Source organism: Monodelphis domestica, chromosome 3 (assembly GCF_027887165.1).
Source record: "Monodelphis domestica isolate mMonDom1 chromosome 3, mMonDom1.pri, whole genome shotgun sequence".
NCBI lineage: Eukaryota > Metazoa > Chordata > Mammalia > Didelphimorphia > Didelphidae > Monodelphis > Monodelphis domestica.
This window is the reverse complement of record NC_077229.1, coordinates 342385890-342457978: the sequence shown is the minus strand read 5'-3', so window position 1 is coordinate 342457978 and position 72089 is coordinate 342385890. Positions and strand designations below refer to the sequence as shown.

Genomic DNA, 72089 nt, shown 5'->3' with positions numbered 1-72089 from the left:
TCCTTTTGTCATCTAAGTCTGGGGCTCTGGAATTGGTGGAGGGGGCTGGGATGAAATAACCCTGGGCTAAGCCTTGAAATAGTTGAAATCCTACCAGCTGCATTATAATAAAGACACCAGAAGATGGCAGCAGAAAAAAAGTTCCATGTAAATACTGTACATGGAAAGGGTAGCAAATAAAGTGGAGGGACCAGGGCACTCTCCTAAGACATCATCAGAGGACCTCAGTGACTCTCCAGGAAAACAAGTTACAGAATTTGAGGCAGTGCTTGTCCCCTATGAACAACTGAAACGGACCCCGATGGTTCCTTATGCTTTCCAGGAAGCTCCTTTCTGAACCCCCACTATCCGCTTTTTGCCTTCCCCATCTGCTTGCCTTTGAGTCCTGCCCCCCACTCCCTCCTACTTTTTCTCTTTTTCTTTCTTCCTCTGCCTGACCCCAAAGGAACACACACACACACACACACACACACACACACACACACACACACACACACAAAACCTGGTGTGAAATAGAAACCCACAGACTCCATATAGACAATTTAGGTAAATGAAATAAAAAAGACAAATTTCTCCAAGTCTAGTAGAAAGTTAGATTTTATTGGAAGAGGACCAAGAACTCCAATAAAAACATTCTCTTGCATGTATTACATTGTTGGACCCCCAGCAAGAGACAACACCCAGAGGCTGAAACCTGGTTTTTATAACAAAATGAATACTTCTATACAAGATCACAAGACATAACATCATATAGACCTTATTTCAAAATAGTTACCCAATTACAAAGCTGATTGGTTAATTCATTTCGGAAAGCCCATATTAGTCCTTTGACAAATGACTTAGTCAAGTCAAGTGACTTACCTCTCTTTCATCTGATCTGGGGAAGAGATGATTATTTCCAAACAGGTAAGGGTGCATGATGTTTGTGCCATATTGGGACATGAGATTCAGATAGTCAGCATCTTATGATAAAGAGAAGTACAAACTTAGGGAGGGGTTAGATTAGAAGCAGTTTTTGTGCTTTTGTTAGAAATCCTGGTAAAAATCATGAAGATTATAATGGAATTTATACTAACCACTTTAGAATCACAATACTGATTATCTTAAACCTATCACTATCACTAAAATCCAATCAAGTATAAGGGGGTAGGGGTCTTTTTTCCATCACATTATCCCTCCTCTGATCCAAAGAAAACTGCTACCAGTTTTCTGCTGGATCATTTACAATCTAAAAACGATGCAATATTTAACATGATAATATCAACAGGCATACTTATCTTAGTACATAGGAGATTGATTATACATTAATAAGTTTCATTAATAGTATATAGTCCCACAGTCAACATGATCTTGCAGCATTTAATTCTTTCAGATGTCTTCCTTCTTCCAAGTTGATAAATCTGCCCCATCCACTGTTTTGGTGGATCCAGTCCATCAACTTAGTCTCTCTCTATGTGTGGTAGAGGCATGGAGAGAGAGAGATGTTGTAAGAGATCTTGTAAGCCAAGATCCTCTCTCTCTCTTTCTATGTCTCTACCACATATGTAAGTCACCATTCAGTTCTTAACTAGCTGAATCTGTGAACTTGTTATAGAACCAATACAGCAGGGACCAAATGCAGTGCCGAAATAGAAAAATCCCACTATACAATCCCAGGTGAGAAGGCTTCAACAATCTCATCTGTGGCATGATCAAAATATTTCTTTGAGTCAAGTTGTTACAGAATAATTCATATTGCTCTCCAGCAGAGTGCGTGTCTGAATGTAGAGGACCTAATGAGAGTACACCTGCAAAGAAGTTCTCTTCTGGACCCAATAGGTTATCATAACCTTTCTGTTTAAGTTTGTTGTTCACAAAATCAGCCACAAGAGCAGGGACATCAGTAGGTACTGGAGATGCCTTTGGGAAGATAACCTGTTAATATTCATAAAAGTAACAATAAACACTAAATGATATATCTATATATTTTGAGAGACAAAGGACCACGAGACATCACAAATCAAACAATATTACCATATTGACAAAAAGCACAAAAGTGTTGTTGCAAAGTTCCAAAGAAAGAAGGAAAGCAATATTGCATACAAGAAGACCAAAAAAAAAATCCTCTTTGATGTTCTCAGGTGCCAGCATTAATCTGGATTCCAGCAGCAGCATATTTTAAGAAATGACAGTGATGGCAATCAAGGAGAGTTTGAAGGAAATGGTGTCCTTGATCATCTGTACAAGTTCTAGTCAGTACAGTCCCTCTCTTGACAGCTATGATACTTCTTCTATAGAATGAATAACAAGCTGCACACCATGGTACATCCTTCCTTTTCCTAAACCCATTACATATACAACACCTGTACAGAGATGTGATTATTGTAGCTACAGAGCCATTAGATAATTGATGTTAAAACATTTGTCAAGTAGGTGGTACATAAGGAGCCATATTTATCAGTAGGTACAGGATCAGTTGATTCCATTCCCATAGTGTCTCAAGGGTCACCATGTACCCATTCCAAGGTATTTGTAAAGAATTTCTAAGGTCCATAGAATTTCCAACAATATTAGATTAGAGTTCAAATAGAACAGTAACTATTTCTCAGGACCTGCAAAACAAACCAGGATAGCATACTCCATGCTCACACTTAGGATAACAAAATAATCAGGGAGTTCCAAATGATCATTTCCCAAAACTAAAGGTAATAGTAGTAAGCTCAACATAATAGTTAAATTCCAAGTGCTATAGGCACTCCTCAAGGCAGGTTGGGTAGTGGTTGGTTCTTATCTACAATAGTCTGTACTTCTTGAAAGTAGTGTACTGTGCGTGATGTATTGCACTCCTTAAATGCTGGAGTATGAAGAGCAGAAAGGACTGTAGCAGGTTTTAACCAAATTCCCGTGTGCATATTGAGAGTGGAATTCAGTTTGAATGAGATGTTTGTTGTTGCTGAAATTTGCATGTCCAATTTCATGTCTATTTTTAATTTCCTATATATTATTATTATTATCCCTCCTTGTAAGACTAGGAAACTATGTCTTGGAGGAATAACTAGAATGTTGAAAAAGTCAGGCTCCAAAAAACTCTATGGAGGCAAAGTCTGCCTCTGCCTGATATAAGATGTATTGTGACAAAGAGTTGTATACCATTTGGTTGGGAAGTGGAAGAGGCTTGAGCCTTAAAGGAACAGCTAATTCCCATATGACTACATTCCACTGAAAAAAAAATTTTTATATAGACAAAATCACCAGGTTGAAAATGATGTAGTTCAAACGCAATAGGGCCTAATTGAACAATAGTTCCCATTTATTGTAATTCCTTTAACCTGTGTTGCAATTCCCTAGGATACTTGGCAATTGTCATGTCACCCCAAAGCATAGAAGATATACCATAACAAAGGTCTTGGCTTTTAGAGGCAGATGACCAAGTAACATTTCATAAGGAGAAACATGACAATCAGTAACAAAACAAAAGCAGCATCTGCCTTTGAGGAAGGAGTTCTTCCTGCCTCAATGAGTCAAATGATCAATAATAACCAAGCTATATTTCCATCAAGCAACTTTGGGCACATTTATAAAACCAATTAATAAAGCTTCAAATGGGAGATAGGTTAGAGGGTGACCACCATATGCAACCTTTCTAAAAACATGTTGATTAAAAGCCAAATATTCAGGACAACCTACAGTGATCCTGAAAAGCTACCAATGTGATTCCAGATGCTATCCAGCCCCTTATTATTGTATCCACAATTTCTTGTGCACAATAGTGACCACTTGCATGTACTACCAAACGTAGACCTGCTGCTAACATTTTCTTTTGGAAGAAATGGCTTGCCTTCCTCATTGCTTACCCAGATCCCTGATACCTGCTTAGCATCATGTTGCTTATTCCAAGTGTCCACTTTCTTGTCTTCATAGATGATTCCTGGCCAATTTCCTTTAGGGAGAACAGAATCTTTACCTGTAACAGGTTTCTTTTCTGGAGTAGCCAGCATCATGGTGATCCTTGGCTGCTGACTTAGCAGCTAAATCAGCTCTTTAATTTCCTCTGGACACAGAATCGCTTTCCTTTTAGTGTGTTGAACAATGTAAGATGGCCAAGGCTCTGGGCAATTGTACAGCTTCTAACAAGTCCTTTATCAGATCAGAGTAGGCTACCTGTTTTCCAGTGCAGGTGAGGAAGCCCCTTTGTAACTACAACATTCCTGTGGTATGACATATTCCCACAGCATAGCAAGAATCTGAGTATATGTTAACCTTCTTTCCTTTGAATAAGAAACAAGCTTTCATTAACATGATAAATTCAGCAGCTTGAGCCCTCAGATTGGAAGGCAACAAGGCTGCCCATAAGATTTCATAGTCTATAACTACAGCTTCCTGAGTAAAATGACAGCCTTGTTCAACAAAGGAAGAACTATCAAACTCAGGATTTTCCAGAGGAATGTCCAACAAATCCTGAAATGGTCTTTCTGATAGGTCAGGAACAGATTCATAGTTATGTAAAGGTTCTCCTGACACAGGAAGGTCTGGGAGTAATGTGGAAGGATTTAGGTGTTGCATCTCTTTAGGGTGATATTCTCATTTGCTAATAGAGTCACTTCATATGTAGCAATTCTCTAATCTGAAAATGCTTGCGTTCTGTGTCTTATCAATAGAGCCTCAACTTCATGGGAGCACTGGACCATCAAAGGACATCCCAACATTAGGACTAATGATTTATGGCCTAACAGAGCAGCTTCAGCCACTGTATGCAGATAGGGAGGAGCTCCTGCTGCTACAGGGTCTAGCTAAGTGGTAAGCTACAGGTCACTGGGAAGAAGCAAAAGCTTGAGTTATAACTCCAGATGCTACCTCCCTCCTCTCGTGGACATACACAGTGAAATGCTTAGAGTAGTCAGGAAGCCTGAGGGCTGGTGCAGTCAATAGTGCCTTTGCTAGCTCCCTTAGAGCCACAAGCTGTTCTGGTGTCAACTCCAAAGGCTCGGTGACCAAACTATTTGTCAGTTCAGTGAGAGGCTTAATAATTTCCCAATAGACTGGTATTCAGGCACGACAATAACCTGCTGCCCCTAATATTGCTCATACTTGCTTCTTAGTCTTAGGAATGGATAGGTTCTATAAAACCTGGACTCTCTTTGGTGAAATAGTTCTTTTTCCTGGTGACAAGATAAAACCCAAACATTCTACTTGTGACTTACACAAGTGTACCTTGTTCTTTGAAATCTTATGTCTCTTTTGAGCAAGCTCTCAAAACAGATGATGAAACAGATTTCCCAATCTGGTGAAACTAGGAGCAAGTCATCTACATATTGAATCAAAGAAGAGTCTTCCAAAGTGATGGTAGGCAAATCTTGCTGTAGAATCTGGGAGAAGAAAGTTGGGAAAATTGCCAAATCCCTGAAAGCCTTGTAAAGGTATTGATGACCAAGCCAGGTAAATGCAAGCAGGTATTGAGATACTGGGCTAATAGGAATAGAATAGAAGACGGCACATAGATCAAAAACAGAAAAACAAGCCGTACCACAAGGAATAAAGGACCCAATAGTTGTGGGGTTAGACACAACAGGGTGTTGAGGAATCACATAGTTATTAAATGCTCTCAAATACTGGACAAATCAATACATATTGGCTTACCTTCAGTGTTAAGTTTAGGTTTTTGTTTACTGGAAGTATAGGAGCATTGACTTCAGATCTACATGGAACAACAATTCCTTGTTTAATCAATGAATCAATTATGGGAGCAATTCCTGCAATTGCTTCTTTTTTTTTTTAAACCATTACCTTCCGTCTTGGAATCAATACTGTGTATTGGTTCCAAGGCAGAAGAGTGGTAAGGGCTAGGCAATGGGGGTTAAGTGCCTTGCCCAGGGTCACACAGCTAGGAAGTGGCTGAGGTCAGATTTGAACTTAGGACTTCCCTTCTCTGGGTCTAGCTCTCAATCCACTGAGCCACCCAGCTGCCCGCCCCCCCCCCCACAATTGCTTCTTTAGATAGAGGGTACTGAGGCACAGATGGTGGTTTCCCTCCTCTAGTGGCAATAGAAACTGGTATAACTGATTTTAACAAGCCAGCATCAGTAGAGGGAGTTGCCCAAACCTCTTGAGGCAAGGAATCGGGAATAGGGAGATCACACAAATCATCATCCTTCTCAGAGGAGGTATCAGACAAAAAAACAGGACAGTATTCACTTAGAACATTTACAGAAACAAGAGTTAACAGTTTTTTATCAGGTACATTCAATAAACGCTTGTTATCAGACAAACAATGAATGACAATATTTAGTTCACACAATAAATCTTGACCCAAAAAGTTGGCAGGTGATTGGGGTATATATAGGAAAGAAAGCATTATTATAATTGAACCTATATTCACTTCTAGTGGTTACCATAAGGGAGCTTGTTGATCTTTGCCATCTTCTCCAACCACATTCATCTTCTTAACTCTATTTCCTTTATCCTTAGAAATGTATTTAAGAGCATACAGTGATGCTCCTGTATCAATTAAACAAGTAACCTTAACACCTTCAATATACAAGTCCATTTGGGGAAGGGGAAAGGCTAGAATGGGCAGGATAGGTAAACCTGAAACAGCAGTTTTCAAAATCATTCTTGGCATCTAGAAAGTCTGCCCTGTGAATCTCAAAGCCTGCCTCTGATCCTGCCCCTCCCTTGCCCCATCATGCCAGAGAGGTCTCTTTATTTTGGGGATCAGTATCTCTGTTCTCAAAAAATTCCAGTCCCTGCATTTGGGTTTCCACCTCTGAATTTGTGGATTCCAAACTCTATTCTGTGGCCAGTTTCTGTTATTGTTTTTCACCTAAGCAGCTACACTCTGTTCCTAAAGTTCTCATCTACTTAATCCTTCCTTATCTGACAACACTCTTTCTGCATATGACCTATCGAAGGCCACTGTCTTTCTTGAAACAGAGCTAAAACTGCCTTGGAACTTTGTCCTGGCCTTAGAAGCAGCTTCTCTAGAATCTTTCACTTGGTCTTTTCCTTCAAACACATACAAAGCAATAGCCTTCATTTCACCTATAGACTTCTCATGCCAACATGGACAGTATTTCAGGAAATACTCCTTAATGTGTGGGAGAGACTATGCCACATTGATTACTCTGCCATCCCTAGGGTTAATAGGATCTACCCTAGTGAATCTCTTGGCACTTTTACACAGCCTGTCATAAAACTTCATAGGAGATTCATCCTCCTGCACAGTCTCTTGAAACTTGCTAGAGTCTCTGGACATTCTGAAAATAATTTCATTCCCATTTTTAGGTTATTTCTGGTATCTGCTTAACTATTCTGTCCCCAACAGTGTAATGTTTTAAATTTAAATTAATTTCTTTTGTCAATTTATAACATTATTCCTTGGTTACAAGAATCATATTATTTCCCTCCTTTCCCTCCCCCACCCTTCCCGTAGCTGACACACAATTCAGATAGTCAGCATCTTATGCTAAAAAGAAGTACAAACTTGGGGAGGGGTCAGATATCCCTTTAGAAGCAGTTTTTATGCTTTTGTTAGAAATCCTGGTAAAAATAATGAAGATTATAATGGAATTTATACTAATCACTTTAGAATCACAATACTGATTATCTTAAACCTATCGCTATCACTAAAATCTGATCAAGTATAAAGGGGTAGGGGTCTTTCTCCCCTACAAACCCCAGGGTTTGCCATATTTAGGGTTGGCCCTATTTAATCCTTCTCCAAGCCCCCTTCCTTTGGCATTACAGCTTCACCCAGTTCTCTACCTCCTTACTTCTGATAAAGCTAAACGAGAACCCACCCCATAATCAGGAATCCCACCTTAGAAGCAAGAAGTGGCCCCTCATGTAGCTTCCTTACATTTAGTAACATATATACCCTATGTTTATGGCAGGAACACTGCCTTTACTTATTGTGCTATTCTGTTTGAGTCTCTTTTGCTGTTATAATGTGTTATAATGTGTTTATTTATTTACTTATGTTGCCTGGCAACCTAAATACATACTTGGTGGTTCATGAGCTATGGCTTAGAATGGATTGATGACTGGGAACATGAGGTAACTTTCAGGGCATCCAAATGGAAGAATTTCCCTGAGTGTAAAAGAGAGAAGTGCCCATTTCCATCACAGAGCATGCACATTCCTATTGCATTTGTCTTGCATCGATGTCTCATAAAGGTGCCAAGGTGGCTCTCAATTTTCAAAGGTTATGCCACAGAATTAGAAGCTCTCTCTCTCTCTCTCTCTCTCTCTCTCTCTCTCTCTCTCTCTCTCTCTCTCTCTCTCTCTCTCTCTCTCTCTTTCTCTCTCTCTCTCTCTTTCTCTCTCTCTCTCAAACCCTTAACTTCTCTCTTAGAATTTATTCTAATTATTGGTTCCAAAGCAGAAGAATGGCATGGGCTAGGCAATGAGAGTTAAGTGACTTGTCCAGGATCACATAGCTAGGAAGCATCTGAGGAGAGATTTAAACCCCAAACCTCCCATTTCTAGTCCTGGCTCTCTATTCACTGAGTCACCCAGCTGCCCCCAGTAGAAGCTTTTATAGGTGCTCCCCAGGTAGGAAGACTTCAAGCATGGACTCAGTAGCCAAGGACATGTCTATCTTCCCAGGACCAGTTGAGGTAAATGAGGAGAAGGTCAGCACCAGACTGACTACAAGGGTTTAATATATTCAGCCTCAGAATTCTTGAAGATCAGCTTGTAAAATGCCAAAAGTTGGTGAGATAAGAGAATAGGTAAAAGGGAGATAATTAGAGTTAATTTTTTTAAATATATTTTATTTGATCATTTCCAAGCATTATTCGTTAAAGACATAGATCATTTTCTTTTCCTCCCCCCCACCCCCCATAGCTGACGCATAAGTCCACTGGGCATTAGATGTTTTCTTGATTTGAACCCATTGCTTTGTTGATAGTATTTGCATTAGAGTGTTCATTTAGAGTCTATCCTCTGTCATGTCCCCTCAACCTCTGTATTCAGGCAGTTGCTTTTTCTCGGTGTTTCCACTCCCATAGTTTATCCTTTGCTTATGAATGGTGTTTTTTTCTCCTGGATCCCTGCAAGTTGTTCAGGGACATTACACCGCCACTAATGGAGAAGTCCATTACGTTCGATTATACCACAGTGTATTAGTCTCTGTGTACAATGTTCTCCTGGTTCTGCTCTTCTCTCTCTGCATCACTTCCTGGAGGTTGTTCCAGTCTCCATGGAACTCCTCCACTTTATTATTCCTTTTAGCACAATAGTACTCCATCACCAACATATACCACAGTTTGTTCAGCCATTCAACAATTGATGGGCCTCCCCTCGTTTTCCAGTTTGGGGCCACCACAAAGAGCGCAGCTATGAATATTTTTGTACAAGTCTTTGTGTCCATTATTAGAGTTAATTTTTTTAACTGCATTTTCTATAACATTGGTTTGAATCCGGTTCTGATACTAGCTGAGGGCACATCACTTGATCATTATGAGTCTCACATCAATTATTTCCAGAGTAGGGTACACATACCCCAGGTAGTGTAAAGGATTATCTATTAGAACTTTTATTGATTTTTTTTAAAAAGAAGAAATCAAACTTTACTCTTATTTATACAAGGTATCCCCAAACTCATAGTACTATTTAAAGTAATCAAGACTTTTGGTAACTCTATATAAAGATTATCATATGAAGAAAGATTACACATGGTAGGTAAGACTTTTTTTTAATGTTTGGAAACATTTTGTTTTGAATGCAAACATTTCTGTTTAAATAAAGAAAAAGCATTTATGAAGGAAAAGTGGGAGTTCCAATGGGAGTTGACAAGAGTTGGTAGTAGCACCCTCACATCCCCTTTTGGTATACTGCAAGGTATTGTAGTTAATATGCCTGTTAAAGTGAAAATATGAAGAATATTATTTTGTTTTATTGAGGGATTCTTAACACTTTGTTATGTAATGGACCCCTGGAGCAATGTGACAAAGATTATGGGCTGCTTCTGAGGACAATGTTTTTAAATTCATAAAATAAAATACATATGATTACAAAGGAAACCAATTATATTAATATAGTTATCAAAAAAAAGTAAGTTCCTGTACCCCAGAATAAGAACCCCTGCTTTAACTAAACCATAATGCCCCACAAAATAAGTAAGAGGAATGAAAAGATTTTTGCAAAGAAAACACAGATTGAAGATATCAGTGACATGAAGACAAACAGAAAATGGCTGCCCTGATCCTCCTTCTTTTCCTCCTAGTGAAATTTCTTTATCAGTGTCATTATGAGGTAAAAATAGTGATGATCTAATCTGATCTATAAAGAAGTGAGCCATAAAATTCTAAAAAGATTAACATTATCTTAAAAATGGAATTACAGCCACTAACATTAACAGTGAACTTTACCCTAGGCATATGTTGTGCCTTGGGATATTAGTTCATGATATTATAGAGAATGAAATTATAAAATATGTAGAAGTTAAGCTTTTGTGACTGAAAATTAAGTATAAAAAGTTTCACTTGAAAACTCACTTTAAAAACTTTAAGAAGTCCTATTTTAAAATGTACTTTAAAAAATATGGAAACTGAATTTTCTGACCTACTTAAAATTCTTCCAGACTTTTCTTACCTGCTTAAAATTCTTCCAAATAAACAATTTCAATGGACATTGAACTGATTTGTTTTAAAAAAATATACATAAAATGCAACAGATATCTCTTGAGTAGTTTCCAGAAACAACTAATTGACATCTGGGGAAAATGGAAATTTACTAGTTAGATTTCAACAAAAGCCTTTGCACAGCTGGTAGATGGCATTTTAAAATGAGTCTCATGACTTACTAAATAGAGCCAAAAACTGATTTTTTTTCCCATTTGGTTCTACACATCTTGGTGCTCTATCTTTTTCGGTTATGACAAATATTAAAACCAAACATCTAAGGGGCATCTAAATTACTCAGTGGAAAAAAGTCATGCCTAGAGACAGGAAGTCTTGGATTCAAGCCTCACTTCCTAGATGTGTGACCCTGGGTAAATCAAATAACACCAATTGCCTTCTCCTTATCATTCTTCTGCTTTGAAAACAATACATAGTATTGATTCTAAAATGGAAAGTAAAGGCCAAAAAAAAAAACAACCAAGTATCTAAAGAAATTGAACTTAGAATCACATTCTCAAATTACTATATTACAAATAGTTAAACCAATTTTTAAAAATTATTTTTATTGGTTAATTAGTTTAGAATAATTTTCCATGGTTACATGATTCATGTTCTTCCCCTCTTTTCCTCCCTCTCCTCTCCCAGAGAAAATAATAGAGCATATTCAAATCACTTTATTCTAACTGAAAATATTACTAATAATACTTTATTAAATAACATATTACTGAGAATAAAATGTTTATCCATTAATATATTACATAATAAGTTATATATAAATAGAATATCTACAGATACAAATTATATTACAAAGAAATTAAATATAAATACATTAAAATATTTTTAAAATACTAAATTCATCTTGATCTCATTCTTTTAATTTCCATTTTCATGGGTGTTACAAGAAATACATACAGTAGGGCATACACAGCTTTGGGTAATAGGATCATAGGTAAAGGCCTGGAAATATCTTTCTTCACTTTGCAAATTAGCAAAATAAGACTTGGATTATCAAAGTGACTCAGGGTCACATAGTGTCAGGAATAGAATTTGAACAGAAATCCTGGGTACTTTAAGTTTAATTTATTAATTATTAATCATTAGTTAATTAATAATTAAAATTTCTGCCATTCATAAATAAATATACATTAATTAGTGGTGTGTCCTGGAAAAGACTTAACTGGTAGGGGCATGTGATCAAAAAGTTTGGAGGTCGCTGAATTAGATATCAGAAGGGTCAGTATTATCAGTGACCCATTAGTTTCATTTTCAGGAGAATTCCAACTGAAATTTCCAAGTCAAAGCAATTTTTACCATTGGTGACTGTTACCTGTAATCCTAAACCACTATCAGGTGACTCTATAAAACAAAAAAACTGAAGCTCCCTAGACACAATCGATTTGCTCATTATTTCTTTTCATGATCCTATAAGGCAGCTAGGTGGCATGTTTGCCCAGAGTTTTGAACTTGGAGTCAAGAAGAGACCAACAGCTCAAATCTCATCCCAGATACTTATTATCTGTGTGGCCCAGGGCAAGTCATGAAACCTCCTGTCTTAGCCTCAGTTTCCTCAATGTAGTGGGTAAGAACAGGACCTGCCTCACTGGATTGTTGTGAGCACTAAAGGAGACTTTGCAAACTAAAGCATTACATATGTACTATCTATTATTATTGTTTGTTATTATTTTTATTCACTTTCCTATAACATTTTACCCTTTTTTTGATGGCCTTTTGCATATTATCCTTTTTGATGCTAAGAACAACTACTTGAGGCTGGCAGAGATGACGTTTTTTGGGGGGATTCCCTTTAAATTCCACAATGGCAAGGTCTTTATTGTATTTAATTTTTTTTCCCTTCCGGGACCTCACATCTAGCACATTGCTCTACACACAGTAAATATTTAATAAATGTTTGTTTAATCCAACTGGATTCTCTATATGAGGAAACTCTGGAAACACTTATAGTTAATGTGTGTTGTCAGTTCTAGAATCCAGGACCATAGACTCCTAGACCAGGGTGCTTTGCACTGAACTTAAATTTGTATGGGTCACTTTGTCTTATCTCTTCAAAAGTGTTTTGTTATAATGTCATAGGATTTTAATATCACCACAAAACAGTACATATGGGGAGTTGGTGTCCCCTAAAAGCCCGTTAGCTTGTCCATCGTTGCCCTGAAAAACCTTTTAAACTTTTACAATCTAAACCATGGCTTAAGTGTCTCTGGAAAATAAGAATATCCCTTGACATCAGATGAGCTGTGAACACCAATTGTAACTCAAATCCACTCTCCCTGATAAAGGAGTCTAGTCGGTCCCCTATCCATTAGGCTCATTGCCTAAAAAAGAAGCCCAGACCTCCATGGTTTCTATTTTACTGCCCCAGGAGAGGCAAAAGTCAGTCAGTCAATAAACATTTATTCAGCACTCATTATGTGCCAGACACGGTGCTGCTATGCACCGAGATACAGAAAAAGGCAAAGGACTCTCTGTTCTCAAGGAATTCAAAGTCTGATTGGGGAGGCAACATTTAAATAACTTTGGACAAAGAAGATATAGATGGGAAAAATTGGAGATCATCAAGAGAGGGAAGGTAACACTGTAATGGAATTCATACAGGAAGTCTCTAGTTCAAGTCATGCTTCTGGACCATATTGGCTGCATGACTGTGGGCAAATCTCTTAATCTCTCAGTCCCAGCCCCTCACCACTACCCCCAGGTAACTCTCTAAAACTATAAAGTTTAAGGCAGTTTCTGATCTTCATTGGTCCTGAGAATTCCCTCTACAGATAAAAGCATAGGTCTGGCTTTTTTAAGGTTGATTTTAACATCTAAGCTTTTGCAAAAGAATATATAATTACCCAAATGTTGGGGGTGGGTTTTAAGTACTTTGAATGCTCCTAATTTCCCCCACAATCAATATCGGGAGCTAAGTATCCTAAGAGGAGAATTAACTTTCCACATTAGCACTAATGATGAAAGTTCCACACCTGCTAATTTCAAGGGATTTAATTAAGACATCCAATTTCACACTGACCAACCTGGTTTTACTTCACCCAAGTGGAAGGTAATCTATTAAATAGGACTTGGGCCTCACAGGAATCTACAGCCAGATTTAACTTCAGGGTCTCTTAGGAATCTCCTGACCCAATATCATTCTCACTCCTTGGGGCAATGAAGCTCCACTTTAAAAGCAGAGGGCTGGCATACTAGTGAGCTGCTGATAGGAGGGAGAGCATTTCAAAGTCTCAAAGGCACGTTTTACTATTCTGTGAAGACATTCAAGTTCCAGTGATATTATGCCAACTCACTTTAGGAAGAATAAGACCATTTGACTCACACAAATTTAAGAAGGTCTGAAGAACATAAAAGAAATTTTACTTATCTAGCAGGTTATTGCCTTTCAGAGGCATGTTAACATTGTCATACTCTGGAAGAAGGTCAAAATGTCCCACTTGCTTTTGCTTTGTTCAATGATTTAAGAAGGATTTTTAAAAATTAACATTTATTAAATGGCTATTATGTACAGGATACTGTGCTAGACTCTAAGGAGTACAAAAACAAAATGAGTCCTATCTATCCTCAAGAAGTTTACATCTTGGAGGGGGGGGGGGTGGAAAAGCATGACTATAGAAAAATAAGTTCAAAATGTATGAAAAGTAAAGTCATTTGGGAGTGACTGAAAAGGAAACTAGCAATTAGAAGACTCAGGAAAGACCTCCTGTAGGTGATGGCATAAGAGACTGGCTTTAAAGGGAAAAAGAGATCCTAAGAGCTGAGATGACTATGGCATATATTCCATGCCTGGAAACAACCTGTGAAAAAGCACAGAGATGGGAGACAATATATTATATATGTATAACATCATGGAGGTCCATATAACTGGAGCATCAAATATGTGAGAGCAACTGCATGTCTGGAAATTAGAGCCAGATTGTGAAGAGCTTTAAATGTCAGTGTGCATTTACCCTACAAGCCTTTGGAGCTTCTTGGGGAATGTCAGACTTCTACATAAGAAATATCCATTTGGCAACTATATAGAGGATGTTTTAGAGATTGGGAAGCAGAGAAGAGACTAAGGTTAAGGGGGCCAATTAGAAGACCACTGAAATAGATGAAGTAAGAAATAAGGAAGATCTGATTTAGGAGGTTCTTACTATTCAGTCATTTTCAGTCATGTCTGATTCACTCTGTTTGGGGTTTTCTTGGCAAAGATCCTGAAGTGGTTTGCCATATCCTTCTCCAGCTCATTTTACAGATGAGGAAACTGAAGCAAACAAGGTGAATGTCTTCCCAGAGTCATGCAGTTACTAAGTGGCTGGGGCTGGATTTGAACTCAGGAAGATGAGTCTCCCTGACTTCAGGATTGGTGCTTTAGTTGTCCCCTAAAGTAGCCGCCCTCTAAATTGAGAAAAGTGGATGGACAAATTGTCAGCATAGGGAGAGTCAGTGGAGAGTTGAATTGAGAATGACTCCTTCTAGTTTATGATCATGGGTGACTGGAAGGAGAATTGTGACCTCCAAAGAAATAGGAAAATGATGAGGGAATAGGAGTAGACAACCTCTGAGGCCCCTTCGAATTCTAAGTCTATGATCTAATGGCATAGTGTCAAAATACTACACCAACCCTGAAGTTTTATAAATCTATCCCTAGGCTGACAGTGGTAAATTGGTGGGTTACCCTTCCAGTCTTTAACTTTCTCAAGAAGTGTTGTTTATCTGCCTTCTTTAAAAAGCTTTAAAACTACCCTGAACATCAATTACATGATTTGTAATCATGAGCTTGTGTTTACTAAGCTTTCTTTTATAGTGGTATTTACCAGAGTTCTGTTTAAGTATTATAAAGACTTTCAATATTTATCACTTTAGTGGAGAAGACAAACTTACATTTAGAATATAAACAGCTCAAGGGCAGATCGTTTCATTTTTATCTTTGTACTGCCACCCCAAAGCCTAGGACAGTGCCTGCACCCAGTAAATCCTCAATAAATGTGTATTGATTGATTGGTTGGTTTCAGTTTAGACTGTAAACTCCTTGAAGTCAGCACATCTGTGTTGTGGTTCTTCACCTTTATATTTCCAGCACCTAGCACGGTGTCTACACTGTAGGCACTTGATAAGTATTTGTTAAATCAGAGTGACTTGAATTAAGGGTAACAACCAGATTTGTGTGATAGTTAGTAAGCAGTGTTCCTCAATTATAAAAAGAGATTTAAATAAATTTTTTATATTCATGTTACCATTTTTGACTGTTCATTAAGAAAAAAAAAGAAACTGAAACCATCATTTTCATTATGAATCTTTATTTGGGTTGGCACTCAGTGACATTGCTATTATTCCAGGCACAATCATGGTGCGGCCATGAGATCAGTGAGTCCAACGGAATCCAGAAGGCTATCATAGTCAGCTGTGTATAGGCATGCAAAGATACAGGAAGGAGAAGTACAGCTCCATAGCCCTCAAGCCAGGCAAGAAAGTCTCTATAGAAAATCATTTACCATTATGAAGAAGAAACACTATTGCAATTTTAATCCTGGGATTAAACCAGACATTTCCATTTCTTTAGAAAGTTAATTTTATAATCAATTATAGTAGTTGCTATTTCTTTTCTCCTTCAGATTTGTGTTTCTCTTTTATTTCATTTAAAACTTCAAAACATTGTTGCAACTCCTGACCAATTTAATTCTGGCACATTATGATCATTAATCTTCCACAGGCTGCTATTCTTACATGATGGATTACACTTTACTTCTGTGAAGATGGAAACTCATAGTATGGAAACGGTCAAACTGAAAATAAAGTTAAGGGCTGGTAATTTATGAAAATATTTGACCAGCCATCAATTACAACAATTACAACTTCTCCTTTCCTTTCCTTTCTCTTCTTCAAAACATGTCTAGATGTGTTATTTTTCATTATTGTTAAAGATAATTGTTACAAAGAATCAAATATGACCATTACTTTCATTTGTTTTGTTTTTTTCATTGTAAGGTTAGAAACTGCAGATTTTAGCTTATCAATTTGTGACATTGCTCAGTTGTACAGTTGGAAAAGGGAGCTTTGAGTGTAGAGCATGAATAGAAGGTGCAATTTAACTATGTATTGATTGTGGGATTGACTCCCCTGCTTTCCTGGCCATTTCGAAGATGGCTCTATTTGAAGGAGGCTCTCACAACTCTGCCTTTCTGAGGCTGAGGAGGGCGCCAGTTACCCACCATGGGCACAGGAGGCTCATTTTCAGCACTGAAGAAAAGGCTTCGGAGTTTGGCCATCTGCAAAAGTCCACACATTCAATGTCAATATGGCCTGTATCCCACTTTTACTTCATATTATGAAATAGGGAATTAGGAAAATATCTGGACATTTCAAGCAACACACACTCACTCACACACATGCTCATACACATGCACTCTGTGTTTTTCATTATCTGAATAGGTAATTCGATTTTAAATAGCTAACCTTTCTTGGAAGATAGAGAAAGAATTTTTTTTTTCCTGGAATGTTCAGTCTCTAGAGCCAACCCTCTACTGTAATACAAGATAAACATGCTCTCCTACCAAAGCACTTCCCCCCTGACTTATTTAGATATTTGTAGATGTTTAAACTTGGAATATGAATTCTAGGGGAGACACAAAATATATGTAGGTAGAGATGGCATTATTGGCAATTAATGAAAATATAATAATAGAAATAATCATATAAATATGTAATGAGATGATAATTTGCAATTGCATACCACTTTCTTGCTTTTTATTGATAAGAATAGCCATCATTTATATAGCACTTTATGATTTGCCGAGTACTTTACAAATATTGTTTTAGCTTATCCTTAGAACAACTCTAAGAGGTAGATGCTATTATTAGCCCATTTTACAAATTAAGGAAACTAAGACAAACTAAAATTAAGTGATTTCCCAGAATTGCCAGGCTAATGTATAAGGCTAGATTTTAATTCGGTGTTCTTAAAACTATGTCCAGTGTTCTATCAACTCCGCCACCTAGCAGCCTCTAGTTTGAAAGCACTTTCTATATAAAGCCTTGAGGGATTCTCACAACAATATGAACAGATATGTAATATATTGGTCATTTATTTTCTTGTTGCTTGGTCTTTTTGGACATGCCTCAGTCTTCATGAACCCATTTGAGTTTGTTTGAGATGTTTAGCAAAGATAATGGAGTGGTTTGCTATTTCCTTCTCCAGCTCATTTTACAAATGGGGAGACTGAGGCAAACAGGATTAAGTGACTTGCCCAGGGTCACATAAGAAGTGTCTGAGGCCAAATTTGAACTCAGAAAGATGAATCTTCCTGACTCCAGACCTAGGGCCCTATCTACTCTGCTAACTCCCTTTCTATTTTCTAGAAGAAGAAAATTGGAGGCAGGGAAATTAAGTGACTTGCCTAAGGTTACATACACAACTAGTAAGTGATAAAAATGGGATCTGAATCCATCTTCTGACTCCAGGCCTAGTACTCTTTCTACTTTACTGCTATGATGACATTCTTTTGGATATTCAAATGAACAAAAAGAAATTAAAATCTTATTACATTCTATTTTTTATGATTTTTCAAATTTATTTTTTCTAAGAGTCAAGGAATTAATAAAGTCTAAAATTTTAGGTTTTACATTGGTAAAAAATTAAATTGGATTAAAAATGGTATAGGAGCATGAAAATTGGACTCAGTCAAAAAGCTTGCATTTGAACCATGGTCTTGCCATTGAATTGTTTGGCCTGAAGCAAGTCAATCAGTAGGTATTTATTAAGTGCCTATTATGTTCTAGGCACTATGCAAGTCACTTAATTTCTCTTCTCAAATTCCTTTCGATAAAATGTGAATAAAAATATTTACGCTATTTACTTTGTAGAATTCTTAAGGAAAAGATTAGATAATATTTAAAATAATATAGAACATAAAATTCTATAGACATTTTAAAATTATAATCATGGCAGACAATGTGTTGTGATACAGGGAAGACTAGACCAGTTATATATACAAAATTGGCTAAGTGCCTCTGGGCAAGTCTTTTAATTTAATCTTGCAGTTGCTCTCAGACTCTCAGGAAACTCTCAGACTCTAATTTTTTTTATTTAAATTTATTTGTTTGTTTGTTGCATTAAAATACCTAGATATTTCTCTCCCTCCTTTGCCTCTCCTCATTAGAAAAGACATCATTTGACAAAAAGATATATGTATATATAAAACTATGTCTTGCTCATTTCTATTTATTAGTTCTCTGTCAAACTCAAAATCATAGGACAGTTGCTCATCTGAATTGATGGGGTGCGTTTCCTTACTGGTTTCCTACACCAATGAAGCCTTAGGTCCAGTCCCTATCCCCTTCCTGTTTTTCATCCCATTTGTTAAAAAATAATAAAAATCATGCTGTAGTATCTCATGATTGAAAGAGCCCTCAGAGGCTATCTCATTAAATTCTAGTCAAATTATGAATCCCATCTTCTATATCCCTAACAAGTGTAGGTGGGTCATCCAGCCTCCATTGATACCCTTTGTATTTAAGAACTCATAACTTGACAAAACAGTCCATTCCCCTTATGGACAGCTCTAACTAATAAGACTCTTTTACTTGTATGAAAGAAGTGTGCATTTCTCTAACCATGCTATTCATCCTAGTTTTGCCTGTTGGAGTCAAGCAAAAAGAGTCCAAATCCCCTTAGATAGGTGAGCCCTTCATATTCTTAGTGACAGCTATCATGTCACCCCTAATATGCCTTTTGGGGGGTGAAATACACCTAGTTCCTTTTTATATTCCTTATGTAATATGGTTTCAAATACCCTCATGCCTTCTCATTGTCTTCCTCTTGAAAGTATTTATCTTTCTTGCTAGCATCCTTCCTAAAATATGATGTCCAAAAATAAGAAAAATACTCCAGATACAGTCTGGAGGAAAGAATGCAGGTGCACTCTCTCTTCCTTTATTCTCGACAGTAGGATTCTATCAGTGTAAACACCTTTAAACATCATTAACAAAGTCTATTCTCCTGGAGACTACTGAATGTTAACAGCAGGGTGTGTCTAATATCTTCTATTGATATCCCCAGAGCTTAGAAAATGGTAAGCACTTTAATAATTTTTTCATTCATTCGTTCTTTCTTTCATTCACTCAGATAGCTCAAAGGTGATTAACAGCCAAAATGCTGACTTGTTAGTTCTCTAGCTTTTGTGAAAAAAATAATTACCAAGAAACGTAAGCAAGAAATGAAACTACTGCACTTAAAATCAGTTTTAGACAGATGGAGTTTTACCTGGTCCGAGCTCACAGTTATCGGTTCCTTCAGAAGAAGCCAGACAATGCATTCCTCACAAGGGGGAGTGGTGAAGGAGCCATGGTAAGTCCAATAATCTCGACAAGCCGGGAAAAGGCAAGATGGGTCAAAGTGTGTGAAAGGAGCATCCTTGCCCTTAAAGAAATTCAATAAGACCCATAAGTTATGTGTAAAATGTACATCCTCATATCAAAATATACACACATAGTTGTCTTTTTAGAATACTGTTTTTTTTAAACCATAAGCAAATTTTCTTCAAAATGCCCAGGAAATTAAATTTTAAGAAATACACTGACTTTTAAATTATGTGTCTTTCCTCCTTCCTAGGCCATAAGCTTCACCTGGTCACGGTTTATGTTTTATTTAAATCTTTGAGTCCCCCCCAGTACCTAGCACAGTGTTCTTCTTGGTTGATGCTTATTGAATGAATTACTGAATTATCAATAAAATTGTATTTTGTACCTAAAAGAAGAATTTTATTCTTTTAAAAATGATATAGTCAGAGCAGGTGATTTTATGAAAGTTCTTGTATTTCTTAAAGTGGGTTGGGGAAGGTTTGGGGGGAAATTGTGGGGGAGGGTTGTTGTTTGACTCTAGAAGACAGATATGAATTTAACAGGCATGGAAGGCTAGAGTGGATATTCTAGTAAAGGATCAATAAAGATACAGAGATAGGGAACAGGGAATGGGGAGCAGAGAGGTCTGGTAGGATAGGATCATAGAGTGTCACCAAACTGTAGAGTATCTTAATGCCAGACAGAGGAATTTGGAATTTTTCAATAGGAAACAGGGAACCACTGATATTTTTTGAAAAGTAGCTTGTCTCTACCTACATATATATCCATATATGCCAACACATATATGTCTATGAAATTCTGGCGTCAGTATGAATGCTAGTTTAATAAGAGAAGAGAGAGCAGAGGCACCAAGAACTGTTAAGAAGCTATTGTAAGAGGCCAGAAAAAGAGAATTAAGTCCTACAATGGCAGTGGAATAGAGATGAGGTAGGAAAGCCAAGAAATGTTTTAGAAGTCTATTCCTTCGAATTTACCAATTGATTGAATATACGGTGAGGGAGTTGAGATTTTGAATTTAAGAGAGAAAGTAAATATTGGCTCTAGCATCAAAAATAATGAAATCAGGGGGCAGCTGGGTAGCTCAGTGGATTGAGAGCCAGGCCTAGAGATGGGAGGTCCTAGGTTCGAATCTGGCCTCAGACACTTCCTAGCTGTGTGACCCTAAGCAAGTCATTTAACCCCCATTTCCTAGCCCTTACCACTCTTCTGCCTTGGAACCAATATGCAGTATTGATTCCAAGACAGAGAAGGTAAGAGTTTTATTTTTTTTAAATAATGAAACTACAAAGATCAGATTTAGGATAAAAGATAAGCTTGATTTTATACATGTTGAGTCTGATGTGCCAGGAGAACATCTAAATGTTGGCAATCTTGTAAGCACCTGGAGATATGGAGCTGGAGCTTGAAATTAAGTTCAAGTCTAGAGACAAAAGATCTGGGAGTCATTTGCATAAAAAGGTGGTTAAAGTCCATTGATTATTGATTAAAGAGATAATGGAGAGTTTGAAGAGAATCTTGGCAGAGAATAATTTTAGGGGAGCAACCATGTTAAGATATCTGGAAGATACTAATACAGCAAAGAAAACAAAAAGAGAGCAATTAAGTAGGATGAAAACCAAGAGATTGTTTCTCTGAAGCCAAGAATAAATAGAAGCAACTGTGTTGCAATTCCAGAGGTAGAAGGTGACAAGATGCAACAAAGGCCACTGGATTTGGCAACTATTTTTTTAATGTAGTGATTACCTTTGAGAGAATGGTTTGAGTAGAACAGTAAGAGTAGAGGTAGAAGTCAATTTGCAGAGGGTTAACGGAAGGAATAAATAGTAAGGAAGCAGAAGCATCCAATAGAAGCAAAAGTTTCAACTAGTATGGCAGTGAAAGGAAAGAAAGGAATATAAGAGTATCTGGCCTGAGCATGAATTTCATTATAGTTCTTGGTAACATTTTTAAGCTAAATGGAAAGGGTATTTGGGGAGCATGACTATAAGAAAATGATTATGATTCTGTGGCTACAAAAATATTTTTTAAAGTTAGGTTTTGATCCCAAACACTACTTTCCATAGTAAATCATAGTGACTTACAGCTAAAATATTTACTTATTTTCCTCTAGATATAGCTAATTAATTTTTAAAATTAATTAAAACTAGGATTTTGGTAGCCCAAATGCTAGAAAGCAGAAGAAATTAGTGCATTAACTATTAACAATGGTTTCGGGGGAAGCTGGGTAACTCAGTGGATTGAGAGCTAGCCCTAGAGACAGGAGGTCCTAGGTTCAAATCTGGCCTCAGACACTTCCCAGCTGTGTGACCCTGGGCAAGTCACTTGACCCCCATTGCCTAGCCCTTACCACTCTTCTGCCTTGGAGCCAATACACAGTAAGGGTTTAAAAAACAAACAAACAATGGTTTCATATACCTATTCGTTCAGAGTAAATTTTAGTGTCAAATATGCATTATTGTATTTAGTCATCATATTTAATCTCCAAGAGAAAAATTAAACTATTATTTATGAAAATGCTCCAAAATAGAATAAAAAATTACTTCTTAAAATTAAAGATGGCTACTGACCAAGTTTTTAGAATATTAACTTCTTCAGAAAAATAATGGACTCATTTTGTTTTTTATATCCAGCATGTATGTAACAGTGCCATGCAGTAGGTAATTAACAAAGGTTTGTTATGATTGGCTGAAGATATATATTCTTGACATGTCTCTCAAACTTAGAAATAGGTTGGAAGGGACATTGGAAATTTATTAAAGAAAACTGAAAATCTTCTACATGATATTCAAAAGATAGAGCATCTTCTTTTTTACCTTAGTCTTAATTTTGTCCAATGCATCAAGAAATATCTGAAATTCCCCTTTCTCACGTCCAATCTGTAATGTAGAAAACAAAAAAATAAAATCAATTACTATGGAATTTGACTATCTGAAGAAATAAAACAAACAGAATCTGACAGAAATTCTTGTTCAAAATTAAAAATGTAACTGCCCCTTCTACCATGATTTTAGATTATATGGTTTTCTAGATCTATATTTAAACTCCAAGTCTATAAAATGCAGCACCCACAAAATTACATGTCTTTTTGCTCTATACTTTGGATTTCTGCCCAAGTCTATTCCATGATGGAGGATTTTAACAGACACAGATGTTGGAAGGACTTCAGCAGTGAGATGATCTTCTATCACCAGATGTTATCTATGCTATCCCCTATACGTTTATCTCCCTCTTTCTCAGCTATCTCTAGAGGGTAATGTGGGCACATATGGTGGCTATCAAGGAAGGAGCTGTCCTTTTATCTGACAACTCCCTAGAGACATTCAGTCAAAGCATGCAAAATTACTCTGAGAAATAACATGACTTTCACTAGGGCATTAAAAGTAAGTGGTTGATATTTATGTAGCATTTTGAGACTTACCAAGTACTTTAAATATATTGTTTCATTTGATCTTCACATTAATTATGCAGGATGGATATTATAGGTATGATTATCTCCATTTTGTAGTTGAGATAATCGAAACTCAGACAAGTTAAGTGATTTATTACTTACTAGGCTACTGAGTAATATTTGTGTTTGTTTATTACTTACTAGCATGATTAATTAAATCAGAATTTGAATGCAGATCTCTTCTGACTTAAAGTCTACATTTGTTCTTCTGTACCATCCTGAATCATCATTTGCACCAAATTCTATGAAAGGATTTTGATATTTGCTGCAAAGTATTCTTATAATAAGAGAGAGTGTAATGTAACAGATAGAGAACTGGGCTTGGATCTATGATGTACTAGAGCCAGCTTAAACTAACTTGTGAGAGCTGATTGTTAAATTAGCAGTCTGGCAAATCAGCAAATATTACCAATCTGGGTTTTATTTATTGTTCTGTTTATTGTCTATCCTTAGGAAAGTGATGAGGAAAAAGTTTTAATAATGCAGATTAAGCTAAAAAGATTTTCTAGAGTACAGCCCCCCCATTGATAAAGGGAATTCTCACACTAGGAGTTTCCTACACTAAAGAAATCACATATTGTTCACATATTAATATATTCCTGAAAACTACACTTCTCAGAATTCATAACCAACTTGATACACTTCCTGTTTCAGAGCTAATGCTTCCTGGGTTACAGTCCTTTCCTAACAGACATGTGCGTCATCCTCCCATTAGCAGACTTCTCAAAATCCTAACAAAATAGCTCCTTAATAATGTAATAGTTTTACCCTTCTTTATCTAGCATTTAGAAATCACCTTCTGAATTCACAGCACATAACAAATTTAGCCATTCAACAAGGAAAAAAAAAAGAAGCCAGATTTTCACCTCTGGTTTAAAATCTGGATTGTATTACTACTACATTCATGTGAGAATGACACTTAAGTACTCTTTAAACCAGGGCTGGCTCAACAACACAAGCATTCCATGTGGTTATCTTGGCATGGCCTAATGTGCATGGTGGCTACTCTGAGCTGAGTGGATTGCAAGCCTGAGATTAGAGATCAAAGTGTTGATCTTTCAGTTTTCAGGGAAACTAATGGAGTAGCAAGAAGGCACAGTGAGTAAGTAAGTATCTCTGCTCTCCCCAATCACCAACAATTCTACACAACACAGCCTGCAACCTTACAATTTAGGGTTAGGGTGCAAAGCTTGCCCCTGACTGATTTATATGCACAACTGTCTTCCGTTTTTTATTTTTGATCCTAGCTGTTCATTCACCCGCTGAGAACTCCTGGAGCCACGAGTGGGGCTGGACCGGGCTCCTGGCAAGAAGTGAATAAGGGCACACTGTGATGTGCCCCATCACAGGCAAAACTTCGGAGGCAGGAAAAAGAAAAAAAACAAAACCCTTCTTGACCTGACCTTAATTGATTTACCCTAACCCATAACTTGATTTGTTTCATGTTTTTACAAGCCATCTTCTGTTTCTATCCTTCTTTGTTGATGGAAATCTTCATGGTTTTGGTGCTTAGACAAATAAGAATTTTTTTTTAAATGTAAGAAATAAGTTATGTGGGATAAACACTGAATTGAAGCAGGAAGAAAGACTTTGAGAGTTCCTTTCTCCCCCACTTTGCAGAAGAAAAGACTGTGGCAGCTCTCCAAAGGGCAAATTATCATGATAAAATGCTAAATTTTAGGGGGCAGCTGGGTAGCTCAGTGGATTGAGAGCCAGGTCTAAAGACAGGAGGTCCTGGGTTCAAATGTGACCTCAGACATCTCCTAGCTGTGTGACCCTGGGCAAGTCACATAACCCCCATTGCCTAACCCTTACTGCTCTTCTGCCTTGGAACTAATATATAGTATTAATTCTAAGACAGAGAAGGTCAGGGTTAATAAAATAAAATTATTTAATAAAAATAAAATAAAATTTTAAAGAAAAAGTATAGTTACTGTTTACCATACCTTCAGAAAAATGCCCACAACAGCAATTCCATCAGGTTGTTTCAAAGCTTCTCCAAAAGTGCCATATTTGGGGTTCCAGTGAACCAGGTGAAGCTGAAACCATAAATAAAAATGCAGTAAATAAGCAAGTGTATGAATGTATAGCAACCAAGTACATAGCCCCCCAAAACATTACATATAGCCATGAATCTTTGATTCTCTTGAGCTAAGGAATACTTTCTTATCCTTGTGACTAAAGAGTAATTTCTTAATCTTTTTGGACCTCCAGGATCTTATCTATAAAACAAGGAGATTGCCTCTAAAATGCCTTCCAATTAAATCAATGAACTTTGAATACTGTGAAGTATTTCTCCCTTCTCCCTCATCTCAGAAAGGAAAGTACTTGGAGAGGAAGAGCATGATTTTCATATTGAGAATTAAAATTATTTAAAACTATAGTAGTTAGATTTGAAATTAACATTTTTTTTGTATTTACTTTTATAATTACACCACAGCAAGTTAAAATGACATTTCCTGCAAAATCATACTACAAAGACAGTTCATGTGATGGGTTTGGTTGGTTGGAAATTATTAATTTTCCCTCGTTAACTTGGAGTTGTACACAGAATTTTTTTAAAAAGAACATTGAAAACTATAAAATCGAAAGTCATTGAGAAGTAGGAGAAGAAAAGGAATGAGAAAACTGTCTTTTGCTTTTCAGACATGCCAATTTTCAGCAGAAAAGAATACAATAATTATAGTTTTGAAAAAAAAGAAGATTTAGTGGCAAAACTATTAAATTCATAGTCATTCTAAATCTGAATACTCAATTCAAACTGGGCCAAAAGCTTCCTATTGAATTATATATGGAATAAGAAGGGTATATGCTATTCTATAGTTATAAAATTTGCCATTTATTTAATGTAAAATACCTTACTATTTGATAAAATTATTTTATCTTAAATCAATTGTGAGCATAATCACACACAGAAAAAAATTCTATGTGCAGGCAAAGATAAAATTGCATGTTATGCCCAAGTCAGCGTTTATCCTCACTTCTAATTGTGAACAGAAGCACAATATACACGGGTGATATACATGTTTTTATTAAAGAAAATATTGAAAAAAAAACTTTGTAAAATTCAGAAAATTTCTCACATGGCCTATGCCAAAGCTTGATCTTATCTTAATTTTCCCTATAACAGAGGAGAATTCACTACAAGTCTTTTAACTTGGAGTTAGATTTTCCTAGGTCAGTGATGGCAAACCTATGGCATAGATGCCAATGATGTCATGCAGAGACATCTCTCTGTGGCCACTCAGCCACCCTCCCTCCCACCCACCTCTCACCCCAAGTTCATTATTAGAAAGGCAGAAAGACTTGGGTGGAGCTGCTCCTCTCCCCTCTCCACCATGCCTGAAGACATTTTTTTTTTCACATCCCCCTTCCCTCTGCCCAGTAGCCCAGTGGGAATGCTTTCTCCCTCTCCTGTAGAGTAAAGGGAGGAGGGGCAGGCATTCTATCTCTAAAAGATTCACCAGCACCATCTTAAGCTTTGTCTCAGTTTGGGGATTTTAGCTTGCTTTACTAGGAATTATGATCTCTTTCGTATTTTTCTGCCTAATCTTCCCTACAATGAGTTTGTTACCAAGTTTTCTTATTCACTAACAATATTCATGACTTTATATATCTTTACTACTTTACATACCTTCTCTACCTCCTAGTTCATAGAAACTTTCTCAATTCTGAAGGACTTCTGACAAAGAATATTATCTATTTCCAGATAAAAAAAAACTCTTGGAGATAGAATGCAGATCAAAGCCTATGATTTTTCACTTTAATTTATTTGGGTTTTTATTCTGGGGTTCTGGTTGTATATGCTTTTTCTTTGACAAAAATGAACAAATATGGAAATATGTTTTGCATGATAATACACATATAACCCAGATCAGATTGTTTACCATGTCCAGGAAGGGGGAGGGAAGGAAAGGAGGGAGACAATTTGGAATATATACTTCAGAAAAACTATGGGGAAATTTGTTGTTACATGTAATTTGTAAAGTAAAATATCTTTACAAAAAATAAGGAGGGAGGAAGAAACTCTGTCTGATCCATAGAACTACTGAAAGAGAAAAATCACAGAAATTTTGTGTCTGAACATCAGCAGCATGGAAAGCCATGTAACTCTCAAATTTCAAACCATAAAAAGTTTTTTTATCTGCTCTTATCAATAAAATAGTTGGGAATGCTGCAAAATAAGTCATATTAAATTATTTCCATAGCAACACTCTCTCTCCACAATCTCTGTCTCTCCTTCTGGTTTTAAAATAATGATTATTTTTCCTATAGAAACACAAGCAAAAACACAAAATACATTTTTATAAAGATAATTAAATATAATATTTGTTTAGAAATAGAAAAACAAAGTAGTTTCACCATGGTCACCCTCTTTTTTTTAGGGTTCTCTCTTTTGTCATATCTCTGCCTTTTGCTTCAAAGTATCTGATGCCAACCTGGATTCTGGCAACTTCACTCTACTTTGTGATCTCTAAATAGTAACCTAATTTTTCTCTACATCTTTATCTGTTCTTAACTGAAATTTACCTGATTTACTACTTTGCCTGGTATTTGAGGTTATCCATAATCTGGAACCTCCCAACTTTTCCAATCCTCCAGTCATAGTAGACTACCATGTGCCACCTGAAAATATCCTCTACTCTCTATCCTCTAAACACTTGCTCATTCTGTTCAATCTGACAAAAATGTCATAGCTCTCCCTCTTCATGTTTTGAATTCTGCCCCATCTTTTAGAGTCCAATGCTACCTCCTCCTTTTAGCCTAGATTGACTTCCTCCATCATGAAAATAGTTCATATTTAGGGAGCAATTGGCCATTTGAAATGTAATGACCTCCAGATATCTCATTCATCTATTTATTTTACACTTTAATGAGGTTTTTATAATACCAATGGATATTATAATTCTCTGTTTGTGTCTTAATACCTTAGATTGCAGCTTAGGCTGCCTAAAAGCAATAAGTTTTGTCTTCGCATCTCCCCTAGGGCCCAGCATGGTGCTTGGTAAACAACAGGTGTTCAATAAATATTTATAGAATGAATGAATAAAAGCTATTTTTAGTTGCATATTATATCAGCAGTCTATCTTTTAAGCTAATCTATACCAACGTTCTCATAGTTAAGAAGCTTGATGTCCTCTTCACTCAGGAATATCCACAACTGAAGAATATCTCTCATTTTAAAAAAATGAATTTCTAAAATTTTTTAAAAAGCTTTAGTAATGGTCACTAAAGTTAGGAAGTAAGGAACTTTTGTTATTTAGTCATATTTGAGTCTTCATGACACCATTTGGAGTCATGGGATACTGGAGTGGGTTGCTATTTCCTTTTTCAACTCATTTTATAGATAAGGAAATTGAGAGATGCAGGCTTAAGTGACTTGCCCAGAGTCACACAGCTAGTGTCTGAAGCTAAATCTGACTCAGGTCCTCCTGACTCCAAAGCCAACACTCTATCCACTGCATCACCTAGTTGACCCAAATGAGAGGGTAGCATGATACAATGGAAAGAGCACTAAATCAGAGGACCTGGATTCAAATCCCATCTCTGATACTACCTATATAATTTTTTTATCTCAGTTTCCTCATCTATAATATGAGGAGGTTTTTAAGGTTCCTTTCAACTTTAGATCTATGATGTTAGTACAATAATTCAGTGACAAAAGTACAGAAATGAGTCAGGAGATCTAGATTCTGGGCCTAATTTTGCCACCAACTAACTATGTAAAAGAATGAAAAAAAGCACTTATTAAGAGGCATGTTCCAGGCACTATCCTAAATCTCTGCCCTCAAGGAGTTTACATTCTGGTTCTAATAAGTCATTAGAGAGATCTGGGAGCTAGATGACAAGCTAGAAGCCAAGCCTGGAGTCAGGAGGACCTAAGTTTAAATATGACTTTACACTTACCAGTTGTGTGACCACAGACAAGTTGCTTAACCCTATTAGCCTCAGTTTTCTCATCTGCAAAATAGCTGGAGAAGGAAATAGCAATGGCAAACTACTCCTGTATTTTTGCCAAGAAAACCTCCATTGGGGTCACAAAGAGTCAGATGACTGAAAAATGACTGAACAATAACAATTTTGGGGCAAGGAACTGACGCTTCCCTTTCTTCATATATGATGGGACTTGATCTCAAAGCTCTTTCTCAGCCCTAAAATTCTGTTCTACTTGAGCACAGGAAACCTTCTCAGAATCCATTAAATCTCACATATTTGGTCTATGTGCAAGCTGTCCTTGGCTTGCATTCATCTTTTTGCAAAGAGGAGGATGAAAATGAATCTATTTAATATTTCTGTGCACTCTTCTGTGAAGGGCTCAAAGGTAGTTCCTACCTCAGCAGCATATTTCACTCCATCCACGGTATGCTCGGAGCCATGATCATCTGCTGAGCCCCAGTGAAGGTGAAACTGGCGCAGTCGATAGGGTGCAGTGAGTGGCCCCCCTCTCAGCACTGTAAAGATAACCTGGGTTAATATTGAATTGAGGTCAGCTTCACAAGCTTCCTCCCAAACAAGAATTTCTGCATTTTTCAGGAGAGCAGACTCAGAAAGAGAGCCTACTAAGCTCCAGAGTCTGTCACTATAAAAGTAGATCCCAGAAGCCAGAGCCTAGCCAAAGTGCATGGTGTGATTCCTGTTGAAAGACTAGTCATATTTTCTTTCCTAAATTTCAACAGTGTATAGAATCCTGGAAGTCTTGTTTTTCCTCCTTCTTCTCCTCTAGAAGGATTTAGATTTGTGTAAGGAAAAATCAGTCCCTCTCGTGGTGGCCCAGTGCTTGGGGCAGAGATCCATTTTTCTAATCTTATCTTCTAAGGCCTGCCAAGGATTTGATTGATGGGCATCTTCCACAGTGCCACAGAATGCTAAGGACCCTTTTGATACCTCACACGGCCTCTGAAAATATTTTCCTCTCCGACTCCTAAAACATCACAGCTTGTTTATGAGTGAGTTATATAAGAGAGTTGGAAATAATACCATCTCCAGCAGCCCTTCAGAGCTACCCAAGAGAAGAACATGAATCAATAAGCTTCCCTTAAGAACCTCTGTGCCAGGCACTCTCCTGGGTACTGAGAAAAAAAGACAAAAATGAAATAGTTTCTGCTCTCAAGGAGCTTATAATCAAATGAGGGACTCAAAATTGCCCATGTATAGGTATGTGCAAAATAGATCCATGTAGGAGATCCATCTCTAAAGTAATGAATCTAATTCTGGAAGCCATACCTAGAAACTCTTCCTCTAGTCACATTTATGTTCAGGGCCACATACCCACTCCCACATATACATGAAAAACTTTTCTTGTCTTTGAAGCATTAGGATAAATTTAACTAATGATTTCATTTCAAAGTACTGGCTCTTTTCGATAAAACTTTCTAAAAGTCATTTTGATTGGGGGGCCCCATTACAAATACAAAAAAAAATGTTAATCTCTTTTGTACCAAGAAATTTCAAAACTATTTAATGTTTATCTTCATGGTTGTGAAATAAATGTTAAGAAGTTGCTTTGGATTACTAAATTAAAAGAAAAAAACCTGCCACTTTAACCACTAGCATACTAAGCCACTGTCTTTTAGGTAAAATATGAACTAAAGAGCCTGACACTCTAGGTCCTTCACAATTTTACTTCCATCTACTTACTCTGCCAGGCTTATTCCTCATCACTCCCTTCACATAGTCTACCTTTTCAAGTCAAACAGAGTGGCTTCATTCTCTGCTTTTTGTCTTGCTCTGTGCTTTTGTCCATGGTCCATTCCTGTACCTGGAATAGACACCCCTCTTATCTTCCCTTGTTGAAATTCCCTTCCTTCAAGGTCCAGAACAAGTGTTAGCTTGAAGCTTTCCTTCACTGGCTTCTTCCTCCTTCTATAATCCCTCTCTCCATAGATCTTTCACACCACCCTGACATTTCCTTTGTACATATCATGCTAACTTACATACAGTTTTCTCATGTATAAATTTTACTCTTTCTTCTGATCTGTATTCTCCATAAGAATAGAGAAGCATCAGATTTCATCTTTGCATCCTCAGTGCCCAGAGTAATAGCTGGAAGTTCATAAATGCTTTTGGAATCCAAATGAGTCAATAATCTGCATACTAAAACCGGTTGGAGGTTTACATGTTTCCAGCTCTGTTACACAGTGACTAGATAAGATTAGAGAAGGGGCTTATAGGGAATTCTAAATGAGGAAATTCACCCTACTAATGTAGGTCAGCATCTTATCTGCAATTTTGAGTCTTAGAGAGTAGCCTAGTGCCCCCAAAGATTCAGTAACTCGCTTGGGGTTACGCAGGCAAAATGTGTGAAGGAGCAGAGCTTGAACCAAGGGTCTCCCAGCTTTCTATCCAATGTGCCACACTGCCTCTTAAGGAGTGAGGGATTGGATCACTGAAAAATGGATTTTATCCATTCAAGGAGCCTGCCCCAAACTGAACCACAAAGAGAAAAAGGCAGATTACTACAGTTGTCTTACCTAGTCAGTAAGAATACTAGTTGGTCAAAACAATTCAGCACTCAAATGGGATGAGTTCAGGAAAGGTGATTAAATCATGATAACAGATGTTGGTTTGTCATGGGAATACTGCCTTAGTAAATGATACATGGCCTGGATAGCTTCATACAGCTAATAGTAATGGCTTTCTGATAGGAATCAAATGAGTGCGCATTCTTGTTAATGATCAGTGTTATTGGGATAAAGCTATAGATCATTGTTTGCATTTCATAAAGCAGTTGCCTGAGGCCTGTGAACTTAGGGACTGTGATGAACAAATATTAAGGAGGTATAAAGTATCATTTGTTGGAATGTGGAAAGTCAGAGTAATTCTAGCTCCATCATTAACATTTTTCCAGAGTAATTAGGACAGCAGACGACAAGGATAGACTCTATCAAAATGTAACCTTTGCTGTTTCTTGGCATCAGTCTAATACATAGGAGGGATAGAGCTTTTGCAACATACCTGCTGCACAAGAATATTTTTCTCCTTTAATATCCTTACAAGCTACAAAGTCAGATTTTGAAAAATGTTCATCACAAATCTCTCCAGAATAAGTATTTCTTTGAAACAACTAGCTTAGCAATGTTGGTGATGGAAAAACAAGACATAATAAATAAAATGTTAAAGCAAGGTTTTAGTACGTATAGCTGATATCCTAGGTAAACTTTTACGATGAGTGCAGGGCAAAAATCAAGTTCTTTTTGAAAAAAAAAAGCAAGAAGAAAACAAATGAGCACAGTTTGGGTCTTTGTATACATGAATGGAGCACGCAAAAGGCACAATTTGCTCAAACCATTTTGTCTCTGCTTTGAATTCACTAGTTACTAATTGCACAATCCAAATAATAGGTTTGTTGGTTTTTTTAAATGCATATTTTTAAATCCATTTTACCCCAAAGTAGAGAATGACTTTACCTATGTGGAAGAGAGAAAAATAGCAAGAAGAAAGAATAGGAGATGGGCAAAACATTTGACTCAACCTCAGGAAAATAGAGTTGAGAATCCAAGAAATATCTAGTTGGTGTTTGGAATACACTCCTCAATGCTTCTTTCCTTTCCCTTAATGTGATGTGGCCAAAAAGATCCTAGAAATAGAAGAGTCTGAGTTTATATACACTCTACCACTTACATCTTGAATGTCATTGGGCAAGCCACATCACATGTTTAGACTATGGGTCCTCACCTATAAAATGAACCTATCATATTCTTTGCAATGCTCAACCATTTTCAGATTCAATCTGTAGGTGAAATTGCTCTATTGTTCCAGACTAGCTTAATTCTCTTCTTTTATTATCTGTAAAGAAGTAAACAAAATTAAGTCTGAGAGCTGAGTGTGGGCCATGTGACCAATTTTCATTACATGTAAAAAAAAAGCTATAATTAGAAGCTCCTAACAAAGACTAAAACATGTCCATTAAAATTGTTTTCATTTTAAGGAAGGAGAAGTCTTCTTTTACAAATGTTTTCAGACATATTTGGACAGGCTGTTTTCCAGAGATTACTTAACTAAATATCTTGTCAGGCCAAATGCATTTTGTTGTTGTTCTGGACAAGGTTAGCTGGTTTCAGGCAGAATTGGGAAGTGGTGAAAACTGTCTTTGTAGCCTTCTTCCTCCTCCTTCTGTATCCTTTTTCCTTTTCTAACTTCTTACCCTCCACCTCAAACATTTTCATGTACCCTGTGCTTGCCTACATTTGCTGACTTCTTTATCAAACTAGTTCTTAGGAAAGTATTTTGTATCAGTTATTTGGACTTTTTTTTAATATGCTACCTTTCTCAGGGATATTTGTTTTTCCAAATTTTTTTTCTAATTATGGAATAAAAGGCTTTGTCTGTAACTAAAAGAATTTTTGGCATTAGGGAACTGGTGAGAAATATTTTTGGAGGAGGAAGAGTGTTGTTATATAGAGAAGCTCCCTTACCCCCCCCAAAAAAAAGCAAGAACCACTCTATCAAGCTAGCTGCAGGCTTAGCTTGTGGATAGGGTCAACTCTGGGATAATGCCACCCTCAACCACATCCACCGCCTTTTTGCTCATGAAAATGGATTCCTGAGGAAATGAACTCACAATAAGCATTTCTCACTCTAATTTCCTTAAATATTAATTTAACATTCAAGAAAACCAGGGCCTAGAACAAAGAATATAGTCAAAATAAAAGAGAGGAAAAATAGGTCTTTAAAAGATATGCTTTTATCCCGTTATCCTTCCTCTTAGACTGGTATGCAAAAACTTTTATCCAAGTCTAATTTGTATTCTGCCTAAGCAGCTAAAAAGTAATTCAAAGTTCAAGAAATGTCCAATAATTTCAATCAACGTAGATAGCTGATCTGGATAGTTCACACTCCAAAACTTTCTCAATAGTTTGAGCCTGAGTCTGAATTATCTGAATGACTACTCAAGCTTGGCTATTTGTTTTATAGAGTCTAAAGAGTTACAGGGGAATCTTAAATGTCCTCCTTCCTTACTCCCCTTTTTATATAACAGAAACCTGAAGCCTGGAGACATCAAGTGACTTGCCTAGGGTCCCATACATAGTAAACTGCAGAGCCACATAACCTTCTCCCTGCCACACCCACCACTATCTCACTATGTTTACTTGATTTGGAGATCATCTTTTACCAGGGAAATTAAGTTAAAGAAATATAAGATGAAAGTTAACATCAAAATTTGATTCAACATAAGGAGATACCATTCAAAGATGATTAGAAAGCCCTTCACACATCCACTGCACCAGGTTTAACAAAATAATTCTATGTATATGAGTTTGGTCAGAGTGGCCCAAATTCCTTTAATTAGATGATTTATATTGACTTTTCTACATATATATACTTAGGAAAATATAAAGTAAGATATCTTGATTATATGTAAATATTAGAACACCACATAGAAATACTTTCAAAGATTTTTATTAAAACAAGTGGATTTTAATAAGAACAAAAATGGGTTAATATGTGATAATGTTAAAAAGAAATTCTAGTATACTCTTTATATATAACCTGGGACTCAAAAAATGTGCCTCTCTTATTCTCTACAACTGAAAGTCTTTGTTTATGTTAACTAGTTATAATAGTGATAAGTAATTATTATAGCTAGGCATTCATTACTGCTGTTTGGAATGCTTTTAGAAATTGTGTTGCATCAGGTAACAGATGTGGTAGTGATATAATGGTTTTCCCTAATCTTGCTGACAGCAAAACTAAATCGTTCTGCCAACCTTTTAACAATTCAATGATTTGACTAAAACTGTAGGAAAACACGGGGAACTTTTGACAGAGCATCTCTAAGTTTCACACAAAGCTGCTACTGAAATTGGAATTTTGATGAAAAACTCAATTAACATTCATTGAGATAATTACATCCATTTGACAAATATTTATTGAGCACTTGGTAAGTGCAAAAAAAAAATGGACTACATACTGAAATAAGTCCAATAGTCCCTATTAGATTCCCCCCAAATTAGATGGAAATCATGAAGCTCTTGGTACAGCACCTGGAACATAGTAGTTGCTTTATAAATGCTGCCTTTCTGACTAAAGAAGGAAGCAAACCTGGAATCACATAATTAGCTTATGGGGGGGAGGGGCTTGACATCCTCTCAGGAACCAAGAGGAAGAAATCTCCTCTTTGGTCTCCATCTTTATTGGATTCTGCTTTGCACATGCTACTAACCCAGATTTCCCACACCATTTAGAAGTGACAAAGAACAGCTGTGGCAGGAAGGAACATTATGAGAGCAGTCCAACAGGACTGGGAAAAGATCCAGGTGAACCTGGTGACATCTGCCTTGCTCCAGCCAAACCCCCTTTTAGATATAGAGTCACATCTCAAAAGCACTATGTCTGATCTTGGAAGGGAAGGCACTTTTACTTCATTGCATAAATGTTTCCTTACCTCTAGAGGGGACTTGCCTCATTTCACAATAATAAAGACCCTTCAGCCTATGCTTACATTGAAAATATGTGTATTTATTTGTTTAGAATGGATGCAAAAGCTTTTTAAGAACATAGACTTACTTGATCTATCATAGGTGTCATCAAAAACAACTCTGCAGGTTTTTCCATTGTTCAAAATGGTCTTTGCCGAACCTGGGTCATAAGAAGCAGACCATGGCTGCAGAGAGGGATCATGCTTGATGTCTTTGGTATGCAGTTCAATAGGAGACTGGTTGTCTCCCTTGGCAATTGGGTACATTTCATGCCAATGATCAGGTCCTGTGGAAAAAAAAAGGTCAAAAAAGTTATTCATTGGCATCTATCTGATGCCACTTCTGATGCACTATTCTGATGTCCTCTCTGATGCTAGTAGGTGAACCAGCAATTCATAGCCATGAGAGCTAAATATTTTAAAAGTAGTTTGGAGAGAAGGAATCTCATCCCAGCTACTCTACCTCAAGGATAATGTGGAAGGCAAATGTTAAAATTAAACTTCTATATAACTTTGTTTACAGCAAAGTGACTTGAAGGGGATAGGGAACCACTACTTTCTATCTTTTGATGAAAAACTAAGGGGAAGAAATCCTCTTCCTGCCTATAAAATAGAAGCAAAATGGAATTTTACATTTGGAAAATGCTCTTAAAGTTTTCAAGAAGGGTTCCCATATATTATCTCTTTTAAACTTCACAACAGCCTGGATGATATAAGTATCTATGTTTTATAGATCTGAGCCTCCTAGACATTGACTTTCCCAAGGGCCATACCATCAGTAAGAGTAAGAACCATAATTAGAACCCAGATCTACTGACCCCCAGTGAAGTGCTCTACTACCTAAATGCCTACTGACCAGGAATAAACAAAGACTAGCAAAAAATAAAAATAAAAATAAAAAAGGGCTCATCAAAATAGAAAAGAGGGAGATACCCCCAAATTCTTTTGAAAACTGATTTCTTTTGGAAGGGATGAGCTTGAAAAATAGGAAGGAGTCCTTCTGGTCCCTTTAGACTAAACAACTTTTGCCTTCACTCACCATTGTGGCTGGCGTAGCCCCACTCCTTGGCCATGGTTTTCTTTCTCAGGACTTGCTGCCTCTTAGTCTCTCCTGCAGGGCGTCCTTCTGTGTCCGTCTGAGCCAGGGACTTTTATAAGTGCCCGCCAATACCATGTCCCTATTAGACTAAGGGAGGGGGGTGGGGCAGGGGGCTGGATGACAACGACTGGACTCCTGTTTAGGAGAGAAAGAGGAGGGGTGGGAGGGCAAAACTCCTGACACTTTGACTGATGGGAACATTGGGGGGAAAGGCACTGCCCTAAGCTCTAACCTATGCCCCCAACCCCCACCTCCACCCTCCTCTTGCTGCCCCCGCCTTGGCCCCACAGCTGACTTTGCAAAGAGAGGCTTTAGGAAAAGTTGCGTTTTCTCCCTCCCAGCAGCAAATTACAGAAATCCCCCTTTCCTGTTAAAAACTTCTGCAAGTTCCTGGGGTGGGGGTTGAGGGCGGAGCGGGTTGGGGGGGGGGAAGGGGGGCAATTTGGGGTAATATAGTCATTTGAACTATTTTCCGCCTTATCCTTCTTTCCCCCGTGATTTATTTATTGATTTATCTGTTTAATAATTTATTCTGAGAGGGTGAGGGGATTAGGCAGCAGCAAGGAGATACTTTTTCATCAGCCCCTACCAAAAGACCAAAAAGAGCTACCCGCTGTGTCCAAGTCTGGACGTCCAAGTCTGAATCTGGGCTTCAGGCTCGGGATCCCTCTAAGGAACTCAGGTCTCCTTCCACCTCCCTAAGATTTCTGTCTACAAGAACAGGCAGGAGGCTTTCTTTTCGTGCGCTCCAAGGGCAGAGGAGCGAAAGAATGACCTGAAAGATGGGACGGAAGAGAGAACACTACTTTGTCAGCCTGGTGCCTGAAGGTCCCATTCCACAGCCATTGCACTGAAATAAAGAGCAACTCTGGGCAGGGTTTCTCCTTCCTGCGGGGATTGGAAGGAGCTGCACTAAGTGTGAGAAAGAGCGGGTATGTGAGAATGTTGCGTTGCAAGCCAGCGCGGCTCCGACTGCCAAAGTATTAGTTTCCCGTTAGTTTCTCATTATCTCTCTGAGGAAAGGTGCTGAAACGTATGGGGGAAAGACTCCGGTAGTATGGGTCGCCTTGGGGGTTTTAAAACTTCTCATTGCCCAACATATACCGAGTGAGATACTAGAATGAGATAGAGAAGAAGCAGTGCAGCTCTGCCCACTGTTTTCTTAACCAAAATGCAAGACCTGTTCCCCCAGGAGATGGGCATTGCATTGCATTACCTGTGCATCTGGATGCAGGTAGTAGAATGGCAAAGATGAAAGTATGGGAATGTAGTATGGGAATGAGAAGGATGCAAAGTCGAGAGAGTTCATGCAGAGCAATAAATACTCCTATAACTGATTTCAGTATCTCCCTCTGAGTTTTAGGTCTAAATGTGGCAAATAGGGCAACCTTGAAAAAGAAATCTAAGGTTAAATATATTTGCCACGTAGCTGCAAAAGACAATTCTCCCTGTCTGATAAAAACTATATATTGTGCATATGTATTGGAAAACACAAAGGCAAAAAATGAAGTTATATCTCAGCATGGAAAAGATATTTCATCTCCAAGATATGCAGAATGTATTACCACATTCACAAAGACTGCCAATCATGAGGGTAAGATATTTATACCACAGCAAAAGGGTTAGATACTCAAGACTATTACCAAGGGGATATCAAGAACAGAAGGAATTGTTTAGATAATTTACACAAACATAGGCATTTACAAACAAACTTTTCTCCCTAGCCTCATCTCCCAGAAGTAACTATCTAAACTTTAAGCTTTCAACATATCATCTGAAAACACTTTTGGCCAAAATTATTTAGAAAATTTCCTCAGTTCTTGTCCCTGATGAAATATACCTGACCTTCATATTTAATTGTAGTGTTTCCTCATTTTTATTAGGGTAAAAAAGTCCTCAACATTCATAACTCATAACTTCCATCTGTTTTTTCATTCTCTTTTTCTAGTTCACATAATTAAAATCATAATTATATTAAAGGTAATAATTTGGGGGTTCTTTTATGCCAACTTCATTCCAAAGCCAATCCACAAAAGTGTTGCCTTTAGGCAAGGGAGTGAGTGTGAGAAGGAGAAGCAATACATAAAGATAGTAAATTACATGTAAATAAAGAATATATTCAAAGAACAAATTATTTCCTACAAGGAGGTAGAATACTTGACAAAAGAAATTCTAATATATATATATATATATATATATATTTCACTGCTAGAATATTTCCCATAAAAATCACAGTTCACGTTGTTCTTTCTTGGTATTAATGCTAAAAAACTAAAACAAAAAATTGATATTTAAATTCAACTCAGGAATGGTTAAACATTTCCTGAGTTCAAGTCAAAGAATATAATTTTAGAGCAGAAAAGCTGTTTCAATTTTATTATAGAATAAAAACAAAAACTAATGGCTTCCCCCTCCCCATTAAGCTGGTTTCTCCTTGACATGTTTATCAGCGATAACTTGTAAAATTCTTTAACCACAGTGAAAAGAGACATTGTGTCTCATAGCAGGACCTTGAGATTTCTGGAGCTGGCTTACTTTTCCCTAAGAGATGTAGGTTCATGCTGAGGAAATATTGGAAAGGCAATCACCAACAATTATCTTGTACTGATCTATTAGCATATTAGGACCCCCATTTTCTCTACCATGAAAATGAGAGTCTTGATTTATTAAGCTAATCATACAAATAATAAGAATTATTCTAAGAGTTTATCTGAGCTTATATAGCATAAATATCTGGTCATCCAAACAAATTATTGCTGGACACCATGCTTTTTTGTGGGTATAATAGAGCAAGAAATATTTTGATAGATTTGATTTTCCATCTTATTGTGCATGGAACCAGACCATGAGCATAAACTCAAATATGTCAAAAGCTGTCATTTTATTTTCTATCATGTGAAAGTGACAGAAGAGAAGAAATGAAATGGAAGGAAAATAACAAACTAGATGACCTCTAAAATAATTAATTAGTATTTAAAATAAAATGTGGGGTCCATAATTACATGATTTCATGGAACTCATCTAAGGAAATGTGTTTCCTAATTTAAATTCATAGTTTTGTGGATTTGGAGATTGAAGAAAAGAAAGAACAAAGAATGATCAATCATAACTTTAATAAACAAGATTTTCTTCTGCATAACTTAATTTATATGTTTGATTTCATTCTATTAAGATCTTTTTTCTTTTTTCAGCATTTGCTTGGAAATTTGTCTACACACTGTGCAAAGAAAGCTTTACTTAGTATCAACTCTGGAGATTGCTTCACAGAGCTAAGGTCTGTTTTGGTTAAATTATGTAGCAAAGAAATTCCCTCTTATCGCTGAGGTTGCTCAATAAACACAGAAAACTATAATCCAAATGCAAAATTTTTTATACTTAAACATGTTTTTAAAAAATTGAATAATGCTATTTGACATGGAAAAATATAGAGGAGAAACTGTCATTCTGCTAATATATAACACAACCCAGTAAAAATATTTTCTAGAATGGTTCATAAGAGCTACTTTGAAATAACTTTCCTGACTGAGTTTTCTTAAAAGACAGGTATATGTATGTATTTATGCATATAACCATGCATGTGTACAGGAATATATATATATATATATATATATATATATATATATATATATACACATATAATGTGCACATATCTCTCAGAAGTTTTTAGTGGTCCAATTTAGCTAGTATTTGGTCTAAATTCCTCCTTTTTTTCTAATTTATCTCAATAGACTGTATTTCTCTAAATAATTCTTCTTCTCCTTTGTTAATAGGGTATTCTCTTCTTAATCCCAACATGCATCTCATGTATATAGGATACATAGGCCCTGATTCATTAAAACTATTCCTGGACAAAGTGATTTATTCTACACACACTCTCTCTTGTCTGCGATAGATTATTGATATATAAAGCCTAAGCATTAGCTCATATTTAAAAATACTTGAAAATCAATGATAATTTATAATTAATAAATTGATCATTTTCCAAACTCTTCTTGTTCCTCTTCAAAATAGAAAGAAAAAATAGGGTTCAATAACAAAAAAATAAAAATATTTTATAAAAATATGTTTAATTCTTTAAAACTCAGAATTCAGAATTACTTAAAGAACAATGAAATAACTGATCCACCAGAAATAAATTTTTAAAAAAGAGTATATTTCCAAAAACCAGGTCTTCTTTGACACATTATTTTGTTAAAAAAATTCAAATGAAGAATTAGTAAATGAAGTGTTTTATTCCTTTTCAACACAGATGGTTAGACTGCATCATTAGGAATTAAACAAAAAGAAATCTTTTTTTTTAATGGGATAGATTCAACCAACATTTTAATAGAAATTTTTAAAGTCCCTACTTTGTGCTGGGCACCTGGGATACAAAGACAAAAGCTAAAAGTCCCTGACCACGAGGAGTTTACATTCTTTGGGAAGGTTACAACTTGTGAAAAAATATATAAATAGACATTATGTCATGGAGAAAAAGAGCACTAACAAATAAAGTCAAATTCATTTTTTCCAAGAGGTTAAATATAAGTTGAATATTGAAGGAAAGTAAAGATCTGGGAATTGAGGTGTGAGGAGAAAATGCTCTCTGGTCCTGATTTCTTATTTTACAGATGACTATAGCAGAGACTCAGAGAAATTAAGTCACCTTCCTAAGGGCACACAGAGGCAGAATTTGAGCATACATCATCACCTAACTCCATAGCCAGATCTTTCCCCATAATTAGACCTTAAAGGATAGACGGATTTCAATAGCTAAGAGAGTAGAAGATCCATTTTAGACATGGAGGACAGCATGAATGAAGATTCAAATGAGAAGAATATAAAGGAAGTGAGAAGGAAGAAAAAAGGAAAAAAAGGAAAAAGAGAGGTATGAAATAAAGTTTGACATCCTGATCCCCACTTCTTAGAATTCTTGGTTTCATTCAAAGCTTAGCTCAGATGTTATGTTCTATGTTAGACCTTTCCTGACCCCCAGGTCACAAGCCTTAGTAATAATTGGTAGAATGGTAGTATAAAAATAGAGAAGTTAGTTATGAGGAGGGAAATATGTTGAAGGCGAGATGGTAATTTTGGCTTGAGACATGTTGAATTTGAGGTCCCAGGGGGATTTTGGGGTGGAAATGTCCAGTTGGCCATTCATTAGAAATACAGGAGTGCTGGAATCCTAAATGGAATGTAGGAGTAAAAATACATATTTGGGATTTATCTGCATAAAAATGATAAAACTATGAAGAGAGATGAGATTACCTGGAAAAGAGTGAATAGAAAATATAAATGGTCCAGGGCAGAATCTTCAAGGACACAAATAGAGTACAAAGATCAGGCAAAAGTAAGAGAAGAATCTTAATAGCGACACCTGACATTTGTAAATAACTTTAAGTTTCACAGAGTGCTTTCCCCACAAGAATGCTGTGAAATAGGTAGTGCATCCAGTCCAGTTCAATTCACTATCGTTTTCCTCTCAGAGTCCTTGAAGACAAGGGAAGAGAAAATAACAGAAAAAAAGATGTTGGTCAGTATTACCAAGTACCTCAGATAAGTGTAGGAGGATGTGTATTAGGATAAGGTCCAAAAAACAAAGGCCACAAGATTTAGGAAGTAATGATAAACCTTGAAGAGAGTTGTTTACTCAGTAGAGTGGTAGATGTGAGAAGGGAACAAAAGTAATATTATAATTCCATTCAATTTAATGGAGTTAAGATGATGGAGTAGCTAGAAGCAGGATAAGGAAACTCCTCCAAAAAGAAAGGACAAATAGACTGAGTCTTTACAGAAGAACATTCCATTGTTCAGGTAGAGGCTATGCATGAGCATTGGAATGGATCCAAGATCCATACCAAGATATCTCCAGGCCTATATAGGTGCCTTTTGATGGGGATATACACAAGCTGGCAGCTTTCTTGACTACCATTCAGTTGCCAGTCATAGATACAAGGCAGACAGATGAGGCAACTCCCTCTACACTCTCCAACCTAGTGTTCCTAGGTCCTAGGTGATAAACAGAGAGTGGAATGGTTTCTGAAGCAAGCAGTAACAGTGTTACTCAGATCCGGAGAATAGAATAAAGTCTCAGTTCCAACCTTCAATTCAGTCTAAAACCTGCAGAATAATTAAGGCAAAAATCCAGGCCAAAGGGAAGCCTAAAAGTCTATTACTCCAAACCAGCAGAACTTCGTAACTAACCAATAGTGACTGAATCCAATAGCAGTCTACTGTTGCTCAGACTTAATTCCAGGTCAAAAACTTGCATATAACACAAGAGGGTAAGCAATTAGACTTTTTCTTAGATCAGACAACTTTGGGAACACTAAAAACACTGGGTTTCCAGAAGGAGAATTCCTAAGAACCTGGAACAACACTCAGGACTCCCTGAGAAATCAACAACAGGTTCCGTCCAGGTCTTTTTCAAGAAGTCCACAGAATCTACCCGTAATGTAAACTCCAAGGTCTGGAAATAGACTGGAATTCTGAGCAAATAAAGGGAAAAAAGAAATTCTACCATCAAAAGCTATTGTGATAGCCAGGATGCTCAAGACACAAATCCAGAAAGAGAGAATGAGCACAAAAATCTACACATAAAGCCCCCAAATAACTTGGATACAAATGTAACTAAATTTCCCAGAAGAGATAAAGGAAGAGTTTACACATTTACTCTTGAGGACTAGATTGTTTAGTTTCAAATTATTCTTTAATCCATGCTTCCATGAATCTTTAACAAATGATATTTTATTGCATTATGGTCTGAAAAGAATGTATTTACTATTTCTACTTCTTCATATTTGGTCATGAGGTTTTTATGCCTGATACATTGTCAATATTTTTGTGAAGGTGATATGTACAACTAAGAAAAAGACATACTCCTTTCTATTCCCATTCATTTTCCCCCAGAGTTCTATGATATCTAATTTTTCTAAGATTCTATTCATCTCCTTAACTTCTTTCTTCTTTATTTTATGTTTAGTTTTATCTAGCTAATAAGGGAAAGTTGAATTTCCCCACTGGAGTAGTTTTACTATCTATTTCCACTTATAATTTATTTAACTTTTTCCTTTAAGAATTTGGATGATATGCCCTTTGGTCAACATATGTTCAATAATGATATCACTTCATTGTATGTGGTGCTTTTCAGCAAGATGTAATTTGCCTGCTTATCTCATTTAATTAAATCTGGTTTTGTTTCTGCTTTATCTAAAATCATAATGGTTACACCAGCCTTTTTTACTTTGGGTGAAGCATAATTGATTCAGCTTCAGCTCCATATTTTAACTGTATTTCTCTATTTCAAGAGTTTCTTATCAACAAAATATTGTTGGATTCTGATTTCTAAAATGCATTATGTGATTCCATTTCCATTTTATGACTAAATTCATCCCATTCACATTCATGGTTATGATTGCTAACTGTATTTCCCTCCATCCTATTTTTTTCTTCTGTTGCTCTTTCATTTTATCCTGTTCCTCCTTTAGAGTCTGCATTTCTTCTGACCATTGCCTTTTGTTTTCCAACCTTTTCTTTAATCACCCTCCCCTTCTCTTATCTCATTCCCCTTCCTTCTTCTATTGGGCAAGATAGATTTCTATACTCAATTGAGTATGTAAATACATATATTTTCCTTCTTTGAACCTACTTAGATGAGCGTGAGGTTCAAGAATGACACATCCCCCTCCATTTCCACCTCCTCTATGAAAGCTCTTTCTTTCATTACTCTTTTATGTGAAATAATCTTTCACATTCTTCTTTCTCTTCCCTATTCTTCCAGAGTATCTCTCTTTCTCACTCATTCATGTTGGGGTTTTTTTGCATCATCCCAGCATAATCAACTCACTCCTATACCCTCTGTTGATATAGAATCCTACTAACTGCTCTAATAATAATAAAGTTCATAGAAGTCACAAGTAAAATCACAATTATAATCTTCTCATAAAGGAATATAAAGAGTTTAACCTTATTGTCTCATGATTTTTTCCATGTTTACCTCTTCTATGCTTCTCTTCAGTCTTGTAATGTAAAAAAATAATAATTTCTATTTGATTTGGGTCTTTTAATTAGGAATGCTTGAGAGTCCTATATATTATTAAATTTCTATTTTTTTCCTTTAAAGGATTATCCTCAGTTTTGCTGGATAGGTTATTCTTGGTTGTAATCTCAGCCCTTCTTCCTTCTGGAATATCATATTCCAAATCTTTTTTTTTCCTTTAACATGGTAACTATTAAATATTGTGCAGTCCTGACTGTGACTCCATGATATTTGAATGGTTTCTTTCTGATTGTTTGTAGTATTTTCTTCTAGTCCTGGGAGCTCTGGAATTTAACTATAATATCCATAGTACTTCTCATTTAAGATCTCTTTCAGTGAGTGGGGGATTCTTTCCATTTATATTTTCCCTTCTGATTCTAGGATATCATGGCAGATTTCCTTAATAATTTCCTGAAATATAATGTGTAGACTATTTCTTTTACTATGATTTTCAGGTAGGACAATAATTCTTTGATTGTCTTTCCTCAATCAATTTTCCCATTTAGGTTTTTTGTTTTGTTTTTTCCAATGAGATATTTCACATTTAAAAAATCAAATTCCTCACTTTCTTTCTTAGAATAAATACTAAATATTGTGTCCAAGGCAGAAGAGCAATACAGGTTAGGCAACTGAGGTTAAGTGATTTTCCCAATGTAATACAGTTAGGAAAGGTCTTGAAGCAGGATTTAAACACAAGACCTCCTATCTCTAGGTATGGCTCTCTGTCCATCAAACCAGCTAGCCAACCCCACATTTTCTTCTATTTTTTAATTCTTTTGACTTTGTTTTATTGTTTCTTCATGTCTACTGGAATTATTGGTTTCACTTGACAAATTCTAATTTTTGAATAATTATTTTCTTCAGCAAGCTGTTGCGCTTCCTTTTTAATTTGGCTAATTCTGTTTTTTTTATGATATTATTTTCTTCAATATTTTGTGTGTCTCTTTTGCCAGGCTATTAATGTTCTTTTCATAATTTTCCTCACTTTTCATTTCTTTATCTGTTTTTCCTCTACCACTATTATTTGATTCTGAAAAATAATTTTTTAGCTCTTCTAGAAATTCTTGTTGGGCTTGTGTCCAGTTCATATTTGTTTTCTTTGGAACTTTGCTGATAGCTGTTTTGACTTTGTTGTTTTCTGAGTTTGTGTCTTGAATTCCCTTGTGATCAGATTTCTATGATTAACTTCTTTTTGCTATTGTTATTGCTCATTTTTCTAGCCTATTTCTTGACTTTGAATTTATGTTAAAGTTAAGCTCTATTTCTAGCATGGTGGGGGTAGATAGAAGGTATCCTAAACTTCATACTTTTCCACACTACTCTTTTCAGAGCGAGTTCTGCGAATTTGGAGGTTCTACGTTTATGTGATCTGGGGAAAAGTGTGGGTGCTGCTCTCTTGATCTACAAATTTCTGGTCCTTTCCCAAGAAGGAAACTAATCTCTTAGGATTGCAACTAATACTGCTCCTCAGGGTCCTTGCTCCATCTTGACCAAAAATTTCTTTGTTCTAAACCATGGGTAGAGTGGGAGTGGATAGAGGCAAGGGAGTTGCCAAATAGCTTCCAATCCTGTGTTCATTGTTAGCATGGGAGTCCCCTATAATCTCTTTCTTACTAATTGCTGGGTCCTTGTCCATCTCTGACTTGAGACTACCCCTCCCTCCTGCCCCAAATCTGCTGCTACTTCTGTCACTACCACCTAGTTCCATTACTGGTACTGCACCTATTTAGGCTCCAGGTCAGCCTCCACTCTTGTGTCACACATCTCTCTTCCCAACTCTTTAGGTTGTCTTAGGATAGAAGAATGTTCATCTGGCTTCAGATTTCAATTTGAGGCATTATTTGAAAGTTATATGGGAGAGAATTTTGGAGAGTTTGGCTAAGTACTTATTTTCCTTTACTTTGCCATCTCAGCTCCATCTCCCAAAGGTAGAACTTAAAAAAGTTAAAAATGTTTTGTCACTGAAAAGAGAAAATTAGAGGGGGAGGAAAAAAACAAAAAGAAATGCAAGCTGGGGGGGGGGGCGGGAAGGATTGGAAAGTTTGGCATGAGAGTCTAAAACCTTGCCCAAACAACAAACTCTCTATCAATTAGAATGGACCAAATAGAAGCCAATAAGTCCAAAAGATAACAATAAATAAAGGGGCAACTGGGTGGCTCAGTGGATTGAGAGCCAGGCCTAGAGACAAGAGGTCCTAGGTTCAAATCTGGCCTCAGAAAATTCCTAGATGTGTAACTCCAGGCAAGTCACTTAACCCCCATTGCCTAGCCCTTACCACTCTTCTGCCTTAGGACCAATACATAGTATTGATTTTTAAGATGAAAGGTAAGGGATTTTTTTTCAAGATGACGAGAAATATTAAAACAAAGTCAAAGAACTGAAAAAAAGATGAAAACATAAAATATCTCATAGAAAAAACAACTGACTTTGTTTTTCCTCAAGGAGATCAAGCAAGAAAAAACATTTTTCAAGGAGAAAAAATAATTTAAGTATTAGATTATCTGAATGCCACAACCATAAAAGGAGTCTAGACATCAAAGACATCTTTAACAATAGTTTCCCATATCTCTTAGATCTAAAAGGCAAAGTGAAAATAGAAGGAAAACATTAGTCATCTCCTGAAAGAAACTTCAAAATGAGAATTCCCAGAAATATTATAGCCAAAATCTAGTTTGCAGGTCATAGGAAAAAATTCTGGAAGCTACCAGAAAAAAAAAAGAATTCAAATGCTGAAGAGCCACAGATCACACAGAATTTACCAATATAAAGGAGGGCATAATTTGGAGTGCCATATTCAAGAAGGGGAAATATATAGACCTCCAATCAAGAATTACTTATTTAGCACAAGGATGTCCAAACATTCCTGATGCAGAATCCAGAGCTGTGTAAAAGCATTCAGTTCAAACACAAGAATTAAGAAAAAGAGAACCTAAACACAAATGAACACAAGCAAGGATAAAATGCTTACTTTGTAATATGAGAGATGATACAAAGACTTATTCTCTATTAATTCTATCATCATCAGGAGTTATAAAGGGAGCCTAATCAGACAGAAGGTATGAGAGTAGTTCTGTCTCTCTTTTTTTTTAACCCTTACCTTCCATCTTAGAATTAATATGTGTATCAGTGGCAAAACAGAAGAGTGGTAAAGAGTAGGCAATGGGGAGTAAGTGATTTGACCAGGGTCACAAAGCTAGAAAGTATCTGAGGCCAGATTTAAATCCAGGACCTTTCATCTTTAGGCCTGGACCTCTGTCCACTGAGCCGTTCCTCTTCTGTTATGTCTTGATAAAATACACTAAATGAAGGTTAGGGGAAATTATTTCCCATAATGAAGGTATGCAAATAGATATCTATACAAACAAAGCAGAGGTGAGGGAGAACAGCTAATAACTGAACCTTATTCACATCTGAACTGGTCAAAGGAGGAAAGAATACATGTACAAAGTGTTGTATATGAAAATATATTTCACTTAATAGGAAAATAAAGAGAAAGGGGAGAATGAAAAAGAAGAAATTACAGGGAGGGAAAATTGCCAGAGGGAATAGTTCTAAGCAAAACAAATCACAAGGATGAATACACATATTTATAGTTTTTTTTGAAGTAACAAAGACTGGGGAGTTGCCCGTAAGGGGGAATACCTGTAAATTACAGGATAGATGAATATGGTATGGTGTATAAATATGATACAATACTATTACATTGTAAGAAATGATGAAAGGGATAGTTTCAGGGTAGTCTGGGAAGACTTAAAAGAATTGATTTAGAATGAAGTAAACAGAACCAGGAGAAAAATTTGTTCAAAGAAATGAAAGGATGGGGAATTTTAGTCATTAAGAGAAATTTCCCATTTCAAGATCTTGGAGCAAATTTTGGGTAATATAAGGTGTAATCACCCTGATATAGGCAGATGAACATGGAGATAGAGCTGGAAGAAGTTGGGAAATTCAAGGAACCATGAAGATAAAATGACAAAACCAGGTTTCAGTTCATTGGAAGAAACTGAATCAGTACATGATATACATCCACAAATTCTTGCACAATAGAAATTTACTCCTGTAATGAGAAAGTAGTCTATAAAGATCCATTTTAAGTTTCTCATATGCATCCATGTTAAATGTCCAATTCAAAAGTGAACATCTGAGCTAAACTTTTATATACTCTGGCACTGTTCAGTTTGTTACAATCCAGCAATGCACATTTGAGCTAGTGCTCTGCTTTTATAAACTTCGAATATGTCTGCTCTGAATTCTCTTCTTGACTGCAGTATAGGTTTGATTGCTTTTTTCCCCCAGCCTCCCAGTGACCTTGAAAGTCATAAGTGCACATCCAGTCAGATGGCAGTCATTTCATGTGTGATATTATCAATTGATAAAAGCAAGTGAAAAGGATTATCTTCTACAATAGTTATGTTTATAATGCTGTCTGAAACAACCCTGTCTGGCTACTATATAAACAAGTCAGAACAAGTCATTCATAGGAACTCACTTAATTCTGAAAGCTCATGTCGGGATTTTTTTTTCTCATCATGTCAGAAACATGAATTTGAGATACAGTGAGAAGCTAATATTCTAAAAACAACCCAATTTATTTGTAGGACCAGTTTCTAAATTTCTGTGTAATATAATTTTTTCAGTGTTTACATTTTCTTAGAATGCAGATAAATGGAACTGAAGGGATGTTATTTCTATAAAATGTGAGCATAGATTTCAAAGCATTCTAACATCTAAAACCTTTTTTCAGTGAAAAGTTGTAGACCAAAACATCTGTGGCATGGTTGTTGTCTTTGGATACTTAGTAACCTCAAAAACTAGAAGATGTATACAGCACAAAGGCTATACAGTATTAAGAATATGAACAGAACAGGATCCAAAGGAGAAAAGGAGGGTAGCTGGGAAGCAAGAAGTCGAGAGTGTAGTGTTGATTGTAATTATAGGGCCATAGAATATAGAGCTGGAAGGAACTTTGGATAGAGGTCATCTAGTCCAAGCCCTTTGTGTAACAGGTAAAGAAACTGAGACCTAGAGAGGTAAACTGGCTCATCTTTAAGCATGTCAAAAGTTATTTAATGAAAGTTTTCCAGATGAAATTCATCTTTGAGTCTGAATGGGAAATGTCAAATGTTACTGTCAACAAGCTGAGAATCAAGTCAAGAAAATGGGTTCACCAATGAAATTCATATCCTTTAAATCCTCACTTAGTTTTTTCCCCCCAGGGAAATTTGGTGGGAAAGTTTTTGTCCTTGGATTTATGCATTTATTTTATGTATATTTCGCATTACTTACTTGTATTCTTTTGGATCTCTCCCTCTAAGAGAAAATAAGCTCCTTGAAGACAGAGACAGTTTTCACTTTTGCTTTTGTATATATAGTGTCTTGAGGGATAACATGACATAGTGAATTCCAAGCTAACCTTGGAATCAGGACAACTTGGGGTCTAAACTTTACCTGACTTATATTAGCTCTGTGACTCTCAACAAACTCTTGGTGTCCCTTCCCTCAGACCCCAATTTCCCCAATCTCCACGTAATTGCCTATACGCTGATCTACATTTGTACAGAAAGCTCCTACCTGAGCACTTCGTGGAATGGAAAAATCACAGGTTCAGTTTTATAAAAATCTCCAGAGCCAAGTGTTTGTTGAATGATTCATTCTTAAATGCATTGCGTTTTCAGATATCTTTACCAGAATGAGATGTAATTTTTTTAAATTTCATAATATATATCACTTCAATATACTCCAAATTATTATTACAAAATATTTTTTTTACTATTTAAATAAAAGAGCATATTTCTAAGAGTATATTTCCATTGTGCATATATTGGCTACATTGGTTGCATGTTCCCTTTAGAATAAATGCCTTCTACTCTTTCCTTTGAGTTTAGAACAGGTCTAGTTTTGTTTGGTAGAGATAAAAGAAGGAGAGGCTTTTTCTCCTAAAGCCTAAAATCATTTTCACCTGAACTTAAGTAACAAAAACTGAAAGATCAGCCAATGTTCATTGATACCATCACTTATATACTACTCTCAGCTCTACTTTCAATCTATCTAATTGCTATTCTTTAGGAGACTAGAAAGCTAAGGCCACGTTACATAATGTCCATTTACTCTAAAATGGTTTTGCTTCCCCACTCACACCTATATTAGTCCTCAGAGAAACAATCACTCTGAAAAAGCTTTATGACATGGCCTCCAGAAAATACCAAGGCTCAACATTTGTTTTTATCATGGTGCTATTGATTTATTATACTAGACATCTATTATTGACATCAAAGGTATTACTGGTAGTTCATTCTTCTGGAAGGCAACAGATGAGGTAAATGGAATATAAAAACTTCTACCAGAGATATCCTTATTTGAACAAGATGGGTGAACTAACTGCGCAGTCCATGTTGGGCAAAAGCAGAGACATGAATACCTTGCTCACAGCCAGACTGGTGTACATAGCTCTTCCAAAATAAACAGAGGGGTGGGTGCTTCAAATTTGGCGCCTATAGTATGCAGAGATGCAGTTACTTTTCCAAGGCATTTACTTTTTTTTCACACTGGGATCAGAGCTGAGCCCAAGAGGAACAGCTGTTCAGAGCCTTTCATCTTTGGCCTAAGTCACAAACTTCCTACATTGATGTTTGATTGAGAGGATGAGTAATGGGCATTGTTGACCTGGAGACTCAGATTGCAGCTAGCAGCATGTTTAGTGTGGGACAGTGTGACTAAAGAAATAAATGACACTCTATGGTGTCAGTCTGACATTGCGCATACCTTCCTCTGACCAACCGAAAAGGGTAACATGGCCTACTTTAAAAGAATAATTAAGTTGAGTATCTCGATTCAGGAGTAGCCATTGCCTCATGCCTTTCACTCTGTTGAACTCGACTATCGAACATCACTTTTGCCCTTTACAGTATTGCATTATTTAAGAGGATTTAGAAATAGACTTTGGCACTGCTTGACTAGGGAGTACTCAGTATAGCTTGACCTTTAAATAACTACATTGTTCCATTAGGAAAGACAGAGTAAGAAAAAAATTCAGATTGAATTCTTTAATTGGATCCATTTTTTAAACTGCAATTTTTTAAAAATAGAGAAATATTTTTGCTTTTTCAGGGAAGCATTAACTAGTAATAGTGAAGATAATGGAGATGAATTATATGTAAGTAGCAACTTAAGACTTGTTAAGGACTTGTCATCATTTATCATGTGAAGTTTCTATTTTCAAATATTCCTCCTCAATTCAGTTTTTTATGAAAGATGTTGATCATTGACACTTGTGGAAACTTTAATTCATAAACCTTAGCACAAGTGTTAATCCCTCAGAAATGGCTTCTTTATCACTTACTGACAGGCAGAAACATCTGAGATCGTCACATTCCATTCGTACAGCTCATGGTTTTTAAGTTATCATTGTGCACAAATGCATTTAATCTTTTTCAGCAACACATCCAGCTTACTATTCAAAAGCAGCAGATAGAGGAAAATGCAATTTATTTTCTCAACTTTAAATTACAAATTAAAAACTGTGCAGATCCTGAAAGACACTTCCCATTGACTTTCCTGCTTTAAATGATGAGCTGCAATATATTTTTCTATAATAATTCTACTGAAGTCATGCAAAATCTCAAAGGTTGTAACTTCCACATCAAGGTTTTTGGATGCATCAAGTTGAATTTACATTCTCATTAGGAGGGAGAAGGCAGAACTAAACTTACAGATTAATAGGATAGGAACCTGTCTGTTTCAGATTAAAGAGGAGGGTGAACTCCTCCTTTCTGAAGGCAAGGTGATGATAAAGGCAATCACCTTCCAAAACCCTCCTCATTCCGTTATCATATTTAATGTTAAATTAAATTAAAAATCCATATCAAATGTTAATGAATACTTCTTCCATTAATGAAGAAATAATAACTTCTAGCTCTTCAAGGACATAGGTAGTCACCACAAATAGGTAAGTCAAAAAATACCTGATGGCTTATCTGGGTAGGCTGATTGTGTACTCAGACATACATGCAAAGTTCATCATTGATTTCTAAGTCTTTCCAATTTTGGATGGACCTGCCAAAATTTTGCCTCTTCTGTCTTTGCCTTTGAGAATCCATGGTTACTTCTGCACCATGGTAAGCCTGTGGAGGTCTTTCTTTACTAGAGGACAGATTTCATCCACTAAAATTTAAACATCTTGTTCAACAGTTACCAATATGGACTTGAATAAAACTTTCTTGGCTTTCTTCCCTAAAACAGTAGCTGTAGCTATTTTGATAAGGCAGATAATGTGGTGTTTTTCATTGTATTCATATCATCATAAGTTCAATATTCCAAAAACACTCTTTACTCTCGTTTATTGGAAAGCACGCAAAACCTGAAAATGAACTCCAGAAGCTTCCATGTAAGCCCATTGACATTACATGCAGGTCAATGTGTGTGTGTATTTGTGTGTGTAAGTGTGTGTGTGTGTGTAGTGAATGACAGAGTTTATATTCAAATTTTCCCCAAAATCCACCATTACCAAACCAAGTGAAACCAAACAAGTTGGAGGCGAACTTCCAGCTCTCAAAATTATAAAAGTGTTATTGGGATTCCAAGCTTAAATGTGTTGTACTGCAGTTCAGTTTATAAGATTACAAGTGTATACTATCACAGGTGTAATAGATACAAGGAAAAAGAGTGACACTCCAAGCAAAGTAATATTCTTAATATACCAACAGACATGGTAATTCTTGTAAGTGACTTGCTATTCTTATTTTCTTATAGGCAGTAGTCGACATGGCTTGAATTTTGAAACTCTGATTCAGGAATGAAAATCTGAAACCAAGTTATCTGCTTTTATATACTCTGGCACCAGCCTGCTTAAAATAATCCAAGAATGAAAATGTGAGCTAAGCTGTTTGTTTTTATAAACACTGAGCGTGTCTACCCTGAAATTCCATTCAACAGTCATTTACTCTGCATGAACCACAAATCATTTTGACCTTGAATATTCAGATTTTTGATAATTCAATAACTATATATGTTCCATATTTAATATTTATTATACAAAAGAATGACTTCAAACTGATAGGAAATGAACCATATCACATTTTTAAAAATGTCTATCAACATCAAAATTCACATAGAACAGAAAAGAAGTTTCAAAAGATATTTTGGTCATATCCATTGACAGTCTTAAAGATAACAATATTTGAATTTTTATCATGTTTCTATCATAAAATAGAGAATTATAACCCTAACCCTAAATTGGAAAACATTTTAGATGCCATCTGGTTCAATATCCAGCCTAGGAATTCCTTCCATATCATTCCTGACTGGAGGATATCTAGTATTTGCTTCAAGACTTCTAGTGATAGTTAACTTCATGGGATCTCATTCCACATTTGAGCAGCTCCAGTTTGGTTGTTCATTATTATGTTCAACTGAAACAATATTCTGCATAACTTCCACTGATTTGTCCTATTTCTGACTTCTGAAATTACCCAGGAAAGAAATCAACACCTCTTCCACCTGACAGCACTTCAAATAAATACCTGAAAACACTATCATGTCTGTTCTAGTTCTTTTAACATATTCTCCCATGACTTTGTTTTGAGTCCCATTACTCTCTGGATGGTCCTCTTCTAAATATTCTCTAGGAGACCAGTGCCCTACTTAAAACATCAACAAAACATAGTTTGTTAGAGTTACTCTGATCAACTCATTAACTCACTTCTTCTAGAAACTATAGCTAGCACTGTTTTGTTTTGTTTTGTTTTGTTTTGTTTTGTTTTGTTTGGGGGGAGGTAGAAGAGGACCATGCTGATTCAAATTCATCTGATGGCCAATAAGAACCCCCAGGTCTTTTTTTTTCCCCACAAGAATTGCTATGTAGTCCTATTCCATACGTTTATACTTGATACTTTGAACCTTAATCCAGAATTTAACATTTATTCCAATTAAATTTCACATTTCAAGTTTCAAATTGTCAAGATCTTTTTGAACCCCTCATTTTGGAATTTGGCATATTAGTTCTGCTTCTCAAATTTTTTTCATCCCCAGACTTTATAAACATATCTTCTGTCTTTATCAAAGTTGCAGCTAAAAAATGTTAATGGGAAAAAGTCAACTAACTACAAAGCCTTTTGAATGTTTCTAGATCTCTCTAGGTTGATATCCATTAACACTGGGTAGTATTATTTAATACTTATTTATTATATGACTCGCCTGACTATGCTTTCTTTCCCTGTGTAATTCTGTTTTTTTCCACGAAGATGTTAGGAAGGACTTTGTCAGATCCTTTTGGGGGAAAAACATATCTATGTTATTCCCTTGATCTACCATTCTGGGTTTACCAATCAATAAACTATTAATTAAATGCCTACTACATGCTAGACTCAGTGTTGAGGATACAAGTAGAAACAATACAACAATCTCTATTCTAAGGGGTGAAAGAATAATACATATACAAATACAAATAAAAGATAGCTTGGTAGGAATGACAATAGTTAGAAAGATCTGGAAAAGCTTTATAATAATAGCTAACATTTACAGAGTACCTATATGTGCCAGGAACTGTTAAGAACTTCTTAGCTATTAATAATTTTCTCATTTGATCTTCACAACAACCCTGTGATGTAGGTGCTATTATCATCATTTCTATTTTCCAGTTGAAGAAACTAAGACAAATAGAAGTTAAGTGACCTATCCAGGTATACATAGCTAATAAATGTGTGAATTTGGATAAGAACTCAGTTCTTTCTGACTCCTGACCCAATGCTCTACCCACCACACCATCTAACTGCCCCATATTTCTAGTTCCATGCAGAAGATTCCACCTCATTTTTCCCTTTTGGTTTTTAAAACTTACTTTACTTGTTTGTGGGTTGCATTAAAATTTCCAAGTATCTTCTTCTCTCTCTCCCCTCCCTGTACCAGAGAAGGCATCATTTGACACACGCAAAAAAAAGTATATATAAACAATGTCTTTCATGTTTCTATTTATCAATTCTTTCCCTCAAGGTGGAAATTCACAAGTTCAAACATTAATTTTGTAGCTATATATAATTTTTCTTGCTTCTACACATTTTACTTTTCATAATTTCATGTAGTTTTTTCCACATTTTTCTCAAAATTAATCTGATCATCATTTTTCACAATACAATAGTATTCCATCACAATCATATGCCACAACTTGTTCAGGCATTCCCCAGTTGTGGGCATCCCCCTAATTTCCAGTTCTTTGCCACCATAAAGAAAGTTCCTATAAATATTTTTAAAACATATAGGTTCTTTTCCTCTTCCCCTGATCACCATGGGAAAGATCCAAGCTTCTAATTCATCTTTATTTTTTTAATTCTTACTTTCTATTTTAGTAACAACTCTAGTAAAGTAGGGCAAGGACTAGGCAAATGGGTTAAGTGACTTGTTGAGGGTTACGCAGCTAGGAAGTGTCTAAGGCCAAATTTGAACCTTGATCCTCCCAACTCTATGCCTCTCTCCACTGACACTCTCTCTACTGTGCCACCTTGATGTCTCACTGCTTCCACTTCATCTTGAAGAAGAGAATGTGTCTGTAAAGCAGAGGCATGGAGGAATGGAAGGAGGGCATTTCTGGTATGTAGGATTGCCAGTACTAAGGCAACAATATAGATAGGGGTGTTGCTGGAGATGGGAAGAGACATACATCCAGGAGAGTGATAAGTTTAAAACAATGGATTGGGGCCAAGATGTGTAGAACTTTAAATTCCAAACAAAGGAGTTATATTTGATTCTAGAGATGATTGTATAGGGGAATCATGTACTCAGATTTGCACTTGAGGGAAATCATTTTTGCCTGAATTGTATTGAATAGATTAGAGTGCTGAGACAAACTGGCAAATGATTTCAGAGGATAAAGCTAAAATGGCTGACTACTGGGTTGGGATTCAAAAAAGAGAAAAGTATATTCAGGCCATTATTCCTATTCTCATGAACTAGTTCTGTAGGGAGAATGAATGGCCCTCTGGGAAGCGAAATACAGAGGCAGACCTCCAATGAGAGACTTCTTTCTAAAGGATTTATAGGCTTTAAGGAGGCTAAGGAATTTGGAGGTTAGAGTTGTTCTTAGTAAAGTTCTACTTCTTTTTCTTTTTTTTTTTAAACTCTTGCCTTCAGTCTTAGAATCAATACCATCTCTTATTTCCAATTCAATGGTAAGGGCTAGACAATGGAGGTTAAGTGATTTGCCTAGGGTCACACAGCTAGGAAGTGTCTGAGGCCAGATTTGAACCCAGGAACTATCAACTCTAGGCCTGGCTTTCAATTCACTGGGCCACCTACCTTCCCCCCTGCTTCTTTTTCTAAGTCTCATTAATAACCTGCTTAATATATATTCTACAATTTTGCCAGGGATTCATATTAATTTCTTCAGGGGGCAATTTTTGGAATCTACTTTCTTCTTCCACTTTGAAATTAAAATACATACCCAACTCTAGTTTCAGCTACTTTTCTTATTCTCCAAGATTTCTCAAAGACCATTTGACAGCAGTTCTATGATCAGCATAGGCTCTTTCAGAAGCCTTAGATTGAATTCACTTGAGTTTGAAGACTCAAACTCAAGGAAAGCATCTAGGCATTCTCTCATTAATTTCTCTTCTATCCTAAGTTTCAAATTCTCCTTAATTCTGTTTGCATTTATCTTTCCAACTTAAAAAATCATGAGACCTGACAGATGTCTCATCTATGTCTGCTTTCTTTGTCACTTTTGTCCATTACACCAACCACTCCAAACCATTAGAACTATCTCTCCTTTAATCTTCTTATTCAGATCATGGCTATAACAAGTTATTTTTCTGGCCCTGAGAAAAATAATTTCATGCATCACTTCAATCCCATCTTTATCCTTCCATATCTTACTCATCAATGTTTCTCCTTTGCATTCCTCTTTGGTCATATTTCCCTCCCATCACTAATTAGAGAAAATCCTGACATAGGTACCTGGATGAATCTATGCAACTGCCATTGCACACTTCACCAGTACAGATCACAAGCCCTATATTTTTTGGCATGGTGGGTAAGAGTCCTGGACTCAAAGTGAGGAAGACAAGTTCTTTTTTTAATCCTTACATTCTACTGTCTCATAAACCCACTATCACTGTGTAACTCTGGACAAGTAACTTTTCAGCACAATCCCCGCATCTGAAAAAGGGAAATAAAAAGAGCACTGACTTCCCAAAGTGGTTGTGAGGATCATATGCACATCACTTTGTAAATCTTAAAGCACCATATAAATGCTAGCTAGCTTTGATTTCTCATCCTGTAAAATTCTTTTTTATGTCTTTCTCCAGATCTACCAAAAAAGAAGCTTCCCCTCTGAGGTCTTCTAGCTCATTAATATCTCAAGTGTTCCATTTTGCTTAAAGTCTCTCTCATTAACCCAGCACAACTAGCTCATCAGATGTTATGGGGTAACAGAAAGAAGAAAAGACTTGGAAGTAGAGGACTCTGCATCAAATCCGTACTCTGCTACTTTTGACCTCTTGGACCATGAAATAAATATTTCTGGGTCTCTTTTTCTCATTTACTTAGGCCAGACTAGCTGATCTCCAAATTTCTTTCCAAATCTAAATTCCAAGGTTTTTTCAGTTATATATACCCTGGATTATGTTTTTATGCTTTTGGTAGAGTTACTCAATTAATTCTTTTTACATTTTATTTTTAAATTTAGTTATTTGTTACATAAAAATTTCTAGATATCTTCCCCTCTCCCCACCCAGCACTAGAGAAAGTATCATTTGAGAAATTCCTTCTCTCTGAAATTATCTTTCATCTATAATATATCTACATATAAATACTTATGTATAATAGTTGACTGATGGATGTTCAAGGAGGACTAAGACCTCTGGTGTGAGGGCTTGCTAAGCCCTTCTCAGGGATGCTCATCCACCTTTGGTATCCACCTAACACTGAACTCTGACCTGTGGCTCTAAGAATCTGTAGCATGTACAGTGGTCACACTTTGGTAAGCCATTTTTTTAAACATTATTTTATTTGGTCATTTACAAACATTATTCATTGGAAACAAAGATCATTTTGTTTTCTTCCCTTCCCCCACCTCCCACTACCTCTCCCATAGCCCACGCGCGATTCCACTGATTATCACATGTGTTCTTGACTCGAACCCATTTCCATGTTGTTGGTATTTGCATTAGAGTGTTCATTTAGAGTCTCTCCTCAGTCATATCCCCTCCACCCCTGTAGTCAAGCAGTTGCTTTTCATAGATGTTTTTACTCCCACAGTTTATCCTCTACTTGTGAATAGTGTCTTTTAGATCCCTGCAGATTGTTCAGGGACACTGCATTGCCACTAATGGAGAAGTCCATCACCTTCGATTGTACCACAATGTATCAGTCTCTGTGTACAATGTTTTCCTAGTTCTGCTCCTTTTGTTCTGCATCACTTCCTGGAGGTTGTTCCAGTCTCCGTGGAATTCCTCCACTTTATTATTCCTTTTAGCACAATAGTATTCCATCACCAACATATACCACAATTTGTTCAGCCATTCCCCAATTGAAGGGCATCCCCTCATTTTCCAATTTTTGGCCACCACAAAGAGCGCAGCTATGAATATTCTTGTACAAGTCTTTTTCCTTATTATCTCTTTGGGGTACAAACCCAGCAGTGCTATGGCTGGATCAAAGGGCAGACAGTCTTTTATCACCCTTTGGGCATAGTTCCAAATTAACCTCCAGAATGGTTGGATTAATTCACAACTCTGCCAGCAATGAATTAGTGTCCCTACTTTGCCACATCCCCTCCAAAATTCATTACTTTCCATAGCTGTTATGTTAGCCAATATGCTAGGTGTGAGGTAATACCTCAGAGTTGTTTTGATTTGCATCTCTCTGATTATAAGAGATGTAGAGCACTTTTTCATGTGCTTATTAATAGTTTTGATTTCTTTGGCTGAGAACTGCCTGTTCATGTCCCTTGCCCATTTATCAATTGGAGAATGGCTTGACTTTGTACAATTGATTTAGCTCTTTGTAAATTTGAGTAATTAAACCTTTGTCAGAGGTTTTTATGAAGATTGTTTCCCAATTTGTTGCTACCCTTCTGATTTTAGTTACATTGGTTTTGTTTGTACAAAAACTTTTTAATTTGATGTAGTCAAAATTATTTATTTTACATTTTGTGACTCTTTCTAAGTCTTGCTTGGTTTTAAAATCTTTCCCTTCCCAAAGGTCTGACATGTATACTATTCTGTGTTCACCTAATTTACTTGGTAAGCCATTTTGGCAGGTGGTAGGTAAACCAGGTTATAGGGAACTGATGGGCCACAAACCCTTTGGTGAGTTGAGCTGGTGTCTACTCCAAGCAATGAAGATATCCTCTGGTAGAATGGTCAGATGAAAATAATTTGTTCCAATAGCCATAAAGCAAGTGCTGGGGAGCACTTAAAGCTTAGTCAGACATTGAAAACATCAAGGTCATCCACTGCATCTCAAGTCATTGGCAGTCATCTTTACTTTTATCTTGCCACTGGACTTTGATGACCCTGGAAGAAAGAATGAAGCTAATGACTTTGTACAACTCTGCCTCACTTAAACCCCGTTCATGCACAAATCAAGACATACTTTGTGATGCCACTATTCCTCTTGGATAAACTACAGCTGACCAAAATGACTAAACCACAAAAAACATTTATATCAATCATACTATGTTCCAGACACTATGCTAAGCAAGTTATAATTATTATTTCATTTGATTCTCACAACAACTCTAGGAGATTACTCTAGGAGTAATGTTATTATCCCAATTTTATAGATAAGGAAACTGAGGCAAGCAAATGATAAGTGACTTGCTTTGGGTTACACAGCTAAGTGACTGAGGGCAGATTTGAACTCAAGTCTTTATTACTTCAGGCCTTGTGATCTATCCAATGCACCACCTACATACTTGGTTATTTGGAGGTTGTTGTCATCATTAAAATATGAACTTTAGGATGAGGACTATGTGTGTACTGGGGGTGCTCACTTTCTTTGTACCCTCAGGCCTTAGTACAGTCCTTGGTGCATAGTTATTGCTCAATAAATTATCATTGACTAAATAACTTATAAAAGTGTAATGTTTCTATTAGGAAGTCTTTTGGGGAATCATACTTCCTCACCATTTTACTGATATGTATGTATGTATATTTGAATAGACAACATGTTACAGTGGAAAGAGTATAAATTGAAAATTCTCCAGTCCTACCAAACTCCATGTTTTTCTTTCTTAATTTTGGTCACCCCTATTGGCATTTTCACTGACTGCTTTTCCCCATTGCCATTAGTATGTCTGCCCTTTCCCTTTGTTTCTTTGACAGCCAGCACCTGTTTCTGTGCACTATATAAAACATCCCTGTTTCTCTTGTCTGCTCCTTTTCCACTTCAAACACCTCTATGCATACTTGTCCCATTTCCAGGCTGCATCAAATATCTTTCCACTGTTTACTATGGAATACATGTTCTACCAACATGAAAGACATTTGCTATTTCAAGTGACCTTTATTTCTTAAAAGTATTGACTTATGCCATGAGTACCTTCAAAAAGAAATGTGTCCTCTCAAGAATTTCCTTGACTTGAGCTACTTAGACCTATTAAATTTATTCTTCTGAACCACTTGTTTTCTCCACATGTTCAACTGTATTCTTGCAGAAAGAAAATACTTCTCAATTTCTGCCATTGTTGGTTGGACCATGATTCTTCACTAGCAAACTAACTCTTATTTTAAAACATGATTTTGAAATTAACTTTGATTGATATTATGAACTTACATTGAGCAAAATTAATTTAAAATAACCTAATTCTTTTTTTGTTGGAATGAGTATGCAGCAAGGTACCAGTGATTTCCTGTTTTCTAAAAACAGAAACCTTGACATGTCTTGTTGAATGAATTCTAGGAATCTGTAAAAAGAAATAGATATCTTAGGATATCCTTAGATTTATAGAATTCCTTTTCCTCTAAGAAGCTGGTACTAATTATATTTTCCTTTTTGTGAAATGTGTGGGAATGTTTTGTTAGGGCAGTACTTCCAAAGGTAGAAATCATCCTTAGACTAGATGATCAGAATAGTGTGATCATGAAATAGAAACTGTCATCCCTTGGGTTTCTTTGCCAGTGACTTGAGTCTCCCAATTTCTTTATCTCTTTTTGTGGTTTCTTTTTTTCTTTCTCCCCTTTTTTACCCCTTTGTTTCTGCTCTCATCTCTTTTTTCTCTATTTCTGATTAATGTCATTCAGCTTCACAGCTTCAGTTATTATCAATAATGACTCTGAAAACTGTATTTCTAGGGATAACCTCTCCACCTCTACATTTAAATCTGTCAAATGGACCTCTCCACCTAGGTGACCTGCCACTGCCTTGACTCCAATGTGCCCCAAACTGAACTACTCATCTTTCTCTCAAGCCTTCCATTCCTCCTAACATCTCGTTCTTTGTTGATGCTCTCAAGCTATTCTCCATCATCCATACTAGAAAAATCTGATTCCTCCTTCCACCTTACCCCTAGTAGCCAGTTATATTCTATTGATTTCTAAAAAAATCGCTCATGCATCTTTTCCTTTCCTTTCTCACTTATAAAACACAAATTCAAGCCCTTGTTAATGCCTCATGTGTTCTATTTCATTAATTTTTAATTGATTGCCAATGTTTTCTATACACCACTCTCACAAGAAGCCTAATTATATCATTCCCCTTCTAAAAGAAAAAAAATGCTAAAGCTCCCCCAATACCAACTAAATGAGGTCCAATTGCTCATCTTATTATTCAAGACTCTTTTCAGTTTGGCTTCAAATTGCCCTTTTAGACTTATCTCACATTATTATTCTTTACAAACTCTAAGTTCAAACCACTATTTGCAATTTCCTTTATTTTGCCATCTCTGTGCCTTAAGTCATAGTGATTCTTATGCTTCAGATGGACTATCTATCATCTCAGCCTGTGGAAATTCTTCCCATCCTATAAAGCCCAACTTACTGGATTCTTCAACCAAATGGAATCTCTCTTTCCTTCAGTCTCTCATATTAGTTGGTTTGTCCTCCTACACACTTATCACATTTGATTTTATTATAATTTAGTCCCTCATTTAACAACTCTACTAGAATGCAAGCAAGCTCCTTAAGTTCAAAGACTATTTAAACTTTTACACATTCAGAACTCAGTACAAGTAGACATCTAATTAATGTATGTGTGTTGAACAATCCTGTGTGTGCCATATTTAGGAAGGACATTGATAAACTAGGTGGTTCAGGAGACAGAGTACCAGGTCTAGACTCAGAAAGACTAAACTTCCTTAGTTCAAATCTGGTCTTTAACATTTCCTAGCTATGTGATTTGGGGCAAGTTACTTGACCCTGTCTGCCTCAGTTTCCCCATCTGTAAAATGAATGGAGAAGGAAATGGAAAAGACTACTATTTTTGCCAAGAAAACTCCAGGAGAGGTCATGATGAGAAAGACATGACTGAAACTAATAAAATAAATACAAAGGAAAGAACAATCAGGGTGGTTCAGAGACTAAAGAATATGATTCCTGAAGATTTGTTAAAGGAAATGGGAATTTTTATTCTGGAAGAGAGAAGATTTAGGGGGCACATGATTACAAATGTTCAGATACCAAAAGGTTTTTATGTAGAACAATGAGTTGTTTTATTCAACCCAATAATGCAGAACCAAGGGTAAAGTGCAGAAGTGTTTGATTTGGTTTTTATTAAAACACATTTATGATTGATATAATCCAAATGATTAGAGGTTTACAAAAGTAAAATAGGCTGTGTCATCAGATAATGGGTTCCACCTTGCTGAATGTCTTCAAAAGCCAGAGAATCCTTTAATGTAATAAAGGAGATTCTTTTGAAACTTTTGAAAAAATTCTTTTGAAATTATTGAATTAGATGGTCCATATGAAATTCTGTAATTTTGTCAATAAGAGAATGGGTAAATAGTACATTAACTAAATTGAGCAGACTACCCCAAAGCGGTCATTTCAAGGTAAACTTGGGCCGAATTTAATGAGAAGTGAAAGAATAAAAATCATTAAGTTTCCTCAAAGATGCAGAACTAATTTTGTACATGAGCTTCATTTTTTAAAAAAATCTTTAATCTCCACTTTAATTTCAGCATCACTTAAAATCCTTTTGGAAATGAACACTGAAAAATGTCACAAATTAGCAAGTAGCCAAATAACACCCTGGTGAAAATGCAAGATTGGCGTGTACTATTTCATCAACAATTTAGTGTGATGTGTCCTCATGGAGGGTGACTCCCTAACCCTGAGGTGACAATATGTAGTTATTCAACTGTTATTTGGGCTGATTACCTCAGTTGGTTAGAATCAGGAAAAAAAGTTAGATTTATATAAAGAACTTTTTTCCAAGGCCACAAACAATATATTTTAGTCCCTATCAGAAAGGTATAGTGCCCAGGATTAGAAGAATAATAGCCACACTATCAGCTGCCTTGATGTGGACTGTTGCAGTCAGTTTGAGATATCAAATTTTAAGGAAGACACTGAGGAGCCAAAAAGCAGGAGTTTGAACATGGAGACTGTGAGTGTGTTTGTTTGTTTTCAATATACTTCATATAATAATAGGATTTATTTTAAATAACAATTTAATATTATAACATACTTATGAAAAGTATATTGCAATATAGTTGGTTGCCTTTGTAATCCTACGTATTTCATTTTGTGTACTTAAAATATTTTTCTGGGAAGGGATCCATAGGTTTCATCCAACTGCCAAAAGGGGATCATTTCACAAAAATAGTTTAAGGATCTCTTAGCTAGTATAAGGCAGAGTGAGTGGCTTTGAGCTAGTGCCATATGTGGATCATTTGAAGAATCAGTGGATAGTCAGCCTGGAGAAGAGAAGACAGAGAGAGTAGGATGGGTATCTTTGGATTTTTGAAGAACTGTTCTTTAGGAGAGGGATCAGATTTGCTCAACTTAGCCCTAGATAGAAAAACTAGGAGTAATAAGTAAAAATTATAAAAAGGCAAATTTAGACTTGATGTGGAGAAAAAAATTATAGTAATTAGAACTATTCCAAAATGGCTTTGAGTGCTTCAAGAGAGACAAGATTCCCCTCATTAGATGTCTTCAGATAAAAGTCATCTGACCACTCAAGGGGCATTATAGATGAGATTCCTGTATAGGAAAAAGTCCCTGAAAAATGGATACCTCCCAGAGTCTTTGTAATCCTGAGATTCTGTATGATTCCTGGATCTTACAAGTCCATGCCAGTGGATAGAAAGAGATTAGGCAAAACAGAGTGTGTGGTTTAACACAATAATCACCCCTGGAAAAACAACCATAAACACCTATTCTATTAACAATAGTGGTATTATCTGTGTAGGAAGGGTCTACATTTATGTAACATTTTAATGTTGGTGAAACATTATACATTGTCAGGGGGGCAGCTAGGTGTTGCTGTGGATAGAGTGCTAGGCCTGGAGTCTGGGAGATTCATCTTCCTGAGTTCAAATCTGGCCTTAGTCACTTACTATCTGGGCAAGTCACTTAATCCTGTTTGGCTCAGTTTCCTCAAATATAAAATAAGCTGAAGAAAAATATGGCAAATCACTCCAATATCTTTGCCCAGAAAATCCCAAATGGGGTCACAAAGAATCAAACAAAACTGGAAACTACTGAACAATAATATATGTCATCTCATTTGATCCTCACAATAACTCTGGGAAATGCATGCTCTTATTATCTTATTTAATGGGTTTAAAGGAGGCTAAGTAAACTTAACTAGCATTGCACAACTAGTCAACATCTAAGTAGGATTTTGAAGTCAGGTCTCTCTGACTCCAAGTAGAGTCCACTTACACACTGTACCACCTAGCTGCCTCTATCTTAATATGTGAAGAATTCCCTTACAAGGGAATCATGGTTCCTACTAGATAACAGAGACCGCATGCTATACACACTGCACACAAAACAGGAATTAAGAGAAAAATGTAAATATTTAAAATTATTATAAGTACTTAGAAATAAGTAGTTAATTAAATTTACAAGTTCAATGCATATAACTTGAGATGAAAGTCTGTGTGGTTTTTAATAGTCATATCCTCAATACTTGTTATTGTGAGATCTTTGCAATGGGAGCTTAAAAGATGTGAGTTAAGTTGAAGTGAAACACTAAGAGCCACATTCTCATTCAGAGGCTTGGAAGTAATCTGAACCTCACATATAAAGAGAACAGTATTTGTAGTGAATTATCTATTTGGGGGGTTTATTTATCACCAAAAGGAGGTCACTGCTAGGAATAGGAAACAGAAGGTCACTGATTCGGAGGATAATTAGAATATTGGCTCAAATATCTGAAATTAGAAGCAAAGGAGAAAAAAAAAGGGAAAGTATATATGTATGATGTTCAAGAATTCATACCTCAAATCTCTTTGTTTCCTTAGAAGTTCTCATTATATTTTTCAAAGAGAATCCCCTACCAGTGAACCATTGTTCCCACCAGAGAACAGAGACAGTGTACTGTAATAGAATGCTTGGTAATCTTGGAGTGGGGGGATACTATGTTCAAATCCTGCTTGTGGTTTTGATATCTGTTACCTTGGATAAGTCACGTCATACTTCTAAGCCTTAGTTTCCTTATCTGTAAAATTTGGATAATTATATCTATATAATTACCTCACGAAGTTGTAGGGAAAAATCTGATAAGACAAGGCATGCAATGCATTTTCTAAATCTTAATGTTCTAGTTAAATGTCAACTATTGGATTTATTTTGGTTATTAAAAATATTTGACACAAGATTTGGGGGATTATCTGGTAGCACTCAAAATAACACAGGTACTTTGTGGGACTAGTTGAGATATGCAAAGAGGGATTTTGGAGTACAACATAGTTTCCAATGAAATTTCAGCTTGAGTTCTGTCAAGGATTTTTTTGTTTATCCACCTGAAAACTTATCTTTACCAATTCATTAATATACTCTTGATCAAATAGCTAAAGTTCTTCACAACTCATTTTGAAGCCAAATTTGTTTGTTTTTTTGTTACCTCAGCTCAATTCTATGGGCTCAGCTGAAATTATAGAGGTGTATCCTGAGACAAGAGGAATGGTCAGTATTCTTTTGAAACTCATCTGCCTGCCACACCTCTCTTTCCAGCTGCCATGAAATCAGAGTTTCAATTATAGACCTTACGAATGATTTAAAGCAGCTAAGACTACCATGCTTTATTTTACTCCCAGGAACATTCACTTAACTGGAAATTCAGATATACTCCATTTCCTAATTGCTTTTTTAAGATCCAAGATGCTATTTGTCCTGCTTGTATTTAACTAGTGAGGGCTCAGACTCAGATTGGTTTACAAGGGGAGAAATGCATCCACCTTTCCTTCCTACTAACTAAAATTTATTTCCCAGCAACTTCCCTCCAGTTCTGGAAAGGACATGAGAAAATGTTTGATTTGAAAATCTATAAGATACTGTACCATTTGAGCTCTGAGAAGAGATGCTAAGTATGTATATTTTTTTTCAAGCCAGAATAAGACTCTTAGTAAAAATAATAGGTCAAGGCCATGGGGTAGGGAGACATGGGGGGACAAGACATGGGCCAAGTATTCTTGAAAGCCATTAACATATTAGATTCAGTCTCATTTTCAAATAGTCATTTCTTGGATAATGTTTGATATTTCTTTTGCTAAACTACAGATTTTCTTTCTCATTCTTTCTTCTATACCTCTCATTTCCATTTTTCCTCTGACTTTCTCACTTATAAAAACATCTCATCTCTGTAAAAACTAAAAGACTTGCTTCTAGTCAAACTTCTGCCCATGTATTTTTTTTCTTTGAGTCTTCTTTTTGGGGGAGTCATTTTCTTTTTCTGACTGTGTCTTGGAACATCCCTGTCATGAAATATCTTTTTGTGTTGGGTTTGGTTTTTTTTTAGTTGTTGTTTGCTCGTATCCTTCTTATGGATTTTGGACTTACTTTGTTTGAGACAGACTCAGTCCACCTCTGCAGAGAATGTGTAGGCTAATCCTGTTAAGCTGATTTATAGAAGTATTTCTAGTTTCTTTCCAGGAACTCAAGAATAGCTCAAGTTTGGGACCTGCAAGCTTTCAATGCTCCCAAAGTGTTCTGATCCAGAGTAAACTCTGATTTCTGCCTTCCTTGTCTGAGATCTTCAAATTCCTAACTTGGGTTTATGTCTGAGCAATCAGCTTCCTCGTGGTTGAAGTTTCAGTGGACTACTTCTGGACTCAGTCACTACTAGCCAGCTGGAAACCTCTTCTGATTCAGAGAGACAGATCCGAAGACTCCCTTTTGATGGTTATTCCACTACAGGTTTCAAACTGGGCTGGAGGTTCAAACTAAGACCCTGCTAAGGTCAGAGCCACACAATTGCTGCTTCTTTTGACTTTGCTTCTTATTCAGTACATAGCTTCAGGACTATGATTCATCTAAGTTCTAGAAGCAAATCCCTTCCTCGTTATTCTTTGACCCAGAACTGCGCAAGAAATAACTATCACTTGGCACCTGTTCCTATAAAATGTACAATATCAAGTCCCTCTATGCAGAATCTAGGACCTCTTCTTGACTGAACTCTTTCTGCACCAGAATACTTGCATAAGCATTTCTAGTTAGATGCTGGCTCCAGTGCTGGCAGACATCTTTGTCTTCCTTATGCCAAACTAAAGAAGGGAGTCACTGAAATTTTTTTTTCTTGGATTTCCCAGTTAGAATTTAGTCTGTCAAATCTCTAAGTGTGTATGGAAGAGTTGTATGGTAGATTTCTCATGTCTACTTCTTCTACTATTTCACTCCATAATATTTCAAAAAGTCCTAACATTAGTTTAGAAATCACATCTTCCTGTTTTCAATTCATAGGGATATATGACATCTGGTACTAATGACACCAACTCATTCATGGCAGCTATCTCCTTACCATGCAGATCATATCACTGATTACTTTGAGTTTTGACCTCCAATTTGTGAGCTTTGTTCAGACCTTTTTAATCCAAAGATGATTTATAAGAAGTTCTTGTCAAGTTGGCTGCTGAATAGAGGCAAACACCAAATCAAATATGTATCTAGAAATCCAGAGAAAGTTTACCTTAACTTTTCTCACAGCAGAACTACACACACAAACAATTCACCCAGTAGCTAACCAGAAAGAGGAAAGGAGACCACCAACAAAAATAAGTACCAGTGTAGGCAAATAAGCCCATAACCTCCCAGGGATGTGGGAATGGTCACCACACATAGTTTGTAGAGCTCTCTGTCTGGTGGTAATAAGAGAGGATACTACTCAAAGAAGACTGAAAGATGCTTATAAATCATTGGTGGGGCCACTAGGAAGTAATAATTTCAAGTACAGTATGGCAACATTCAAACATCAGTAACTCAGTCTTCTAGGGGCTCCAAGATTCCTTGTGTCTGTCCTAAGACATCATAGAGATCTTTGAAGATCCTAGGCTCTGAACCTCAAAGACCCAAGAACAGTCTAGCCTATATAAAAATCTAAATCTAATCTTTACCTCTGAAGGTAGAGCTCAGCACAAAAACCAAGAGCACTTAGAATGAGACCAAGGACCAACTATATAGTACCATCCAAAAGTGAAGCAGAATTGAGCCTAGGCCTGACACAATTCCCCTAATTCAGGAAATAAAGCTGGGCAGAGGAGAAAATCAAAGAAAACACATGTAACAAAAATTATTGTGAATAAAGAGACTCTTTCAAAAGAAAGAGAAAGTAACACCATAATAATTGCAAACAAAGACTTGAAGGATAAAATGGATTTTCCACAGGGACTATATAATTACCAAAAGAAATGAAGCAAGAGATTAAAGAATAATTTAAAACTCTTGAGGAAAGCCTTGGAAGAAAAATAAATACTTAAGAAGATAAAGTGATAGGCCTTATCTAAGTAATGAAAGCTCTGGAATTAAAATAGACCAAACGGAAACCAATGACTTATTAAACAGAAAAAAAAATAAAATAAAAACAATTAAAAGATAAAAAAATCAAAGAATTTAAGATATATGATGTAAAAAACAACTGACCTAGAAATCAAGAAGAAGTAATTTTTAAAATAATACTTTATTATGACTGCATATCATTTTTTAAGAAATCATAAATGAAAACGATCCAGATCTATTAGAACCAGAAAGTAAGGTAAAGAGAGAAGGAAAATTCCCAGGAATATCATAGATAAATTTCAGAGTTCCCACACTAATGAAAACATATTGCAAGCATCCAAGAGGAAGTAATTCAAGTACCAAGAATCCATTGTCAAAATCACACAAAACATGGAGGTGTCTAATAAGAACTACGGGACATCTTGGAATCTATGGCAAAAGGTAGAGGCTTACAACCAAGAATTACTTCTCTGCAAAACTGAGAATAATCCTGCAGATATGTGACTGGGGGGTTAGGTGGAGGAGATGCAGAAATGAACCTTTAATGGACTTTCAAGAATTTATAATGCAAGATCAGAGCTGGATTAGAACTTTAAAATGTAAACTTATGTCAAGGAAAACAGAAAGGTAAAATCATATGGGCAGAAAGGGCTGTGTGATGATGTGATATAAACACATTAATGGAGAAGAATAAAAACAAGTATCCCTCCAGAATTTTACTTTCTTTAAAGGATATTAAAGACAATAAGAAAAACAGAAAACTTAGGTTTGGATTGTTTCTATTCTAAGATTTTGAAGGGGGAAAAAAGATGTAGCATCCCAAGCATATTCACATCTATGAAATATAAATGACTGTATGATTACTGTGTCTCCAAGCATAAGGTTATACCAATGAGGTTTGTGAATGTAACCTTGAACTGGCCATGCCGCCCTTGGCTAAAACAAACTCATTAACATGCTCGGACTCAATTCCCCGGAAAGCGCGGTTTGCAATCTACACACCCAAAGGTGTTCCCTCTACCTTGCCACCCAATCTTAATTGTCTATACTTTGTGATGTGGTTACTACGGGCTTGGGAGTACCGCTCGAGCAGGACAGGATTAAATTCAGAGGCAAACCCATGAACTTCCTCTTGGCTTTCTCTCCCCTTCCATGGAGCTCCACTGGGCTCCTCAATGACTATGTCTCTCTCTACTCTTAACCTTCTTCTTCCCTGAGGCTGTAACCATCTCGGCCTGCATTTCCTATCTTAATCCCCTCCTCCACCTCGTGTTCCTTTGTACTCATACTCTCCTATCAAAGGGAGTATCATAGGGATTGCCTGCCCTATCCAACCACTGACTTGTCCGTGTCTTTCATTTCCACCCTGGTTCTCGGTTCCTACCTCTCCTCGGGTCCCATCACAAAGGTGAGCCCCTTCCCTTGTGGGACCCTGCTGGTCAGGGAAGTCCATTAAGGAAAAACCCCACAAAAGAAGGGAGGGTAAAAGCGATATAATAGAAATAAGGTAGTTGCTTTTTCTCATAATCAGGTTTCATGAGAACAATGTACAAACATGGAGAAAGGTATAAGGACAATGGCCATTAATTCATTAATCTGAAATGGACAAAGGGTAGTTGAATACTCATCTACACACACACAGGATGGTGTAGAAAGACATCCATCTTATCAAGGAATGTGGTTGGAATTAAGAGAGAGTGTAATATCAAAGAAGGAATTACTGCAAGAAAAAGAAACTCTCTGATCTTCAAATGAGAAATGAGAGAGAGAGAGAGAAAGAGAGAGAGAATGAGAGAGAGATTGAAAGAGAGAGAGAGAGAACCAGAATATAAGGGTTGTCATAGCTTACATCTTAGACAATGGCTGAATAAGTATTTATGAATATATATGTATATTATTGCATTGTAAAAAAATGATGAAAAAGACAATTTCAGAGAATTCTGGATAGTCTGAAAAGTGAATTAAGAAGAATCAAAAGAAGAATTTATTCAAGCACAGAAGTATTATAAAGAAAAACAATTTTTGAAAAGTTTAAATACTCTGAACATTGCAATGACCAAGTAGGTCTCCAGAGAACCCACGATAAAGCATGTTGCCTATCTCCTAACAGAGAGCTAAGTTACAGAAAATGATAAATATTTTTGGACATGGCTACCTGGTAGATTCATATTGCTTGACTGTGCTATTTTTACAAGTTTTTTTCCCCTTTTATTTCTCTAGGTTAATGGGTGAGGTAGCAAAGTAACATTTATAGATATATAGATATACATATATTT

General features: G+C 36.4%; 1 protein-coding gene and 1 long non-coding RNA gene across 2 annotated transcripts; one reads left to right on the top strand and one right to left on the bottom strand.

The window, feature by feature from the left end:
* Nucleotides 1–15881: 15881 nt before the first annotated feature.
* Nucleotides 15882–37627, bottom strand: CA3 (carbonic anhydrase 3). The gene is made up of 8 exons (XM_001366608.5): nucleotides 37534–37627; nucleotides 36864–37058; nucleotides 35914–36111; nucleotides 29740–29858; nucleotides 25353–25445; nucleotides 22772–22834; nucleotides 19861–20016; nucleotides 15882–16867 (listed from the first exon to the last, which is right to left on the bottom strand). The coding sequence occupies exons 2-8, from the start codon at nucleotides 36895–36897 to the stop codon at nucleotides 16748–16750; spliced, it is 783 nt and encodes a 260-aa protein (XP_001366645.1). The 5' UTR covers nucleotides 36898–37058; nucleotides 37534–37627; the 3' UTR covers nucleotides 15882–16747.
* A 44-nt stretch (nucleotides 37628–37671) lies between these two features.
* LOC130458430 (uncharacterized) lies at nucleotides 37672–54460 on the top strand. The gene is made up of 3 exons (XR_008917761.1): nucleotides 37672–37855; nucleotides 40115–40197; nucleotides 53690–54460. It is a non-coding gene; the product is annotated as an uncharacterized LOC130458430 (long non-coding RNA).
* The last annotated feature ends 17629 nt before the right edge of the window (nucleotides 54461–72089 follow it).

What these genes read in the sequence shown, in the direction of transcription:
- CA3 (XM_001366608.5), bottom strand. Translation starts at nt 36,897, where the DNA reads ATGGCCAAGGAGTGGGGCTACGCCAGCCACAATG. An exon ending in TGACACCTATGATAGATCAA is followed by an intron (nt 29,859 to 35,913) that starts GTAAGTCTATGT and finishes TTATCTTTACAG; the next exon opens with TGCTGAGAGGGGGGCCACTC. An exon ending in TTGTGGGCATTTTTCTGAAG is followed by an intron (nt 22,835 to 25,352) that starts GTATGGTAAACA and finishes TCTACATTACAG; the next exon opens with ATTGGACGTGAGAAAGGGGA.